Source organism: Rhinolophus ferrumequinum, chromosome 4 (genome assembly GCF_004115265.2).
Source record: "Rhinolophus ferrumequinum isolate MPI-CBG mRhiFer1 chromosome 4, mRhiFer1_v1.p, whole genome shotgun sequence".
In the NCBI taxonomy this organism is placed as follows: Eukaryota; Metazoa; Chordata; class Mammalia; order Chiroptera; family Rhinolophidae; genus Rhinolophus; species Rhinolophus ferrumequinum.
This window is the reverse complement of record NC_046287.1, coordinates 91,555,118-91,627,206: the sequence shown is the minus strand read 5'-3', so window position 1 is coordinate 91,627,206 and position 72,089 is coordinate 91,555,118. Positions and strand designations below refer to the sequence as shown.

Below are 72,089 nucleotides of genomic sequence, written 5' to 3'. Positions count from 1 at the left end.
GAGGGGTACATACGCTTATGGATAATGTTTTCAGATTTTTTGAGGGGTAGATACCCAGAAAAGGGACGGCTGCATCACATGGTAATTTTATTCTTAATTTTTTAAAGAAACTCCATACTATTTTCTATAGTAGCTGCACCAATTTATATTCCTACCATCATCGTATAAGGGTTTCTTTTTCTCCACAGCCTCTCCAACATTTGTTATTATTTGTCTTGTTGGTGATAGCCATTCTAATAGGTATGAGGTGGTATCTCATTCTGGTTTTGATTTGCATTTTTCTAATAGCTAGTGAAGCTGAGCATTTTTTCATATATCTGTTGGCCATTTGTATGTATTCTTGGAAGAAGTGTCTGTTCAGGTCCTCTGTCTATTTTTTAACTGGATTGTTTTTGTTGTTGTTGTTGTTGTTGAGTTGTACAAATTCTTTATATTTTTTACATTGGCCCCTTATCAGAGGTGTTGTTTGCAAATATCTTCTCCCATTCGGTTGGTTGTACCCAGAAAAATATTCTATACTATATATTACTACTCAGAAATAGCCATTGCTAACATTATTCCAGAAAGTTTCTTATGCATGTACATAAAGGACAGAAAGCAGAATATATGTTCTTGTTTACTTACTCAGTGTTACTCGCTTATTCCATTCTAAAAGTAGCCTGTATTCAGATATCCACTCATCCTTTAGGCAAATAACACCTTTGTATTATTATGAGCAGTTTTTTTTCCCCCACAGATTCCAGAACAAATATGGAGAATTACTAACTCAGATATTTCAAGGATTATTGGACGCATTGTTTAAGTTGATACCTGAAGATCTGAAGCATTATTATGGCACCCCTATTAGAGCAGAGGTAAGTAAGGGCTAGATAATAGATGGAGTCCTGAGTCTAGTTGGTCTGAGGAGCCTCTTATCAGGGGAGAATAACCCCTTTATGTGGGTCTGTGGCCTGTGTTTTAAGACCTACTATAGTGGGGAAGACCAGGAAGAAACCTCTGAAAATGAACTACTCATCCCCTTCTCTAAGCCAAGATATTACATTTAAGGGAAGATGGTGGAGATCAGTTTCACCCTTAAAGATCTAAAGTTTGCAGGGGGAAAGGTCTCTTGCAAATCACCATTTAACCTGTCAGCTCCACCCTTAAGAAACAAGGTGGGTCCTTGAGAATGACTGTAGACTACCAGGAGCTCAACCAAGTAGCCCTGATGGAAGATGCCAAGCTGGATAGTCTCAGGTAGATCATATGACTCTCCTAATACAATGAGCTAATATAATCTAATATATAAGACTATACTAGAGTAGATTAGTTAAAGCCTCAGACACATGGCATGCAGCTATTGATTTGCTGAATGTGTTTTTTCTATCCTCATTAGGGAAAAGAAATAATTTGCTTTAACATAAAATTGACAACAATATTTATTTGCTCTATGTATGTTAACTGTGTCACCCTCTGTAATAATACAGTCTGAAAAGATCTTGGTGGTCTGAGAAGCCCAAAGAACATCACATTGATCGATTACATCAATGACATCATGTTGAGAGAGGAGGATAAACATGTAGGAGGCCTTAATAAGACACATGTACTCCAAGGAGTGAGAAATAAACTCTATAAAGACTCCATTTGATGAAGTGTTTAGATGCCTAGTGGTCAGTGGCATTTCGAAAAAACATCTTCCTCAAAGGAGAAGACATATTGTTGCATCTTTTATTATTAATACCTGTCCCAACCCCAACCCCTGAAAAAGAAAAAAGAGAAGCAAGCTCTGCTAAATCTGGATTTTATAGGTAACAATTCCATGATAGGAAGTGGGCTTATTCTGGCCCATGTACCAGGTGCATGAAAGACTGTCAGCTTTGAATGGGACCTGGAGTGGGAAACAGCCCAGAAGCAGGTCCAAGCTGGAGCTCAAGTTGCTGCCTCTTTAACCATGCAAACCATCAATCCCTCTAATCTCAGAAAGTCACGGGGAAAAAGACACAGTACGGAGTTTTAGCAAGCCCCAGTGGGAGAATCATCATGAGATTCTTAGGGTTCTGAAGCAAAGACATGCCCTTTAAAGCGGAAATGTAGGCACTATTCAAGAAACAGATCCTGATGTGCTACTGGGCCCTAGTACAGATGTAGCATTTAACTAAGAGACACTAGGTGATGAGGAAGCACATTTAGAACTGAGTTCAACCAGACAATGAAGTCATAAAGTTGAGCAAACCTGTCAGTGGTCCATCATAAGATGGAAATTGTACATATGTGATGGAGTCCAAGCAGAATCAGAGTGTATGACTTAGCTGTATGAATAGGTAGCCCAGACCACCCGTATCACCCACCATAAATGCACAAGCTCACATTTGTGGTTATGTGAGTCCCATGTGAATGGTTTTTCCTGAAGATAAGCAATGCTTGCCAAGTTTGATTTACAGATGAGTCAGCATGGTACATGGATGCAGGCCAAAATGGATAGTGACTACAGTAAAATCATACCAAGGGGTGGCCTTGAAAGAGATTAGTGAAGGAAAATCTTCCCAGTTGGTGAAACTTCAAGCCATGCATCTGATCTATTTATGTTGACAACTTGTGTACAAGGAGTAGTGGCCTGAGATGAAAATGCATATGGATTCATGGATAGTGGCAGCTGGTCAGAAGCCTAAAAAGAAAATGACTGGAACATAAGAGATAAGAAGATCTGAAGTAGAGGCTTCTGGTTGGATTAATAGAAATGGACACCAAGTAGGAATATTTTTACATCACATATAATGCCCAACACAAAGCTTCTACCACAGTAGAGACACTAAACCACTCAGTAGACAAAGTGACTTTGTAAGTTGAAGTTACCTGGCCTTCTCTTCAGTCAGCCTACAAGTAGTATAACGGGCACATTACTGAAGCATCCTGATGAAAGAGTTGGAGGCTATTCATGGGCCCAACAGGATAGATTTCCTAAGCCCATTCTCATTACTCTTACCTCTGAATGTGCGATGCCAAACCTCTGATGTGGCATTAGGCCTCAAGAGAACAATCAGTTAATGATAAATTGAAGGGCCAATGGTTCATTCAAACAGGAAAGAAACCTATTCCAGGAAGGTCTGTAGACAGCAAATACCACTATCCAATGTCTTATTGGCTGCCTAATATACAGGCATAAAATTCCGTACAACATAGCATCTAACCAGGGGACCTATTTCACTGTGAGGAAGGTATGGGAGTAAGTGTGTGATTACATACAACTCCAGCCAGAAGATGCCAGACTCTTAGAATAGGAATGGCTCGCTAAGAGTGTAGATGAAGTGCCAGCTTGAGAAAACATTTGGAAAGATTTGGGTGCTATCCTTTAAGCCACAGTATTCTGATAAATCAATAACCTCTGCCTGGTACTGTGCCCCCATTATAAAGAATACATGAGTGTGGGAACCAAAGATGAATGCAAGAGTGGTCCTTCTTACCATCTCTCCCTATGACCTAACTGAGAGATTTTGAGTTTTTTTATTTTTCCAACCTTGGACTCTGCAGGTTTAGAGATCCTGCCCCACAAAAGTGGCAGTAAACATTCCATCGAACTATAAACTATGACTCCTTGCTGATCATTTTAAACTTCTTGGGCCCAGAAAACAGTAGGTTAGGATTGGAGTCACCATTTGGCAGGGATAATTGATGCTGACCAACAAGAGATAAGACTAATACCACAAAACAGAAGAAGGAAGGACTGTGCATAGAACATCAGGGGTCCTTTGGTACTCGCTTGCCTATACGTGACTTTTAATGGGCAAGTGTAGCAACAATGACCTGAGAAGAATGTGGGTACCAGTATATCAATCTCTGAGGAATGAGACTTTGGGTCATACCACTAGATAAGCCACCAAGATCTATGGAGAAAATAGTTTAAAATAACAGAAAAGGATAGTAGAGAAGGGGGATACTAATTACCAGTTATGGTCCCGAGACTAACTAAAGCAGTAGGGACTATGGTTAATCCCACAGAACTCCCCCTTCTAAGTATTTCTTCAGGAAGGGAAGCCAACAGGACCTATGGAAGAGCTGTTTCCTTGTATAAAGGAGATCTGCACGGTGCAAAGGAGAACAGTGGCAACTATGTCAATGTACAACTCAGATTTGCATTTGAGAGCAACACTACTAGGAGGAGTGTAGTTAACTGATAGTCTACAGTTGCAGTGCCTTTGGGATCCATCACAATGTTTGAGCAGGAGCTGTGATTTTCCTGGGAAGCTCTCAGACAATGACTGAGAGAGAGAAGTTTCTAGCATTTGGCCTCTCTGACTCATGCAGGAACAGTCTTTGCATTGAGATTTCCATTAGATTGGCTGAGACTTCCTCACAGTTGCACTGGAGTCTGAGTTTCTTTCTACCCAATCATCTTTCCTTCTCCCTCTCTTTTCACAGGTGTGTAACTTGCATTGTCTTCTGAAGGCTTTCATTGCCTACTTCTATTCCCTCTTGCCATTGTCTTACACAGTCATTAACCCTAATAAATCTCTTTAACTTGCAACTCTGTCCTGTTGTCTGATGTCTGGAATACCTGAACACATATAGATTAGTTCTTTCTTAAAGAGAGACTTATTGAACAGTGCTAGCTAGATAAAATAATATTAGTTATCATAATGTTTGTTAGGGGCTGGGTACAGAATCACCCTTTCAATTTCAGATCTGAGTAATATTCAATCAGAAATCAAACAAATACCTTTAACAATGAAAGTAAAAATACTCACTGTATCTACAGGCAAACATGTTGAAGAGACCACTACTTATTCAAGTTTTAGTAAAAAATCATGTTGTTTTCACTAATATATCACAATCAATTAGCACAGTGTTGTAAAGTAATTATGGAGTCTTTGAATTAATTATTGAATGAATGGAAAATACTTGGACATTATTAAAAGTATTTTGTTACATAATACGATTGGAATTTTGCAAACAAAATGCTCCAAATTCACTTCAAGAAATATATAATTTTGCAGGCTCTAATTATTATTTTTTAAGCATGAAAACTAATTCTTGGAAGCAAATTACAGATGAAATATGAAGACAACAGATGGACTCAAGAAGAAATTGAATAAGAGGTGGAGAAAGAAAAGGTGCGTGATGAGTAAAAGAAATATTAATAAAAATTTAAGAATGGAACAGATGAATTAAAACTTATGATGGAAACAGATTTTTAACATCAAAGATTATGAAAAAATATACAAGCATCCCATGAGCATTGGGAAAGATTGTTAGAAATAGAAATTAAACAGTCCTTACTCTTTTCTTCCATAAATTCAAAAAACAGCATAAGTGAAATAACATCTAGTTGCTTTGTTTGCTTTTTAGGGGAAGATATACTGACGCCCAAAACTGGGAAAAATAAATGTAAATGCTCAGAATATAAAAAGAAGTTTCACTGGTCAGAAGTTCTTCATACATCCTTACTCAGGGAAGATCGAGGTTCCACCATTTGAAATATAAGTGGTTATTAGATAGCAAGAAAAGAGTATGGATAAGTGTATGCAAATTCTTAAATATTACTGTTTGGAAGTCACACATTGATATTACACTATCATTTCTTAGGCCAGGATGAGTAACATGGCCTCACAGGGTAAGGAAATATTGAATCTTCCAAACGCTTGCATATACAGAAACTGAACAGTGGTGAACACTTGTAATACTCTCCACAATAACTAACTGGAGTTTCCTATGTAACATTATAAATGACTGGAAAGGGAATGCACCCTGAAACCAGTTTGAGAAATTTGTGCTTAACCTCGTAAGACAGCAGGGAACATTCCTTTTAAAAGGGAATGACATCTGTGAGTGTATCCCTTTTATTGTTTTATCAAAGAGCTTGTAATCACATGTTCTCATTTTAAATGTCTTTACTGTTACCCATAGTAGTGGAAATAATAATAACAGAAGCAAAAGTATTACAAAAAGTTAATTTACGCTATTAAATAAGTTTTCTTTTTTTGTTATAAAAACATTTGAAATGTACCTGTAACAGATCGGTAGGCAGCAAATGTTCTAGTATGGACTGGTTTGATAGGATGGCTAATTGAAAGTGCTTAAATTTATCACAAATAACTCCTCTTTGGTTTGCTTTTTATTTCAATTCAATGTTTTCAGTGCACTTTAATATTTGAGGCCAAGAAATGCCCTTTTTTCTGTAGTGACTCTCAGTCATCCACTCTGATAAATATTTACTTAGTTTCTCCCTATGTGCAATGCATTTCTCTAGGTAGGAACTGGGGATTCAGTAGAGGCACAAAGTATTACTGCTTCAACAAGTATATATTCTTAAGTATATCTAGATTCAGGGTTTTGTTCAGGAATTTTCTCTTAAAATCATTTTTCTTACTTTGACAAATTTCAATGGTTATTTTGTTGTTGCTTATGTAGAAAACAAAGTTAATGGCTTATACCTATGAAAAAACATAAAACTAAAATAAAAGACAATAATTTTAGTAGCTTTCAAATAACTACCATTGAGTAGCTTTACTTAATCATTTAACTTTATGATTGACAAAGGCATTTAAAACATTTACTCTGTCCAGCACATAGAATCAACAACAACATTTACCCCATAGTCTGTTGATGTGTTATTATAAAATTTAAATAGAAAATTAATAGCAACTAGTCAAAAATAGGCCGTGGTAACACAATCATGCGTAATACAATCAGATTAAATCAGAAACTAGAGATTAAGTAAAGTAAGTTACAATTCAACAGTAACTATAATATCTCAGATGAGAATATTTAGGTATATACTTTAGATTTCAAGTCCAACCAAATTCATCTGTGATACATATCAAGGATATTGTCAAGGTAAGCTGGGGTGGGGGGGGCTGTCCAAACTATAATATACAGAAAGCACATGGAGAATAATTTTAGAGTTTATGTCAGTTTCTATAAATTTATTTTAGAAATAACTTGATCAATTTCGTCTCAACAACAGAAATATATAAGCAGAATCACTAATTTTGTAGTCACGTGAGTAATGTCCTGATTGCAAGAAACCTATCTAGATGGAAAGTGACCTTGGGCGACCACTAGGAACAATGTGATTAAGGAAGCAGCTTGAAGAAGCTTATAAGGATAAGACCCACCTAAAGGGCTGCTTTCCAGGGAAATTACATTAGGAAATTTTAGTATACTTGGAAACTGATGGACAATTCTGGCCATAAGGCATAGGATAGAACAGAAGTTATGCAGAAAGCTCTAGAGAGAAGGGCTTATATAGAAAGGTTTCACATCATAGATAGGCATTTAGAATACTGGACCTAGGACAAGAAATACCTGCTATTGGGATTTAATAAAAGGTTTATTCACAATTAGGACATTAGCTACATATCAAATCTCAAATGCACTGGAGTCCAATATGGAGGTACATATGAAGCAAAAAGGAAGCCGTGACCTAAGAAGGTTAGGAGCTGGGATAGAGAACACCATTACTACAACCTAGAGGACACATGAAAGATGGGAATACCTCTATTGGAAGTCATAATAGAGAAAAAGAAAACAGAATGAATAAGGAAGGGTAAATATGTTGCATAAGGCAGAAGGCCAACGACTGCTAGCACAGGTAATCTATTTCAGACAGCTGTCATGTAGATAGACGTAAGATAGCTTAGTTCTTGTTTGAACTATATATTATTTTCCATGGATAAGTACTTGCTGCCAATGATTTTTGATCCTATTCATAGATTCTTCATGTCCCCTCCCCACAATTTTAAAATAAGTATAGAAGTGACATCTAACAGTAACATTCTCAAACCCACATCCTCAAAACCACTCCAGTTTGCTCATTTCTCAACTTCATGAGACCTTAATGATGAAGAGAAAGAAATTATTTCATCGTGAGTGTTAGAGAGCTGACAAAAGAATCTAAGGTCAATTTTGTTAATTGTGCTCTTCCTAGTTGGCAAAATAATATTGTCATTCCAAGCGCTGGCAGGGGTTCAGAGCAGCTCTCATATTCTGATTAAATTAAACCAGCATCTCTGTTGGGGGTCGAAGTGGACACTCTATGGAGTTTGGGTCAGAAAAGAAGGACAGATGAAACAGGAAGACACATGGATTTGAACATCTAGCACAGCGTGCTCTCTGTGAAATCAGAGGGGAAAAAAATCTAAGTAATATTCTCAAGTTTGGAATGTTGACCGGAATTGATATAATGAAATGTGAGCAAAACATACTCATCCAGTTTTAAAGTTACACTCAGAAACACCATGGGTCAGCAACTTAATTATACTGAACATTTTTTTGATGAGCAGTCTCCTGAAATCAGCCTGAGCAAATTAGAATCTATTAATATAAACATTGATGACACGTATAATAAAAGGTGAGGGGGCCAGAGGAATTACCACACGTAGCATTTACAAGAGATAGCAGTCTTGCTTGGTGGAAGGCAGGGGCAGCTTGTGAAGCAGCATATGGCAGGAGAGCTTTGCACTGCCCACTGTTTCTGATGGTATGGCACTGCAGCTATTGACCAGTTACCTAAATTAGGTAACCATCAGATTGCAGATGTAGACAGTGGATGAGAAAAATGCAGGTGGCTAGAGTCTACAACAAAACTTCTAACAAGAAAAAGGCAAATTAATTGTCAACACCTCCAATTTCTACACAGATGGCGTTGTTAAATTGCACGCAAAACATCTGTATCTAGAGGACATACTGAACTAATTTATGATGTATGCCAAAATACCAACCAAATGGCTAATAATGGCATAGAATCTAGGAAACCTTTCACAAGGAAGTTATTTCAGTTAGTCTTTGTTGAAAACAACCAAACCACCCCAAAAGCTACTATTTAACAGCACCCCCAAACAGCAACTATTTATTTAACTCATATTTCTGTGGGTTTAAATTTGGGCTGTTCTCAGTTACATAATGGATTTTCTACCAGTACAGCAGGAAGGCAGCAGGCCTACAGAGGCCTCAGCTGGGATGGCTTGTCTCTGCTCTTCTAGCAGGTCGCTATTCATAGAGCAGTACATATTCTGAGAGCGTGAGTTGAAGCATGCAAAAAACTCTTTGAAGCCCAGGCTGAGAACATATGCATCCATACTTTTCCCACATTCTATTGTCCAAAGCAAGCCACAGGTCAGTATAGATTCAAGGGATAATGAAATAGTTTCCCCTCCTTGATAGGAGAAGTAGCAAATAATTTGTGGCCATTTTTAAAACTAACACAGTAGTTGAAAGTCTACTCATTCACTTGAAAGACTGGAAGTCATTACCATATTTCAATGTATTTCCCAGGAACCAGGAGGTATGAAAGATGGCAGAATGAACCTCCACTATGATTCTTTCTCAAAAATTCCCTCAAAGCTTCTGTTTCAAATTTAGAAAGGAAGTAGTCTTGCCACCAGCTGGTTGCATCCTGCTAAAGTATAATACATAGGTCCTAATTTTTTTTTTTTTTTATGACAATCATTGTCCTTAAGGGAACTCTACCGGTAGTGGGTAAATTTTCAGAGTGGCATTATCTTAGTCCATAGTTCTGGAGTTTGGGAAGTCAAAGATCAAGGCTTTGGCAGATTCAGTGTCTGATGAGAGCCTGCTTCCTTGTCCATAGATGGTGAAGGGAAGCAGAGTCTGCCACCCCAAAATATGCCTTTTGGGATATTGATTTTAAGCTGGTTAGTTTTAAGAAACAAAAACTCAGGAAAGACCTTTGACCTTCCCCCTCATTGCCTAAAAGGAACTTAGATAGATGCCTCCTCCAGGAAGGGAGTTGTCATCAGAGGTAATTATAACAGTTTAATATAAACTAGTTAGTGATAGAGACAAACCTAGCAAAGTCCATTTGTTCAAAGTCCTCTCTGTGTCCCATAATTAAAGATGCCCCAGCAAACATTCACTTACCACACATTTGCTTTTCCATCTCCAAGTGAATTGCCTTCCTGACTCTGAAGTCCCAAACCACACACACACACCACTATCCTTAGCTCCAGAATGACATACAAGCCTCAACCATGCAATGCCTTCTTGGGTGTCATATTATTATGGCAGCCCCTAATATACATCCATAATAAACCTTGGACATTTTCTTCTGTTAATCTGCCTCATGTTAATTTTATTGGTAGCCCAGCCTAAAGAACTTAGAAAAGTGGGAGGAAAACTATTTTTTGCACTCCCACAATGGTCATCTTCTCACTATGTCCTCACATGGCAGAAGGTGCTAGGGAGCTATCTGGGAACTTTTATAAAGGCACTAATCCCATTCAAGAGGGCTCCATTCTCATGACCTAACCCCCTCCCAAAAGCGCTACTCTAAATACCATCATATTTGGGGATTAGGTTTCAACATATGAATTTCTGGAGTACACAAGCATTCATTCTACAGCAGGTATAGTCCACATTTGGCATCTTAAAGAATGTCTCAGCCATTTATAAAATAAAATTCAAGTATGCAGGTACTTCATTAGAAATTAGAATCTGAGCTCATCATGCAGCAAAATGTGTGGAAAGTTATAATGAAATGCTCTACTTAAAATGAAAGTATACAACTTCACATGGCTGCTCACATAAAAGTGAACCACAGACCTCAGGACCAAGATGGCACAGTAGGTAAATGCTGTGCTTACCTTCTCTCATGACCACATCAAAATTACAACTAAACTACAAAACAACCATCATTGAGAATTGCCTAAAATCTCAACCAGTTGTAGAGCTTTGCTGAACCAAAGCTCTACAACTAAAGATGTGCAAAAGAAACCACCTAAAGACTGGTAGGAGGGGCAGAGACATGGGACGGGCTGGTCTCACACCCTCACGTATGACCATTAAAGATTGGGAAGGCTATTTTGGTTGTGGAGGTCCCCCACACTCCCCAAAGGAGCAAGAGGTCCCAAACCCATCCCAGCCCAGGGTTCTAGTGCCGGGGAGAGAAGTCCCCATAATTTCTGGTTATGAAAACTAGGGGAGATTGTGACTAGTAAGACAGTGCAGCTGCACTCGCAGGAGCTCCTCTTAAAGGGACTGTGCGCAGACTTACCCACCAGTGAAATCACTCACTCTGAGCTCCACCTCTGGAGCAGCAGCTGGAAAGGCGGCAGGGACAAATGGTGGGGAACTGAGTTGTCTTGCTTGGGAAGAGGGCTGGCGAGGCACCTGTCTCCTGGATGGAGGTGCTGGTGGAGGCCATGGTTTCTTTGCTGAGCCCTCCCGCTTCCTGGCGTGCAGACACAGGTGGTTGCAATATCTGAGTCTCTACTGTTTGTTTGCCACGCCCTGGTGATTCAAGACCCCACCCCGCCCAACTTTCAAGCACACCCAAGCCCCTTCCAGTGTTTTGCTCAACTTTCAAGCACACCCAAGCCCCTTCCAGTGTTTTTTTTCCTACAAACGCCTGCCTTAGCTCAAGCTGCAAACTTTCCTAGGGTCTCTCAAAGGTTCGCAGAACCCAGACAAGCAGCATCTGGCTTGAGCGTGTCCTGTACCTCTTACTGAGCAGTCCTAAGCCAGCACTAGCGGCAGCCAGCCTTGGTTCATGGCTTGCCTCTCAAGGCGCATCCAAGCACCGCCCCGGCAGCAGCCATCTGCAGATTTCTTTGTGGCTCCTGTCAGGTGGCCCCGGGTGGGGCACAGGCTGTGGCTGAACTTGACCTATAGGGGATCCCCTCCAAGGTGGTCCTGGGTGTCACACAGGGTCTCTGGTCCAGCTCCCCACATAAGAACACAGGATATGGTGAGGCCAAAAAGGAACACCAACGGAGCCATGGATACGGGGTTCATACCACTGTAGTCTCGCTGGTGACTGGGTTGGAGATACAGGAAGTAGGATCAACACAATCCTCAATCCACCGTCTGCTTCTCTGCCAACCAATCAACCAACCCCACTTGCTAGCTGCAATCTGGGCTTGCTAGCTTAGCCATGGCAGTTATATTAGTGGCTAAAGGCTAACTAGTTACAGCTGATGGCCAACTACTACCCGAACCAGCACCTTTCCACATGAGGTCAAAAGCCTGGAAACTGCTCTCTGGGACTCTGTCCCCACATGGAGCTGATGTTCCCAGTGGCCAGCTTCAAAACAAGCTGGAGCATCACCCAGCTGCCTCCAAGTACAACACACCCAAGGTGCAGATTGGGCAGGCACCAGAGTCCTGCTGGACAGATCCTGCTCTGTAGGGTCAACCCCTACACAACAACTTTTCCACTGTAGTCAAGGCCAGTCCTTACAACCACTGGGCCCAAAGTCAGTCCCTCCCATTGATGTGCAATTCAACCAAAACTCAACTATAAGAGAAGGACACACACAATCCACACAATGGACATACTTGGAGTGCATGGCCCAGGTGACCAGAAAGACTGCGCTACTGAGCCCCATAGCACACCTACTACTACATAAGGCCACTCTATTAAGACCAGAAGACATAGCAGCCCTACCTAATACATAGAAACAAACACAGGGAGGCAGCCAAAATGGGGAGACAAGAAACAAGTCTCAAATAAAAGAACAGAACAAAGCTCCAGAAAAATAACTAAACAAAATGGAGACAAGCAATCAGACGCAGAGTTCCAAACACTGGTTATAAGGATGCTCAATGATCTCAGGGAGAACTTTAACAAAGAGATAGGAAACAGAAAAATGGAAATAGAAAACATGAAAAAGAACCAGTCAGAAATAAAGAATACAATAACAGAAATGAAGAATATATTACAGGGAATCAACAGTAGATTACATGAAGCAGAGGATTGAATCAGCAATAAAGAAAATAAGTTAGCAGAAAACACCCAACCAGAACAGCAAAAAAAAAAGAATTAAAAAGTTAAGGAAAGTTTAAGGGGCCTCTTGGACAACATCAAGCATAACAACAATTGCATTATAGGGATACCAGAAGGCAAAGAGAGCAAAGAATTGAAATCTATTTCAAGAAATAATGATAGAAAACTTCCCTAACCTGCTGAAGGAAATAGATATACAAGCCCAGGAAGCTTAGAGAGTCCCAAACAAGATGAATCCAAAGAGGCCAACACCAAGACACATCGTAATTAAAATGCTGAAGGTTAAAGACAGAGAGAATTTTAAAAGCAGCAAGAAAAAAACCAGTTAGTTACTTACAAGGGGGCCCCCATAAGAACATCAGCTGATTTCCCAACAGAAACTTTGCAGGCCAAAAGGAATTGGTAGGGAAATATTCAAAGTGATGACAAGAAAGGACCTACAACCGAGATTACTCTACACAGCAAAGCTATCATTTAGAATGGAAGGAGAGGTAAAGAGCTTCCCAGACAAGAAAAGTTAAAGGAGTTCATCATCACCAAACAAGTATCAAAGAATCTTAGAGGGACTGTTTAAGATGGGTGGGGATTAGGGATGGATGAAATTTGGAAAGGATTAAGAAGTACAAATTTGTTTTTACACAGTAGTCATGGGGATGTAAGGTATAGCATAAGGAATGTAGTCAATAATATTGTAATAACTATGTATGGTGCCAGATAGGTATTAGAGCTATCAGGATGGTATATGGGAATGGGTTTGGGGGCAGGGTGAAAAAGGTGAAGGTATTAAGAAATATAAATTGGTAGTTACAAAATAGTACTGGGGATGTAAAGTATAGGGAACATAATCATAATATAGTAAAACACTATGTATAGTGCCAGGTGGTACTATGTATAGTGCCAGGTAGTTAGGGGGATCGCTTCCTAAATTATATAAATGTCCAACCACTATGCCGTACACTTGAAACTAATATAAAAAAATATTGAATGTCAACTCTAATTGCAAATTTTAAAAAGGTGGGAAAGATTAATAATATTGTGATAGTGTTGTACAGTGTGAGATGGTTGCTGGACTTATCATGGTGATCACTTCTTTAGCATAGGGAACAAAACCAATAATGTGATAATAACACTGCATAGAGTTAGGTGGGTACTGTTGAATAACTATGGTGTACACCTGAAACTTATATAATATTGTATATTAGCTTAATTTTAATTAAAAATCTTTATAAAAAGTGAATCATATGCATAACAGGCCTCTTTACAAAGGCCATATTATTATATATAAAGTCATCATATTATATTATTATTATTCCTTGGGGACTGGCACTACATTTTTTATGAATGCCAGCTGTTTCCTTATAAACTTCACATTATTAGCTAGTAATGTTCTCTGCTGCAACATGAAAACATGACAATTTTAACGTTTTTATGTGTTTATAAATCTAGAGACTCTTTGAAAATTAGGCAGGATGTGGTTTCTAGGAAATAAGCAGAGTACCAACCAAAAACCCCCATTAAGATTGGCACATTTTCCCAAAATGCAAGCTGAGACATAAATAGGGCAGTCCTATAAAAGATGATAAGTTTATCTACAGCACATAAGAGTTGGATCTTTAATTTTGGTATAATCATTCAATCAGTGGCTTCTTGAGTGTTCCCAGCTGTATTCATTTGAGTTTTAGAGATAGCAATGAAGTCAAGAGACTAGCTTTCTCCTCATTATTGATGGAAACTATAGTGCCTGGTCTTCTGAAGCAGCAGGACTCGTCAAGGACTCTGCATCCCATAATTAAACACAATATATAATGAATCTGGGGAAAGTGAAAGCTGGGAAGGATTTTTCAGCTAGCCTTAGAGAAATATAAGCCTTTCTTAAATTGCATATAAAGAGTTACGATGTCCAGCCCAAATCTTATGCTAATGAAAGAGAAAACAGTGTGTAGATACAAAGATAGTGACACAAAGACTGAGAGTGAGTGAAAGAGAGGGTAAAAGAAAGATTCCATGTATAGAATACCTACTATATTCCATGCATCATGCAGATACATTACGATTAATCTTCCTCAAAATAATCCTGCAAATTTGGTATTATTGTATTTAGTTTACAGATAAATAAATTAAGTATAGAGTTAGTACTAGACTAGAGTCTGACACCAAAATTTGACCAATTTCTACTACAACTTGTCACCTTCCTAGAATTATTACTTTACACCCTTACTAGTCCAATTGCCTCCTTACTCATCTATATTTACCTAGAATCTCCTTTCTCCATTTAAATTTTTTATATTATGACTAGATTTATTTTACTAAAATGCTGCTTTAATTATGTCTGGATTGAAACACTGAAATGGATGTCCAAATCCCAAAAGATAAAATAAAAACTCCATATACTAGCTTTCCACAATCTGAATTCAGGTACTATGCTAATTCTTTACTACTTCCTGGAAATGAAAATCATTCCTTCTTTGTCCCCATAATTCACATCTTAAAGAACACACTCAAGCCCTCTTTTGAGAGATTCCACTCCCATAACCACTACTGTTTGGCTTCTGAATGACATGAACACATACTCATTTGTTTCTGAAATTAATGGAATCAGAAAAACACGCTGTACAAATCCTGGGCATCTGGAATTCTGTTTCCTAAAACACCTGGAATTGGAGCTGAGAGACTCTGATTTGCCTCTTAAAAACTTGGACTATAAAATGATGTAAAGCTGGGAATGAGGACAGAGTTACTGTAAAAGAGAAGGTTCGTGATCAGACAGGAAGAGAGAGAAGTCATTGTTCTGAGAAAAGTAGGAATGGAAGGCCCTTTACAGAGAAAGAGGGAGAGAGGAAGAGACTACCTTATTGTGGCTTCGTCTTAGGTTTTTAAAATTTCTTCTCCTAGTCCCTCTAGTGCATGCATTCACAATGGAGGCAATATTGTTTCCAAGGGAAGCAATATTAGATTTTGCAATGATTTTTGGCCCTTAGAGCTCAATCCTACCTGACAAAAATCTCATTTCTTAGTATTCAGTTTCATAGGGAGGAGGATGACTGGGAAAGAACATCTAAAAATGGCTTTTTAGGAGGGTGATAAAGAAAAAAGGAAGTTGAGAAACACTGCTGTAGCCCCACATTCTTTTAATTAACAATAATTATTGAGCATTATGTACATGCCACATGCTATCCTGGGCAATGGGGATATAGTAAAGAATAAAACAATGAAAACCCTGCCCTGGTGGAACCATCATGGAACCATCATACTCCATAAGGCATCCCAGTTTCTTTGAAATACATCTTTTTTTTTTCTTTAGCCAGTTAGGCTAGATACTGTCATTTGAAAGCAAAGACTCCTTGACTAAGGAAATGAACCATCCTTTCGGCCAAGCAGGAAGATATTAAATCGGTTTTACATGTAAATTACATGTAATTTAAATTTTCTGACTCTGAAAATTATAGCTACACTTTATAGAACACTCACTACACTTAAAATATATAATGTGAATTACTTTCATTCTTTTCCAAAGTCATAAGATTACGTATGATTTTTTTTTTCTATTTTAAAGGTGAGGAAATTGAAATTCAAGAAAACGAATCCTCACAGCTAGTGAATGAAAGAGCTAGAACTTTTCACTAGTACTGCCTAGCTCTAAAACAATGCTTTTTCTACTGTAACAAGCTGTTTTTCCCGTGTCTCAGCACTGCACACACACAAAGAAAAAATCTAAGTTGTTCCCATATCTTAGCTATTGTGAATAATGCTGCAGTAAACATGGGAGTGTAGATAAAGATACAGTGTATACATACAATAGAATATTATTCAGTTATGACAAAGAAGGAAATCCTGCCATTTCAATAACATTGATGAATCTTGAAAGGCACTGTACTAAATATAATAAGTCAGACAGAGAAAGACAATTATATTACTTATACATGGAATAGTTAAAAAGCCAAACCCATAGAAACTTAGTAGAATAGGGTTACCAGGGGTAGGGGAATTGGGGGGATGCGTTTAAAGTTACAAACTTGCTACTAGAAGATCAATAAATCCTGGAGATCTAACGCACAGCATAGTGATTATAGACAACCATACTGCATTATAAACCTCAAAGTTGCTAAGAAACTAGATCCTAACTGTTGTCACCACACAAAAAATTGATTATTATGTGATGTGATGGATAGGATGTTAGCTAATACTATGATGGTAATCATATTACGATATATAAATGTATCAAATCAACACGTACACTTAAACTTACAAAATGTTATGACAATTTTATCTCAATTAAAAAACCCTCAATTCCACCAATTTTTTTAAAAAAGATATCTAGGTTTTCTCCTCCCCTATGAAGTTTTGAGAAGTCATCAAATTTCTGTGAGTTTTAGTTATTTTTTCTATAAAAATCTAGGACATAATGTCAAATATGGTAGGTGATTCTTAATGTAAAATTATTACTAGTCATTCCTTATAATTCTGTGATGCTACTACACAATCCAAAGATAAGGGACCTCAGCAAGAGTTCTTCAATGTAACACCACTCACATGTATGTCACCTTGCAATTTAGGAATTTCTCCTTTAAAAAAGAGACCAACATTGCTACTTCAATTGCAGAAGTTGATTACTAGTATATTTTACCTGATGTTCAATAGGTTTTGTATGGTGTAGAGCATTGCTTTATAAGTATTGTATAGTTATGTATTTTTTCATGAGATACTACTATAACTCATTTGCTTTGGGGCAATATTAAAATTTTTAACAGTCATATTTTTGCTTTTGAATAAAAAACAGAAAAGAGACAGGGAAGTGGATGATAGAGAAGAAAACATCTCTTTCTGTCTCTCTTCCCTTTCTCGTCTTTCCTTTTTTATTAATAAAAATACTAATTCTCATATTCACCCTGTATCTGTAAGGCATATTATTATTATGTCTTTATTTAATAATGAGAAAAATGAAACACAAAGATGTTGAGACAAGAGGTTACGCAGCTAATGTCCTAATTATCAGAGCAAAGATTCAGCTGTGGGAACGAGTAGCTCTAAAGCCCATGCTCCTTTGTTACCAAAACACACAGCCTCTTAGAAACCAATGAAAAATCCACTCCTACAAAAGGGGGATTTTTCTGCTTTTGCTGAAGCTTTATAACATCATTGTCCACAAGACTTCAATTTGTGAAAATGAATTCTCTCCTATGCCTATATTTTCATTCCTTTTTCATTTCATTCAAGTCACAAGCAAAGCAACTTAAGGTAGAGGCAAAAGAAACATTTATCCTTACATTGTTTCATGACAAAATTATCTCTCTCAGGAAATGTATAATAGAGTGCAGAAATTGGATTTGCTAAATGAGTTCTTACTTGTGCTTAAGTACAAATGTAAGGTAAATTTAAAGGGGGAAAAAAGTGTTTTCACCATGCATGTCCTTTTATGGCTCATCTTCCTCCAGAAGGGGGAAGTTTTGACAATTCCAGACTCAGTCGGTCAGGCTCTGCAGTGGTCACAGCATGATGACTGCCCTGCCTTCCGTGCATCTTGTCCCAAAAGCAGATAGATATGTAACCAACATCATAGAATATTGTCATAAAATCCAATCATTAATTAACTCTAATCCAGTTTCTGTCTAAAACTCACATGAGGCAACAAACTGAAACATGCAGCAATCCCTTTCTCTAGGGCATTATCTTTAAATAGTGCTATATTCTTATGGAGTGCTACTTAATAAAAAGGCAGAGTCTCGAGTTCACCTTAATTCTACTGAATTCAAGTCTCTGGGAGTTGGGCCTGAGAATCTGTTCTTGTTTTTGGCTTTGTTCTAGAAAACTTTCTTTATTCTATTAGTAGTTGGAAAAATTAACTGCTACAGAAAAAGGTTTGGTCAGCTGGAGAGAAGAGAGAAACTGAGTGCTACCGCCAAGAACTGCTGGCTCCTCTGGGAGGGAACCTGATACAGTGAGGAGAAAGCACCGTGAACTAGAGTCCGATCCTGTGGTCCAGGAGACCACAGGTTGTGTCACCTTCAAAAGTCTCAGTGCCTCAGGCATCAAATCAATTCTTATTTACTTAGCCCAGCTCTGAGGAGGGCGAACTGGGATATATGGAGCTGAAATCAGGTGCTATGGTGATTCTTTATCAGACAAACTGACAAAATGGGAATTTTAAAAATGAATTTTCCATGTGACTTTATTTTACATTTGTAGGATGTAAAAAGATAAAAACGTAGATATTCTCTTTGAGTAAAGAGAAAGAAAACAAAGAAGAGGCAGTCAAAAAGGTTGTAATGAAACCCCAAAATCATCTTGTCACAGAAACCAAAGAAGGATTTTCCAAGAAGGTAAATTTGGTCAAGGGTATAAATATGGGTCGGAGATTGAAAGTGGAGGCTGAGAGGAAGCTATCGGCGTTGGCTTTCAGTAGGAATATGAGAAATAAATTTTCCCCCACCCTGAATCTGTTTCCTTTGGTGCCTCACAACTTCTACATTCTGTTGTAATTTTGATCTGTCACTGTAATTATAAGTAGCGCTTACTTCCATCTCAGACTGCAGCCCTAAAGTAGGACCCCAGATCCAGTGGTTTATTCAGAAACAAGTATACAACCTGAGTTGAACCAATGGGATTGCCCCGTAACTATTACAGTAGCTATCAGGAAGGAGACCTTTTCCACTCTCTGGGATTTGAAAGTTGCAGAGGCATAAATTTGTGATTTATCAGGAGTCACCCTGCCATAGTACAAAGAAGATTTCTGAGAGGAACATATTTTGAACCTTTAATGGACCTTCAACTTTGCAGATTTCTTTTAAGCTGCATATAACTTCTATCATTGTAACTGAAGTATTTATAGTTTTCTAGGGTGAAGATAGTTTCTGTCACTTCTAACTAAAGAAATCGTAAGTAAAATCGATCATTGTTGTGCTTAAGAGTTTCAACGAAAGGCTAGAATGAAATTCACACACATGTTGAAGAATTAATGAGGGAAGAGAAAAATGAAAGCAGTAAGTATATGGCATTCTTTAAAAACTTGGACAATAAGTGGAAGACATTGTATGGAGAAAGCCAGTGAAAATCATGTTTGGGAAGTTCTTTAAGAACATTTTTTTCATAAAAATAGAAAATTTTTGAACAAAAGAAACCTGAGAACATTTGCAGGCTGGGAGCAGGGACTGGAAAAAAATGAGGTTGAAGGTGCAAGAAAGATAGGGAGTTTGATACACTTACATTATATTGTTTCAAAATGCTTTTCGGAGGCAGCAACTTCTGACAGTATCACCCGTTTTCAGAGTGACAGTCCACTTTCTCATTTTGAGTGATGGAAACAAATTCACAAGTAAATGTGAACAGAAAAGGAAAACAGGCAATTCAGGAAGAGGTTCAGAAAAGTGGGAGAGATGCATTGTAATGTAAAACTATGATAACTAGTACATCATTTAAAAGCAGTCTTTTATTCTATATTTAATGTGGGTGTTTTTAATCTATAACTAGTACTAATTTTTTTAAGGCCAGAAAGCTCATCTAATACTTCATATTTTTAATTCTAAAACAATGCTAAACAGGTGTTTAATACATAATCTTAACATTTATTTAGAGTTAATGATATGATAGTGTAGAACTATAAATATATACACTGTACTGTACCAGTATATATATTCTATCAATACAATATATTTAAAAATGAATAGTTAATTAAATTCCTACATTTATTATAATGACGAAAATATTAAAAGCTTCTGGACATAAGCTTCTCCATCAAATATTTTCTATTTCTCTTCACCCTTAACTCTTATAAAAGTCTTTCATCAGATTCGAATATATAGGAAGCTAGGTAGTGAGTTTGCTCAAGAGTTTCCTTGACAGTAACCTAAAACAGAGAGTTTTGTTTTTGTTTCTGTGTGTGTGTGTGTGTGTGTGTGTGTGTGTGTTACTAATACCAGCACAGAAACTGAGCATAATAGCTGTTTAAATACTATTGTATAAATGAAAGAATTAATAAAATGATTGAATATGAATGATTAAGTCATGCAGTAATCTTTCTCTTCCCTTTTTCAGGTTTTGTTTTTTTTTTTTTTTTTTGAAAATTTCAACTTCTGGTCCTTTTTATGAACCATGTATGGTTAATCTGGAGTAGCCTAAAGCAAAACTAGACATTTCCCAACATTAAGCAATATTGCTAACTGTTACCATTTAAAAATTCAAATCGGTTTGCTCCTATTATATATATATATATATATATATAATATATAGTACACACACACACACATATATGTGTGTATATATATATATAACATATATATATATATATATATATATATATATATATATATATATATATATATATAAAATAGAACTATATGAATTAGAGCACCTTCAACTGCTAGCTCTTAACCACTTGGACAGCGCAGGCACTGGAATGGAAGTACACTGGGATGGATACTGGGTCCAATAGCAGCAGAGTCCACAAATCTCCTCTGTCATAAATCCTTTTCTTTCACTGACTAGTCTCATCAATTCAATATTGATCTTTTTATAAAGCTTATGGTTAAGATTTACTTACTAAAGGCAGTCCAAGTTTTTGGTGAACACAACTCTCACTTCTCTGGGATAAATACCAAAGAATACAAATACTCAGCCATATGTTATTTGCATGTTTAGTATTTTTTAAAACTGCCAAAATGTTTTTCAGAGAAATGAAGAGATATGTTCACCAAAAACTTGCACATACATGTTTATAATAGCCAAAAACTGGTAACAACTCAAATATTCTTTAATAGGTGAATGGTCAAACAAACTGTGGTATAGCCATGCCCTATAATATTACTCAGAATATAAAAGGAATGAATTATTAACACATGAATAAGCTGGATAGATCTCCAGGAACTATGCTGAGTGGAAAACAAAAATAAAAACAATCCCAAAAGATACATACTGTGTGATTTTCATTTATATAACATTCTTCAATTGGCAAAATTGAAGAGATATAGAACATTTTAGCGAAAGCCAGGGATTAAAAAGGGGATGGAAGGGAGAGAAGTGGGAATGGCAATAAAAGGACAATATGAGGGATCTTTGTGATGTAAATGTTCTGTATCTTGACTGAGGCAATGTCAGTATCTTTATTTTGATATTGTATATTGTTTGAGGGGAATTGGGTAAAGGGTATGTGGATTAAAATAAAAAGTATATATATATATATATATATATGGAGTACAAAACATGCTTTTAGATAATTCTTGTTTTGGAGAGATTTCAAATATATTTTTACATTTAAAAAACACATAACTTCCACAGTAAAGATGGCAGAGTAGGTAAATGCTGTGCTTGCCTCCTCTCCAAACCACATCAAAATGGCAACTAAACTACAGAACAACCATCATTGAGTGTCACCTGAAGTCTAGCTGAACAGAAGTCCTATAATTAAGGATGTACAGAAGAAGCTACCATGAGACTGGTAGGAAGGGTGGAGACACAGAATGGGCTGGTCCAACACCCATGCTTGGCAGTTAAAAATGGGAAGGGATATCTTGCCTGAAGAAGTAGCCCTTGGGGTACGAGGGGTCCCAGCCTCACACCAGGCTCCCCAGCTCAGAGTTCCAGTGCTGGGAAGAGAGGTCCCCATAATTTCTGGCTGTGAAAACCATTGGAGATTGTGGCTGAGTGAGACAGAAGATGGCTTGAGTCCCAGGCATGACTTACTTGCTGATGGACTTACTCGCTCTGAGTTCGAGGGCTGGGGCCACAGTTTGAAAGGCGCCAGGGACTTACAGGGTGGAACTGAGTTGTCTGGCTTCAGGACAAGGGCTGGAGGGGCAGCTTTTTCCCCAGAGAGAAGTGCTGGTAGGCACCATTGTTCTTAGGTTGAGTCCTCCCCTCACACAACATGCAGATACAGGTGGCTGCACATACGAGTCTCCATCAACCTGGCTAACACTGGTTATGCCTCCTGGTGGTTCCCTGAGACCCTCTCCCTACCCAACTTGTGGGCTGACTCAAGCCACTTCCAGTGGCTTTTCCATACAAATGGCCTGTTTTGACTTATGCTGTGGACATTCATAAAATCTGTCAAAGGTTCACAAACCCCAAAGAAGCAGAATCCACCCTCAGCATGCCCTGTACCACTTGTTTAGCAGCCCTGAGCCCAGCACTAATGTCAGCTGGCCTTGGTTTGCAGGCCAGTTGTCCTACCCTGGCACCTCCAAGGCCAGTGCAAATGGCAACCACCTGCAGATCACTTTGTAGCTCATACTAAGTGGCCCCAGGCCGGGCACAGGCAGTGGCTGAGTTTAACCTGCAACACAGCCCCTCCTAAGGGCCCCAGAACCAACACACCTGGTGGCCAGCTTCAAACCACATCAGAGCACCACACAACCACCTCCACAAATGACACCTGAAAGTCACACTGGGAAGGCACCAGAGCCCTGCTAAAGCAAATCCTGTTCTCTAGGTTCAGCCTCTGCATAACAGCTCCTCCACTGTAGTCATGTCCAGTCCTCACAACAAATCAGCCCAAGGGTCAATACCTCCTATTGACCTGCAAACAGCAACCAAGGCTCAAATACAAAAGGAGAGCACACACAACCCACACAAGGGATACACCTTCAGCACCCACCTCAAGTGACCAGGGAGTCTTAGACACTGGGCACTACAGGACACTTACTACATAAGCCACTCTACTGAGACTGGGAGACATAGCAGCTCTACATAATACATAGAACAAACACAGGGAGGTAGCAAAAATGAGGAGACAAAAAAAAAAAAAAAAGTCCCAAATGAAAGAACAAAGCAAAGCTCCCAAAAAAGAACTAAACAAAATGGAGACAAGTAATCTACCAGATGCAGAGTTCCAAACACTGGTTATAAGGATGCTCAATAATCTCAGTGAGAACTTCAGCAAGAGATAGGAAACATAAAATAGAGATAGAAAACATAAAAAGAACCAGGTCAGAAAGAAAGAATACAATAACTGAAATAAAGAATATATTAGAGAGAATCAACAGTAATTAGATGAAGTGGAGAATCGAATCAGTGATTTGGAATATAAGGTATCAGAAAACACATCATTAGAACAGCAAAAAGAAAAAAAAGGATAGTTTAAAGGGAACAACATCAAGCATAACAACATTCTTATCATAGGAGTACCAAAAGAGAAGAAAGAGAGAAAGAGAGAAAGAGAGAAAGAGAGAAAGAGAGAAAGAGAGAAAGAAAGAAAGAAAGAAAGAAAGAAAGAAAGAAAGAAAGAAAGAAAGAAAGAAAGAAAGAAGAAAGGAATTAACAATCTATTCAAAGATATAATGATGGAAAACTTCCCCACCCTGGTGAAGGAAATGGATATTCAAGCCCAGAAAGCACAGAGTGTCCTAAACAAGATGAACTCAAATAGGCCCACACCAAGACACATCATAATTAAATGCAAAAGTTAAAGACAAAGAGAGAATCTTAAAAGCAGCAAGAAAAAAGCAGTTAGTTACCTACAAGGGAACTCCCAGAAAACAGTCAGATGATTTCTAAACAGAAACTTTGCAGGCCAGAGGGGCTGGCACATAAAAGCATTGAAAAGCAATGACCTATAACCAAGATTACTCTACCCAGCAAAGTATAATTTAGAATCGAAGGACAGGTAAAGAGCTTCCCAGATAAGAATAAGCTAAAAGACTTCATCACTACCAAATCAGTATTGCAAGTATCAGAGGGACTTCAAGATGAAAAAAAAAAAATAATAAAAATATGAAGACTGTAAGAGCAATAACTAATGTCTATAACAATTACATTAAATGTAAATGGATTAAATGTTCCAATCAAAAGACATAGGGTGGCTGAATGGATCAGAAAACAAGACCCTTACATAGGCTGCCTACAAGAGACTCACTTCAGATTGAAAGACACACACAGACTGAAAGTTAAAGAATGATATATTATTTCACGAAAATGGAAACAAAACTTGGAAAAAAAAAATCTGGAGTAGCAATACTTAGATCAGACAAAATAGACTTTAAAACGAAGGTTATAACAAGAGACATAAAAGGATCCCACTTCTGGGTATTTATCCCACTTCTGGGTATTCATCCAAAACCCCCAAAATCCTCACTGCCGCATTGTTCATGTGTTCACTGCAGCACTGTTTACAATGGTCAAGGTGTGGAGGCAACTTGGATGTCCCTCAATGGATGAATGAATAAAATTTTGCAGACATTTTTTAACACCTGAGAAAGCAAGAAAAAATAGTTACAATTTTTAAAGAAATTATTATAGATTTGGGATAGAATCAACTAAACTGAGGTGAAAAAATCTGCCTAAAAGGCATTCTTAATTGCAGGCAATGACAAGGTGTTTAGAGAAACATTTAAATTTGGTAGCAATTAAGTTTTTGAATCATCTAAGCAGTTTTTGAATTATGTAAGTTAGACAATTCTAATATCTAGAGTAGTTCCTTCAAGCTAAACTTCTAAAATCAATTCCTCTTCATGACATAACTCTTAAACTATAGATAAGTTATTAGACTTATAGCTCTTTGGGTCTTTAAAATCTTTAAGACCTCCAAATTCTGCATTATAAAACATACGTAAGTATTCATACGGTTCTTTTGGCTAATGGAATTGCAACTACAAATGCTTTTCTAAATTATACTGTTTACACCAAAATATAAGCTCAAATAACTGCAGGTGATCGACAGAAAACATGAAAGTGTGATTAGGGTAACAGGTGCTGAACTATTTGTATCTCCACCAAATGTATTACTCACTAAGCAGCACTACACAAACAAAACCTAAAATTCTTCAGGGCTATTTGCCATCAGCTTGCCACCTCTGCTTTAAACACCACCACCACGGGAGCTGTAAGGGAGGTTAATATGAACGAGCAATCCTTCATTTCTGAGAAGTACACAATTCTAGAAGAATCAATAATGAGATTTCTAATGCAGGGTGTCTGATTCAGAATAAATATGTCACATAAAGTAATGGTGATAGATTATGTGAGGATATTCACATAATTTTTTATTTTAATGGATTCTTTTTAAATCATAGTTGATAAGAATCTTTAATTAGCCTTTTCTAACCTCTGCTCTCAGCAGTAGCAGTGAACTGAGTGAGTAGTCCTATCCTTTGAATAGATAAGCCTTAAAACACCAATGCAAGAATCAACGTGTATAATCTACTGCATTAAGAACATCTATGACTGCAGTTAATGAAATGTAAAAAAGTTTACTGCAATTTGGAAGCATTACCAATCTATGACATTTTTAACACAACGTTAATTCTTTCAACAAATATTGATTGAGTGCTGGCTATATGCCAGATACTGTCTACATGCTGGGAAATAAAAATTGAGTAAGAACTCCTTGTGAAGTTCATCAAATGAGTTTATTAATTCAATTATTTGTATTTCAAACAATAAATATTAAAAATAAACTTTGTATAGAATCAAATGAGGTAAATTTTATAAGAAATGCAATAACTATGTTTTTGCACTATTCTCTCACAAACTATGTGTGACCTTAGACGTGTACATAACCTCTTTTTGCTCATTTTCTCAATTTTTGAATAAATGATAGATAATATCCATTCTGAATGCTTTGTACATTTTATTTTAGACATAAAACAAGGCAGTAAATTTAAAAGCACTTTCAAGACAAATGCTGTATAAACGTAAAAGAATATTATCGATGGCTGTTCCTTGCTTTGGTTAGGCATGATAAAGAGTTATAAATGAAAACTGTTTTTATATATCGAAGATCAAGTTTCCAAATTAAATATTATTAATATTTTAATGGTAATGAAACAATATATTCACAATGTGGCAAGTTATGATGCAATTGTTTTTTGTTTTTTTTTTCCTTATTCTCGGCCCTATCCTCAGAAATACCAAATATTTAATTGGTCTGGGTGGGATTTGGGAGTCAGTAGGCTTCAAAAGCTCTCCAGATGATTTTTTTAAATTGTTTTTAACAACAACAAAAAAATTTATAAATAAGGTGTACATAATTTGAATACATATACATTATGATTATTACAGTTAACCTAATTAAAATATCCTCTCACCTAGTTACCATATTTTTTCTGTAAGAAGAGCATCTGAAATCTATATCCATAGCAAATTTCCAATATTCAATACAGTATTAACTATAATCATTATACTATACATTAGATCTCTAGACTTAGTCCTCTTGTATAACTGCAACTTTGTATCCTTTGACCAATGTTTTTCTATTTTCCCACCTCCTGGTGCCTGGAAACCACCATTTTATTCTTTGTTTCTATGTATTCGACTTTTTCAGATTCCACATATAAGTGAGAGCATGCACTTTAGTTTTTTGTATGTCAGACTTATTTCACTTGGCATAATGTCCTCCCGGTTCATTCACGTTGTTGAAAATAATATATATCTCACAATTTATATATCCATTCATGTATGTCACAATTTCTTCATTCATTCGTCCATTGATGGATACTTAGGTGGTTTCCCTGTATTGACTGTGAATAATGTTGCGATGACTATGAGAGTGCACATATGTCTCCAAGATACTGATTTCATTTCCTTTGGATATATATCCAGAATAGAGATTGTTGGATCATATGGTAGTTTTATTTTTAGTTTCTTGAGGAGCATCTACTATAATGGTTTTACCAATTTACATTCCCACCAACAGTATACAGGCTTCCTTTTCTCCACATCCTTGTCAACACACCTATTCTCTCTTTTTTTCCTAATAGTCATACTAACAGGAGTGAGGTGATCATATCATTTAAAAAATGTTTTGTATCTTATTTTTTTATTTGTATTTCCCTGCTAATTAGTGAGGTTGAGCACCTTTTCATATACCTGTTGGCATTTGTATGTCTTCTTTGGGAAAATATCTATTTACCACTTTTTAAAAAATCAGTATTTTTTGTCGTTTTTTTTTTTTTTTTTTTTTTTTTTTTTTTTTTTTACTATTTAGTTGTATGAGTTCTTTATTGTTTTGGATATTAACCCCTTATCAGATATATAATTTGCCAGTATTTTCTCTGATTTTGTAGGTTGCTTTCTAATTTTGTTGTTTCATTTTCTTTTCAAAAACATTTTAGTTTGATGTAGTCCCACTTCTTTCTCTATTATTTTGTTCCGAGTTTCTAGTCATATCAAAAAATTCACTGCCAACGCCAATGTCAAAGAGCTTTTTCCCTACATTTTCTTCTAGAAGTTTTATGATTTCAGGTCTTACATTAAAATTAATCCATGTGGAATTAAATTTTGTGTACGGTGTATGAAAGGTCTAATTTCATTCTTTTGTATATGGATATCCAGTTTTCCCAACACCATTTATTAAAGAGACTATCTTTTCCCCAGTGTGTATTTTCAGTGCTTTTCTCAAAAATTAGTTGATTGTATATCATTGGATTTATTTCTGAACTCGCAATTCTGTTCCATTAGTCTATGTGTCTGTTTTTATGCCACTACTATGTACTGTTTCGATTACTATGGCTTTGTAATATAATTAAAAATCAGGAAGCATGATGCCTCTATCTTCATTCTTTCCGTTTTGGCTATTTGGAGTCTTTTTCATACAAATTTCAGAATTTTTTTTTCCTATTTTGGTGAAAAAAATGCCATTGGAATTTTGATACAGATTACACTGAATCTGCGGATTGCTTTGGGAAGTATGGACATTTTAACCATATTAATTCTTCCAGTCCATTAACACATTACTTTCCATTTATTTGTGTCTTAGTTTCTTTCATCGTTTTATAGTTTTGTGTACAGATCTTTCATCTATTTGGTTAAATTTATTCCTAAGCATTTTATTCTTTTTGACACTATCCATTAATATGAATATATTACACTTTATTTATCTGTTCTGTTGATGAATATTTGGGTAATCCCAGTTTGGGCTATTAGAAAATAGCGCTTTTATGAACATTTTTGGACATACCTCATGGTGAATATGTTTTTGTTGGATATATTCCAAGAGGGGAAAATACTGGAACATAGAGTATATGTGCATGTTCACTTAAGTAGATACTGTCAAACCATTTTCCAAAATGATTGTACCAATTTATTCTTCATCCAGCAATGTGAGAGAAATCTAGTTGTTCAAAATTATCATTTAGTATTATGGTTCATTTTTTATCACCCCAAACATTCTAGCAACCAAAAATGCCCTAATTTCCAAAACACCTGCTAGAGATAGTACTATCTCTACTGAGCTCTCTGAATTCCCTTTCAATATAATGTGATTCTACAATTATATAATAAAAATTAGCACATTGCACAGTATAAGAAATCTGACTCTGGAGCTGAAGTGGGAAAAACAGAATATCTATGGCATAAACATAGCAAGTGATCATAGATTTATGACATATCATGTTGAAGAGTGCAGGTTCTGGATCCAGCCTGCCAGGGTTCCAATTTCAACTCTGGTGCTTTACAAGCTGTGTGACTTAAAAAAATTATTTAGTCTCCCTGTGTTTTAACTTCCTTATTTGTGAAATAGGGGTAATATTTCCTACCTCTGAGAACTGTCAGTAGTTAAGGATATGACTTAGATCCCTAACCTTTCATAGTAATTAAAACTCTGGTTTTAATATCAGACATCTGAGTTCAATCTCATTTGAGCCATTTAAGTTATTTAATTTCCATGTGCTACTTTCCTCTACTGAAAATTGAATATTAATAGTACTAATCCCATATAGCTGTTGGAAGGACCAAAATGAGTAAATATATATGTAGCAGAAACTATAATCTTGCGTTTGGAATAGATCTGTCAGAGGCTAATTTTTCTAGCAAGTAATATTCCCATTAAACAAATAATTCACCCATTATTTAGAGTAAATTTTAATTATACAAGAACGGTATACTCTTGCTTTTTATACTTTAAAATGATTTATTGTAATAAAGGTATTTTACAAATTCAGTAGTTAAAATATTGCAAGTCTTGTGGTTAAGTCTCACATTTACAAGGTTTATAGTCAAACAACGACCATCCTAGAAAAGCTGTTTTTTTGTTGCTGTTATTGCTTTTATTTTCTCAATGAAGTTCAGGAAATATTTGGGAATGACATTTAACCACTTAATTTAATTTAATAATCAGGTGTAGCACATGTAGAGCTGTAATCTCATTGAAGGCCTTTACCTGGCCTTGCTAGGCCCTAATCTCACTTATATTTCATTGTTCTTGGGCTTACAGGGATGTAAACATTCTTTAACCCTGCAGCTCTTACCTTAGGATCACCACAGCATTTCCATATTCCCATGTATGTGCTTCTTTCTGTCTAATAGATCAACTCTCCTTTTTTGCATAAGGCTCTTGTCATTGAATTATAACTGACAGCCAAGGTCAAAGTTTAAAGTCTATATTCTGTGATTCCACTTATACTAAATGCTTAACATAATAACTAGCAGAAAATAAATCTTGATAAATTTGCATCCCTAATTATTATAATTGCCCAGTGGTATCAATGCCCCTTATAGGACTGTAGGGAGAGAAAAGACAATACGGAAAAACATGACCAAATTAAACTACAATAAAAATATTCATTTATTATTAATTGGTCAGGCTACAATTTGTTTCCTATTCTATGAAGTGTCTGGAGTATAAGATTCTAAGATTTATACCCCAGTCTAAACCTTCCAGGATTACATAATTTATCTGGTGATTTTAGTCAAAGTCATAAATACAGTCAAATTAAGGTAAAAAAGTTAGGAAGATCTTTTTTTTTTTTTTTTTTTTGCATCCAAATCTAACATGTTTTCTATTTTATTTAAAGCTGATTACAGAAATAACTGGTAAGAATTTTTACAACTATGTAAGCAAATCTTTTTACTGCTTATATAAATTTAATTTCCCTCAATTATCTTCTAATAGATAAATTTATATATTTTTGCAAACAGAATATTGGTATGTTTCCCTGACATTTAATGAGCTCTAACATGGTCACACTGTGCACTTCAAGGATCATTTCTCTCTGTACATGATACTAATTGGATCCCTTCCAAAACACATTAGGCTATTTATGCTGTTGTCTTAAAATGTTACATTTGCCAACTATCTCCTAAAATCCAGAGTTTGCTTTTGTTTACAGTCAGCCATTAAATATACTTCAGCAGTTTTAACTTCTCAGTAAATATCGTCCTTCTCTTGCTATATTTGCCAAATTTTGCTAAATGTCTTAGCAAAGTTTAAAAAAGTAAAATACTGAATATCAATAAATCCATTTATAATTTATTTTCTTGTTCTAAGAAAAACAAAACTTAGAAGGTTCTAGAAATTATGCAATGACCAAGGAGACAAACATATGGGGCGGAGAATTAGGGTATTGAAATGGGAAAGAATTCTAAACATTTAGTAATAGGTAGCTCGTAAATATCTCTTGGGAACACAATGTTTTCCCCTTGTCATTTTGATACACCATATTATATTAATATATTTTCTGAAGAGGCAGCAGATAAGTACTGAAGTCACACTGCATGAGGTTGAATCCTGTCTTCACTACTTTTTGTACATACTAAAAACTCTCTCATCTAAATATATTTTTCTTTTTAGGATTTTGCCATATGTTTTTATAGGAGCAGAAATAAAACTACAAAAAGTAAGATGCAAATGTTGTTTAAAAACATATGTCCTCTTAGAAATAGAGAGTGTAAGTATAGACTCTAATCTCTTCATTGTTATTTGATATCAAGTAAACACAATCAGTTTTTTCCTTATTGCTATTCTCAAAAATCTTAATCACCCCAACTACTCCCATTGTTTCAGCTATTAATGCTGTAACTGTTGATCCCAAAATCTACCAATCACAATTTGCCTCTATCTTTCTATACATGGCAAGATCTATAAATTTTTAAAAGTGAAGACAAGTTATGATAATGTTGGAGCCTTTCTTTCCTAGTCAGAATAAGCACTCTTTCTGTGGGGAGATGTGATCCTGCTGCAAAATTATGGCAAAGATGAAACTGGTCTTCAGAATTCCCACTACAGTTACTTCCCTATTTCTCTCTTAAATATCTCTCAAGAATGCAACATAATATCCACTAAAACTCTGATCTCTACACACACAAAAATGGAATACTACTCAGTTATAAAAAAGAATGAAATCTTACCATTTGCAACAACATGGATGAACCCTGAAGGCATTACGGTCTTAGATTTGTAATAAAATTTAGAGGACGTATGGTCTTCTTCCCTCACTATACAAGAACTTCTGACTGTTCACATCGTAGAGGGTTAGCACCCACCTTTCTTACTCGTCCTGTCATCCCTAGTGTTTAGCTTCAGTGCTTGGAACATAGGATTAAGTGCGTTGTTAAACTGAGTAAGTGTGGCGGAAGATCAGCAACCCAGTGCCCTGGTTTAATCCTAGCAAACCACATAACAAGCTATTGAAATCTGTGAACATTTTGCTCTTCCCAATTAGACTTAAAGTTGCTCAAATGCAGTCACCTTGTCTTTCTCACTACCTTGATAACTCGCATCTGTTGAAATTAAGTAGACGTCAGTATTGCAGAGTAAAGTGCGAAGGAAAAAATATGAGAAATCTAAATGATAAAACAGGATTGGGTTAAATGGAAAGGCAAAAGAATACTAAAGCTAAAGCGGGGCGAAAATTCCAGCTTCTCGAATGGAGCCCCAACGGAGCTGTTCGGCTCGGAGGTTGCCTTAGCAACTTTGGAGAGCGTCCGCAGTTCGCCCGCCTTCCTGGTACAGCAACTTCCGCCCCAAGCGGCCCGCTGAGACCTGGAGTCCTACTGCCTATAGCAGCGCTTGTGCTGCCTGACAAAAATTCGGCAGCAATTAGCTGCATTTAGAACGACATTAATTCCATACGATCCATACGTTCTTCTCAGGAATATAAATGCAAAATCAACACCTCGTTGTAACTTGGAGGCTCCGCTTAGCATGAGCATCTGAGGCCGATATTCAGGCAGTGCCTTGGACAACAGCAACTTTGGAGGCCCCCAGCTTGCCGAGGGAGACGTGGACTTGAGTGAGGCGGGGCGGTCCCGGGCCCTGCGGCGGAAGTGGGTCTGCTGGGGGCAGCTGGTGTGTGGTCTGTGTTCCTACCCGCTCCACCATGTAAGTGTTTGTCCACAGCCGTCCCCTATCCTCCGTCCCACTGCCCGACCTAACTCTCTCCCGCTCTCTTCTTCAGGTCGAAGGTTTCCTTTAAGATCACGCTGACGTCCGACCCGCGGCTGCCGTACAAAGTGTGAGTAGCTCCACCGCGATGAGCCTCTTAAGTGGCAGAGCAGGTCTGAGCTGGGTGGATCCGAGCCTTCCGTATAACTCCCACCCCAGCTGCCTCCATCCTTCCCCTCCTGTGCCCCCGCCCGCGCGCGCTCTTCCGGGAGCCTCCCCCATCCCACCCGAACCTGAGAGGAGAGATCCCGGGCCCACTCCTCTAGTTGTCAGCTTGCCCCGGCGCGAGGGTGTAGGGGTGTGTGACTAGACGTTGCTGCTGATCTGTGACCTCCCCTCTGAAGTTATTTGGTGGGTGATGGAGCGGGAGGACATGTGGACAGGGCTCTGGTGATGACTGGAATTCTTAAACAGTCCCCTCCTGCTTGTGATTCACGTGAACGTTTATTACTGTCAGACTTCTGACTTTTGTGTGAGAGTGACTCGCCAGTCGTACATCACAAAGTAGTGAGCCTCAGATCGGATCCTAACTAAGTTGGATTTAGTACAAAGTGATAGCAGAAATTGGAAATGCAGAAATAGAGCAGTTTATTCATGCGTGGCCTTTTCTTATCCTATAGCAGTTAACATGGGTCTAACCTGGATCTTCTAACCTGGATACTCTCCACCTGGACGTTTCTATGATTGTAGGTAAACACTGAGTTTATTGCGGCTGGAAGTCATACTAAATGTAGCAAAGAACAGGACTTCAATAGGATTTTATGCATAAGTATTTCTGGTGGCCTACCTAATTGAGCCATGACAGCTGTTATCAGTCTCATTGACTTAGCTGTCTGTGACCCATGCAACCTCCTAATCCTTTGCTCTCCTGATGGGTTCATCTGCAGATGAATCTTTTCGTCTTATGTCAAATAATTGCTCCACCTCTAAAATGTCGGTTTTGAGCACTGTTACGGATATTCTCTTCTTACAGCTGATTTACTCTAGCATTTCTTCTGTTGTAATATTTCTTTTAATTCACTAATGAGACTGCTTTTTTAATCTATCACTACCCTCTTCCCCCATGCCTTAACCCAACTTCTTTCATTCTTACCCAGCTTACAGTCCATGGTCCATCTTTAAGTCACTCCTGCAAACACCTCAACTCTGATTTCGCACTCCTCCCTTCCCCCCCTTATATTTTCTTCCAAACACTTGGTGAAATACCAACTCTCAACTCAACCACTGGGTTCTCTATGCATATCTGATTGACCCTAGAGAAAAGCACACAATTAGGCTGATGGATTTTACGTAAAATTCATGACGATGCTCAGTAGTACCCAGAGCTCTGCTGCATTTCCCAAGTTTGCTTATTTTCCTCTTTTTATTCTCTGAATGACTTTTGAAAACTATATCTTCACACTTTCCACAGTTTCTTTTCCTGTTTGTTTCAAGCCATCAGAGAGAGACTTATCTTTCCGTCACATTTACAAAGCTACCACTATATCTATAAACCTGTAATTTCTGTCTGTGACCCTGTTAGAATGGAAAAACTCAACTTTGCTCAAAGTTGTACCATTTGGGCTCTGGATCTCATCTCTTTCATCTTCCCAAGATTAAAGTATGTAGAGTCTAGAGATTCCCCTGTCCTCCTCACCTTTGGTTTCCCCATTATACTGGATTATTCTCATTAATGTGTAAATATGCTTTAGAAAAAAAGTGAGAAGGAGGGAGGTACAAAGGTCAGAGTAGGACAGCATCAGTATCTATAAGCGTGGCTGGAGCATTGTACCAGTTCAACTGATTTGGTGACAGGATGAATTTAGTAGGCATACTTGTTGTTTACTGTGTGTGTGGTTGTGTGTGTATATATATGTGGGTCTATGTGTGTATAAAATATGTATAGCATATGTACCTGTATACATAAAGATAGTTTTGCTGTTTCCTGTTCAAAGGAAACAGTAACTAGTACTTGGGTACTGGTAAAAGCAATTCTTAAGATTTGTGGGAAAACATGCTTTGACTTTTTAATGTCAAGCAGGTAAACATATACTTTGATAGAAAAACTTCCTTTAACTTTCTAACATTACTACTAGTTGGATTCTAGGGAGGACGTACGTTTCAGTTCTGAATTTATTCTGGATGATGTCAGAATTTTCTTTTTTTTTGTTGTTGTTGATATTGCTAAGAGGTTATAGAAATATTGAAATCAAACATTTTCATGTATATAAAGGATGAATTAAAAAACACCTGTGGCTCTTTCAATCTGCTTTCAATTTTTTCAGTCTGGCTTCTATTATTCCCTCCCTTTCTTTCTACCACCATCACTTAACAAAGTTCCAGCCATCCTGTTCCCAAATTGACAAGTAAGTCCTTTTAATCCTCCCTGCTTTTACACATGTGCTTTTCTGTGTGGGGAAGTACAGTCTCAGGAACACCACTTCATGGCAAACAACACCCTTTAATGATCAGAGTTTTATTTCTGAAGATTTCTGTAATTATTCAAGTTCATCTCATTCTTCTTTAGTTCTCTATAGAAACTTGGTTCTTACTCGTTATAACAGTATTTGTCAAGTTGTATCAGTTCTGTTTATATGAAATGCACATTAAGAAAAACAAATTTTGCCAGTAATTTATTTTAAAAATTCACTTTAGTATACAGGTTAGTTCCCAGTTTTTCAAAACACCAGTATAATGTGTGAGTGTCAAATTTACATAATGACGCAACTGGCAAACACAACAAATTCAAATCTAGATAAAGTCCATGGAGTCTCAGCAACTCCCAGACCCTCTAATTTTCTGCCACATAGAACAGGCCTTAAAATGTGTTTTCATTTTATGCTTTATTGGGATTATCTTTGGACAGGCTCACTGATTTAATATCAATATGACATCTATTTATGTTTTATAAGGACATTTCCAATCTCCAGTTTAAAAGTGAATTGAAACCCTAAGATTTTAGAAGTTGACCTTTTGAGGACAAGTTTTAGGACAGTGAATCTCAGATTCGAAGCTATAAACATAATGCAAAAATATTTGCAATGCTGTTCCTTACTTTGTAAACTAATACATTACCAATTTATTAGATAATTTTTAAACAAGTGACTATCCTTTAGAATTTTGTTTTTATTCTCTTCCCTCCCCAAAAAAGGAAAGAAAGGAAAAAAATGATATCTGTTTTCACCCTTCAGTCGTATTTTGGAGGAGTAGAATGGGGGCAGCCAAGAAATCTGTTCACACTTATTTTTATGGAAATCATAATATGCTATGGCAGATACAATGATTTTTGTATTCAGTGATCTGCAAACTAGGTAAAGAAATGGGACCTATACATGAAAATGTTACATAATGAAAGTTGACGTTAAAGCATTAAAGAATAATACAGGGGTGACAATAGAAAAGTTTCAAAGAGAAATGTTAGCTTGTAAGTCTCTCTTCCCTGCTTTGGAAAAGAATCTGTTTTTCTACCTTTAATCACTAATTCATTTTGTATTAGGAGTATTATATTTTTTTATTTTACGTTTTTTTAACCTCTTCCTGTCCTTTAGGTGTTTTTGTTTTATAGTATAATGTCAATTCTTTTTCAGTTTTTAAATTGGAAAATTCATAGATTGATCATTTATCAGTAATCTTTAATATACTTGAAACTGTTCAAGTCAATAACAAAATCATCCATCATTCTCCAAAATGTTATTTCAGATTGTATTAAGCCCTTTGTCTAACGATGATATAAAAGTTTTGTGGGAAACTTTTTTTGCCATAGTAAACATACTAGTTTTGCCATAGTAAACATACTCATTTTCATCAACTTGGTCTACTATTTTAGACTTGATTATTAAAAGTGCAGAGAAAGAAAGGTTCATGAAACGATTTGTGATCCGTGATGCTTCCCAGAGCATTCTCTTATAATGAAAATGATGACATTCCTGTATTGGGTGGAAAGATGTTTGGACTAGAGGTGGTAAAGTGGACTGATGACTAAGGAGAGATTCCACTTTTTGAAATCCACTTCTGGAAACAAGCAGCAGACCGTATGCTAGACCTATTTGTATCAAAATACTAAAAATATATAAATCTGCACATGTACATGTTGTTAATTTTCAAAGTGGAACTGTGGGTACCATCTCAGATATAAGGCTGATTGCCTGTTTTGTTTATTTTAGAGTTAATGAAGGTAGTGTGCAGTCAAAATCTTCAGATTCAAAAGGCAGATTTGTGTATGTCTGCTACAATAGCCCATATAAGGAACAAAGGCTTTTAAAAAATCAGCTTTTTAAAAAATTCTTTTTAATTCTTCTTGCAGACTCAGTGTTCCTGAAAGTACACCTTTCACAGCAGTCTTAAAGTTTGCGGCAGAAGAAGTAAGTATAGACATTGGAACAACCTGTGTGGAACGCAGCTTGGCAGTGTATCTCAAAAATCTTTAAATTTTGCATGCACTTTGACCTACTACTTCCCTGTGGGTTCATTACTAGGTTTATGCTATCAAAAAAATTAAGCTTTACTTACAGATATAAGTAGAATGAAAGTTAAGACACAACAGATAAAAGAAGAGTTAAACAAATTGATGCTTCTATTCAATGCAGCCATTGAAAATCATAAGGAAAATTTTTATTGAAATTGAAAGGGTTCAATGATATGTAAATTTTTTTAAACAGCAGTATATCACACTGTGGTCTGTATGCTCATTTTTACTGGTTTTGATTCTAGAATTACAATTTTTTAAATATCCTTATCATGTTTTTCAATTTTCTGTATATAGACTGTCAGTCTATATAGGGTATAGACTGTCTATATAGGTATATAGTCTATATAGGTATATAGACTGTCAGTAAAATTTGTTTTTTAAAAGTATGCAGTTTTTTTTAATGTTTAGGTTTTCTGTTTTTAAGAAATAAAAATTTTCCATCCAAAATTATCATCAGAAGCATCTATAAAGCAGCTGTTTGGACTTGACTCTTGGGAGAGTAGTTTGGATGGAAATGGCACCCAGATTTGACGTGGGAGAATTAGGGTTCATATTTTAAATGTCATTCACTATCTGTGACATGGGCAAGCCTCTCAATTTCTCTCCTCAAATTTCTTAATTTGTACAATGTGAGTATGTAGTAAATGCATGTCTTTTCTATCTGATTGATTTTGAATAAAAATACAGTATTTACTGAAATACTGTGAAGTTAAAAATGCTGTACTGTTACAGAGTAACTCAAATCCAAATGTTATGATTCAGAATCTTCAGAAAAGTTTATATTCATGGGAAAATAATTTTAGTAACTAAGTAAATATGGAACCAACTTAACCCACAGTCCTCTGTATTTAAGTGATTAATGGAAAATCTGCCAACTCATCCGCACTTACAGCTCCTTGTAAACTATTGTCCAGGGACGCATTCAGAATTAAACTGAAAAGTGGAATACTTGTTTATAGTCAGTTTTGATCTATTCTGCATGCAGTAAGAATAAGTAAAAAGAGATGGGAAACAAATCTGAATATAGCATTATCATTACTTTGCGCACAGATCACTTGCAAAAATATTCCTGGTCTGCGGCATAGCAGATTTCACAGATTCCAATTTAAGAAATAGATCTGTACAAGCTATAATTAACATTTATTAGATTTTAAAGTTACAGTTTCATAGTGCGTCCTTCGTAAGACTAAGGCATGATGTGATCTTTGTCTTCTAGTGTGAACGTAACAGCATCCTAACAGACATGCAGTAGAAAATAAGTTAACAAACTTCACACAACTGCATATATTAAAGTTTGAATATAGCTTATAACTGTTGTGAATCATGGGTGTTACACATTTAGAAGGGGTATGAGTTTCAAGCAACAGTGAGAAGGCCTTTCACAAAATGACATTATAGAGTCTTTCAGTGACAACGAGAATTGACAAACCCAAGAGTTTGTGAATTGAAATGCCTAGTAAAATTCTCTTAATAAAAGTAATAAAATTCCCCAATACCTGACTGGGTTAATTTAAGTGAGTAGTGAGTTGTCAAAGCCTGAGAAGAACCTCTTAAATAACACTTACGGGTCCTGAGGAAGAAAAGAAATGAAAACTGAGGAGCATAAAATACACTTTACATCCAAGAGAAAACTTGTCAGCAAGGTAGGACAAAAGTAGTTACTACATTTTACATCACTAGTGATGCTTCCCCACATTTCAGCTTAACCATTGTTTCTACATTCTGTAAAAGGGAAAAATGGTGTCAGCAGTTGCTTTTGATTAATTTTCATAAAATATGTTGCCACCATATGGGTATGACAAAGAAAATACCTAGTTTATCTTAAAATGGACATAATCTAAGAATAAGACACTTGGTAAGGTAACTAGAAATTTTGTAATATTCAAGTTGTGGAAATCTGATACGTCCTATAATTAATTTGAGTATTTGATCAAAACTTTTTTTTTTTAGTATTACCTTAGTATTAACCTCTGTAAATAAGTTTTGAAGTTATTGTAAATTAGGTTTACTTAAAATTCTTAAATCTTTAAAAGGACATTTACAACTAAGAATGGACATTTTAGACCGTAAAACTATTTATTAGGTACATAATCCTGTAACAAGTAGTGGTTCCAATGCATAATTCAGTTATTTTAAAATATGATTCTTTAATTCATAAAATAAGCTTTTGGTTGTTTTTCTAAACTATGCATATGTGACCATTATAAATACCTAAAGCAGCATTTCCCAGAGTAGTATTCCCAAATTACTAGAACCACCAAAAAAGAAAAAGAAAAAGAAAAAAACTGGGATAAACGGCTAAAAACTATGGGAACCACTTTATTCACTGTTTCCTTCCTGGAATTCAATAAACTGGATTAGCAGCACATTATATGACTCTAAAAAGAATACTAGTGTAACTTAGTGTTTTCCAAAGTTATTTGACCACAAAACTCAACTATAATATCTATAAAACTTGTCCATAGCATAGAAGTGCATACTGAATATTTGTTGGATAAATTAATGAACTGTGAGGACTTGAATACAGTTGGACAACTGCTATTGTCTAGAGCATTAAGAAAAGAATTCTGCCTGTCAGCTACCAGTAAGTTTCATACCACATTTCATTGATTTAGAAAACACATCTTTTTACATCTCTGAGAGTAGATCAGTGGAGTCTTACTATCACTGTTTGCATGTGGTAGTCACATAGTTGTCTAGTTGACATCACGTGCACATACTTGAACTTAGTTGCTGTTTCCTGGTGGCATAGATTGTTGCCATCCCGTGAGATTTAAGTCAGCAATATATTAAAGGAGAAATTGCGGAAGGAATATGAGCCTTGGTTGGCCTCCCATTAAAAACAAGACAGCATTTGTTTGAGCTTACTGTTTCTACAAAGAAATTTTGGGAAGACGTCTAAGCAATTGCCTTGCTTTTATTTTTGCTTATGCAAGATAGTTATATAAGAGGTCAGACAATTAAGTTCGTGAACTCATCCTAGAAAAAGAGCTACATACCTCATTGCTGAATATCACTATGGTCACCTTTGAAGTACTCCCCTTGGGAAGCTATGCACCGATGCCAGCGCCTCGTCCATCCTTTTCAAAGCAATTTTGGAACTCTTTCTGGAATGGCCATCAGAGCTATCATCTTGTTACCCTTGATGTCCTGAATATCATCAAAATGTCTTCCTTTTGATATTTACTTTATATTTGGGTAAAGAAAGAAGTCCTTCAGGGCCAGATCAGGTGAGCAGGGAAGGTGTTCAATATACTTACTTGTTTACTGGTTAAAAACTCCCTCACTTGACGGTGCCGTGTATTGTTGTGATGCAAAAGCCATGAATTGGCAAAAAGTTTAGGTCATCTAACTTTCATGCAGCCTTTTCAGCCCTTCCAAATAGTAAACTTTGTTAACTGTCCAGTTAGTAAAAATTGATAATGAATAATCCCTCTGATATCAAAAATGGTTAGCAACATCGTCGTTGCAACAGAGTTCATGAACTTAATTGTCAGATCTTGTATGATGAAAGTAACATGTCTAAGTCTGAACAAGTAAACATTGATTGTGTCATAGATTCCCTGATAGTGTTTACTGGATTTTGTTTTTGGTACGTAAAATAAGGTGCATTTTATAATCCATGGTGTCCTAGATAAAGTAAAATGTAATATTTAGAAATTATAGTTTTTAAAAATAAAGCAAATTACAGTAGCACGTTTTTTGATGATGTTACTTATCCTAAAAGATAAATTGCATTTTAAAATTATAGAATTGATTATATGTACACTATCCATGCTAAGCTATTCATCTTTCATACAGTGTTTGTATAAAATTTGTTTTCTCTTTCTCCCCTTTAGTTTAAAGTTCCTGCAGCCACAAGTGCTATTATTACCAATGGTAAGAATTCATTTTAAACCTATTACCTCAGAATTACAGAAATTCTGTTTAAAATTCTGTTTAAAAGAAGTCAAATTAAAACTGATTTAAATAAAAAGCCCAAAATGTATATCAACATAAATGATACACATAATTCTAAACACTAAGGTTATTGTCCATAATTAGCTCTTTTCAGTTGCTTTATACTTTTGTTGTAGTACAGCACTTTATAATATCTTATGTCCAACTTTATTTAAAAAAAATACCTTATTAAATAAAAGGAAAAGGAAAAACGTTTCCTTTTATTTAATAAGGTGTTTTTTTTTTTTTAAATAAAGTTGTATTGATAAATGCTTTTAGAATTTAGGAAGTTAAACAAGGTATCTTTACTGTACCTTATAATTGTTTTCCTGGTGAAAACTTTCTTAATGCTTGCAGTAATGAGGATTTTATTTAATTAGATATCTAATTTAAATTCTGAATGTCTTAAAATACTATTAATAATTAAGTTTGATGAAACTTTCTCTGTGAGAAAGTAAGATGAGGAGTAAAGATGGCAGTGAGAGTTTAACTATTTTTCAAGAATACAAACTAATATTTATGGGTGCAAGTGAGTGGTTCCTGTGCAGTTAGGATAGACTGAGAAGATGGGTTTAATGTGTAAGTAGCATGATTTAGTTGAGAACAAAATTGCTCTTTCTAAAACATTCTGCATGCTGTCACTTGAAGTGTATCTCTATTTAGAAGAAAGCCTGCTTTCTAGAAAGTTTCAGATTTACAGATGAGTAGCTTTTGAAAAGGTGTTTTATAAATCTTTATCAAATGTGAGTGGAACTTGAATTATGTGACTGGGGGCTCTCCTGGCCTTAAGATTTTTATCCATTGGAGCAAAATGTAAATGAGGAGTGATAAGCCTAAGGTGCTCTGGGTTGTGTTTTTCACTGTGTATGACATAACAGAATAAAACTCTCTTCTGTAGACCTTACCAAGATCATTGCATTGATAAATGTTCTCATCTAATCCATCAGTGAGTGTGAATGTACAATATAACAGATTTCAACACATAATTTACCTGAACGATTGCCATTCATGCTCTTGGATTGAAATTCTTTGTCTTGTGCCTGTCTACACAGCAGCACCATTTGGGCCAGTTTCTTGTTATTATTAAACCATTTTGCCTTTAGAAATAACTTTTAGGTGATTTTACAATTTATTTTCTAGATGGAATAGGAATAAATCCTGCACAGACTGCTGGTGAGTATCTATCTAAAACTCATGGAGAGGTGGTTGGGGCTACATATGTCAATTGATAATAATAAATACTTAATTCTAATTGGACTGGATAGGATTTTAACAGCATAATTGCTGTTTTTTAGGGATTTTATAGCAGTCTTTACCTATATGTCTGAATAATAATTTGTTTCATTATATGTATCAGTAATACATGAATTTGGTTACAAAAAGAGAAAACCTGACTAATAAGCATTAAAGGTATTTAATACTCATAGCAAAAAGTCTAAAGGTAAGATAGTATCCTTATGGGAATGATGGTTTTGACCTAACTACATACCTCATCATGTAGTTGTGAGGTAGTACATGCAACATGCTTAAAAGCTGGCATTATCCACAGTAAGCATTCAGTAAGTGCTAGCTATTATTATTACTTTAAAGAAGTACTCATTTAAATTTCAAATGGCTTAGTCCACACTGAGAACTTCAAACTTAACATTATACAGTGCTATATATATTGATGTCCTAACTAAATGTAGAGTAAAAGTAATCTTGACGTTTTTAAGAGGTAATTTTATATTTTTTAGATGTACCCTTTTTGGCTTAGAATCTAATTATAATCTTTTGAAATTAAGCATGCTTTAATATAATGTTAGCTCAATTTGAGCAGTATTTATGTTTAAATTATGTTTAAAGTACTTCTGTCTTATAACAAAATTATATTGTCCTCATAGAGCTTGGGATTAAAATTCAGCCATATAGAAAATGAAGAGGGATTAAAAATTGTAAATTTTTCAACTTAAATCAGTTGCTTTAAGTGTATAATTTTATTAAATTGAAAAGGTTATTCATTGAAAATCATGAGGCATCTTACTGTGTAAATGCCTTTAAACTTAGGTTTAAAGCTTTTCATACTCTGGAAATATTCAGTAGTTTATATTTTAATTATTGCTTATTTTAACATGTTGCCTGTTGTTTTAACATTAAAAGTTGAAATGGGCGCATCTTGGGACATGAAGTAAATCTCAGTCAGTTAGTTGAACCAAAATAGATCAGAGTTTCTAAACTTTTGTTACTTCTGGTAATTTAGATTCATTATTTTTTCTGTCCTTGATTGTAGAGTAGATTAAAGCAAATATTGATGGTTAAATTGATTTACATTGTTATTTGCTAAGTGTATTTGTTAGCATTTTTGTGGCTACTATTCTTATTTAAAATTTTCAGGCATGGTTGGGTTCTGAAGACATGAGTGAAATAGAAACAAGCCTTAAAAGAATGGAATTGAGTTCTGATGATGTTTGTGCTTTTGTACCTACTTACTTTATACTACTTAGTTTATTGTATTTAGTTGTTGGACTGTTAACATGTTTTGTAAATACCTAACTTTATGTTTTGTTTGTTTGTATAGGCAATGTTTTTCTAAAGCATGGTTCAGAACTGCGAATTATTCCTAGAGATCGTGTTGGAAGTTGTTAATATTCGCTACTTGGAAAATAGGATTACCTTTCAGAATATTGGTATTGTTGTGAAACTGAAATCAGGCATTTAAAATACTATGAAAACACCAGTGGCTGATGAAATAATGAAAGTTGACTCTCTGTCTCTTGTTATTCCCTGTCTTCTTGTGAAGAGGGAATGCTTATGCATTGAGGGTACCATCTGCACAGAAGATCTTAGTCTCTCATTGCTACCTCACAACACACCTTGTTCATTTTGGGTAAATGCATTATCCAGCTGTGTTTTATTACTGGAGGATGCTTCTGATAATTCTTAGAACATTTGGAAAATTAAAATTTATTGAATCTTCCTCCTTTGAGTTAAAATTTTAAGAGGGTTTTGGATTATACATGGCAGTTTGCTTGACAGATCTGACTTGCAGACTCAAAAATAGTTAAGAATACAGAATTCTTAATTATATATCGGTGATGATACAGGATATAGACATATCAATGAATATTTAACTGTCTTAATCTTTAGGTTTTTTTAAGTTTCAAGTTTCATGTGTTCATATGAATTTTAATTGAATATCAAGGAGCCAAAAATTGAACTTTTTGATCTCCCTTATGTTATGTGTAAAATCAATATCCCACACCAAAGAGAATCCAATACTTGTAATGGTGAGAACTGAAAATAAAGTAGATGCATCATTTGCTGAGTTATGCATTCCTTTATCAGTTTCTTTTAATACAGTCATTAAAAGAGGAATCCCAAAGAAACATTGTCTTTCTGAGGATATTTCTAACTAGCACTCAGGCAGTCAGTATTGTAAGGAAGACCTGAAGTTCACAATAAAGCTCAAGAAAAATGCTCATTGGAAATGCCGATTAATTATACTCACTGAAGGCCCGACATTTAAGAAAGTGTTAAGATTAGTCAAATGAATGAGGAGCCAGGAAAGGGAAGATGGGAAAGCCCAGGTAACCAGGCTTCTACTAAGGAGGAAAGAAACAAAAGACAACCATGAAGGGGAACAGAAAGCTGTAGCAGAGTGTTACAGAAAAAGCCAGCTGGGGAGGCAAAAGTGCAGAGGCTTTGTTGGCAGAACCGAAGGGGAAAAATACTCGCATTGTCATGAGGAGTAGAATGCAATTGGAGAGAGCAAAGTGTTGGCCTTGTCAACGTACAGATTTCAAAATTCCTTTTATGAGAATCTAAAGAATGATAGGGACAGGAGACAATTTTATTTGCCCTTACAGAACAAATCAAAATCGATGCAAATCTTTAAAAATTAAATGATGGCTCAGAGTGAGTGAGAACCAGTGCTCAATTTGCTGTATTCTAGAAGGTGAGCTCTGGAGGCAGGCCTAGTGTCTGTCTTGCTCTTTCTAGACCAGGAAATATATGGACTTTCAGTAAATTCTTGCTGAATTATTCATGAATAAAGTATCTTTAAGACCAATTTTTATCTAAGCATGTTTCAAGATTTTCCCTATCATAAGCCCTAGGTTCATCAGGGGAAAAAAGTGTAAGGAAATGCAACAAAATCAGCATCTGAAGGGTGACATTGGTAGTTAAGTTTAAGAAATTAACCAGATAGTGTTCATATATTTGACAAATGAGCAGCAGCGTTCTGAATTGTAAAGGGAAAAAAAAAATCTTTGCTGAGGTAGGAAAGCAAAGATGTTTGGGGAAGTTTTTATTTTAATAAATAATATTTGATGCTCAAAGACCCCGTGGTTCTTAATAATATTAAGCCTCAGTTAACCAGAAATTTATGAATACCCATTCCCTGCAGTTTGTTTAATTTAGATTCCCCTCCCATTCTGTTTTTAGTACAAAATCTGCTTGCTGTGTTAGATAAATAAGGTTATGATGTCCTATACGACAAAGTAATGTGTTTAATATTTTTGTTTGGCTTTGGAAATTTTATTGTATGGTTTTAAAAACATTTTCTTAAAGAACTAGTCATTTTGTTATTACATATGATCTGTAAGTTCTTTGTGCAGAATGAAGTATTGTATTTAGTTTAAATGCATTATTGATACATAATTAATATCTTATGAAAATACATTTTGTTGTACCATAAACCATATTTTCTACTCTTGTTTTATTATTAGCTTTTAAAGTTTTGACTCATTAAATCTGGAATAGTGATAAGAATCTCTGTTTTCAGAAAGCAGTCCTGGTGAGCTCTACTGTGCAGCCTTGTGTGAGAATATAAGGCCAACATTTTCACTTTGTCGATGAACAAAATGAAGTCTGAGGGGTCAAAGTAACTAGAATATGTTCTGGAATCCTGGAAAGTATACATTCCACTGCTTGGTTTGCTGTAGCTAAGTGCAAAGCCGCCAGTTAGCAAGAGTCTGTCTCTCTCATGGGTAGTAAAGCCTCCTTTTAAAGTGATTCAAGTCCAATGATTGTTTTGGATATTTTACTTATGAAAATTAGTTATCTGAAAGAAATGTCAGTGGAAAGAAACTCAATCCTATTTAAGACCCCCTCTCTCCGAATTAAGATATTACAAATATGTACCATGTCTTTTACGTAAAGACTGAAATATTTCTGACTTGGAAGCATTAATATGCTCTAGTGGAGCAATTCTAAGTGAACTGACAGCATATTATTATTCCCAAGCCTATTTATAAAACTTCAAATTACGTACGTAAATTATGTATGTGTGTGCATATATCTGTGATTTATGTATGTGTGCACATGAGGTCTGACAAGTTCGTGAACTTGCCATTGTGCACTTACATTGGCAGCACTGTACAAATAGCTCGGTAACGTTTCATAACCTCAGAGTATCAGTGTCTCACAGCTGTGTTTCTGTCAATGTGTGGTGGTGTCTTGCTGAGTGGTGTTCATTATTGCGTGTTTTTGTGTGCTGTCGCAAGAATGTCTGAGCTTGAATTAGAGCAATGAACAAACATTAAATTTCTTAAATTTGGCCAGAGTGGAAGTAAAATCAGAGACATGTCGGTCCAAGTTTATAGGGATAATGCCATGAAGAGAACAGCAGTGTACAAATGGATTAAATGTTTTCCTGTGGGGAGAGAATGCGTCACTGATGATGAAAGGTCAAGGCAGCCAGTAATGAGCAGAACTGACAAAAACATTGCAGAAATTCATCGAATTGTTCATCAAAATTGTCGGCTAACTGTGAGAAGCATAGCAGACCAAGTAAACATCAATGGAGAAAGAGGAAAATCTTCACTGAAAATCTTGACATGAGAAAAGTGTGTGCAAAAATGGCCCAAAGGAGCTCTTGCATCACGACAATGCACCAGCTCACATAGCACTGTCTGTGAGGGAGTTTTTAGCCAGTAGACAAATAACTGTATTGGAACACCCTCCTTACTCACCTGATCTGTCCCCCAGTGACTTCTTTCTTTACCCAAAGATAAAGGAAATATTGAAGACATTTTGATGACTTCAGGACATTACATGAAGACAGCTCTGATGGCCATTTGAGAGAGAGAGTTCCAAAATTGCTTTGAAGGGTGGACTAGGCGCTGGCGTCGGTGCATAGCTTCCCAAGAAGGGGTACTTTGAAGGTGACCGTAGTGATATTCAGGGATGAGGTATGTAGCACTTTTTCTAGGATGAGTTCGAAGATGTAATTGTCAGACTTTGTATGATGTATATAATGCATATATATGATCTATACATGTAATTCATCCAAAAGAAATGTATTGAACATCTATGTGTCAAGTACTTAGTATCTTTTTTCACAATATACAAGATCAGTATCGAATAATAAATTTAAAAATATAAAAGAAATGTGTAAGGTTTAAATTCTCATTTCAGAGTACTGAATATATGTAGTGACCATGAATGGCATTACTTCTTAATACATGTGTAAATATGGTAAACTTATATAGGACCTTAAGTAAAAACCAATCAAAGATGATTATGATTCTGGTGCTACTCTAGAAGGTGGCACAATGGGAGTAGGACTATGGCCCCATATTTATCAACCCCCATCAGACAATTTCTGTTTTTTAATCTTACGCATTTTGCAGATGCAGCTACAAAGATCAGTCCCCTATTAACCTGCTTTTCCAACCAGAGTGTTGACCATAAGCCCCTACAATACAGAAATTCTGGAGCCACTCCCTGATAGTGCTGGAGATAGATAAATTATTATTTAAGCCAGGCTAAACCATTAATTGAAATAAACATTCTCAACAGGCTCAACCTATCCAATCTGTTATCCTCCAAATTGCCTAAGCCAGATATTTAGAGCTCTAGATTTTTTTTCTCTTTCCATAACAAATGAATCACAAAATTCTACTGATTCTTTTATAAAAATATATCTCATACCATCTCAACTGTCTAATTAAAGCCCTTATCCTCTGGTATATACTATTACCAAAGTTTCTAATCTCTCTGTTTCCTCTTTCACACTGTTGTCACTGAGCTTTTTGAGAGATACCGTGACATGGAGATATCATGTGGTTCAATTGTCAAAATCCTACTGAATAAAAATCTACTTTTCATGACATAGGAGGCCCTTCATGAACTTGTCTTTATTCAGAATCATCTGTTGGCCACTACTCTCTTTTTTAGTTTCCTTCTCTAGTTCACACTGCAGCTACCCTCAACTACAACTACATCTTGATGTGCCATATTTGTTCCTTCATGCCTTTACTTTCCCCACTTGTTTGCCTGGGAAACCTAGGACTCATTCTTCAAGTTCAAAAGCCGTCCTCCCAAGCAGAAGTCGATGTTCAGCTGTCTAAGCAACCATTACATTTTGTACATTGTAGCAATTGTTAAATACAGATTTATAATATAAATCTGACTGCTATCTATGACCATGTTCCAAAATTAACTCAAAATGGATCAAAGACCTAAACATAAGACCTGAAACAATAAACCGCATAGAAAAAAACATAGGTACTAAACTTTCGGACTGTGGGTTCAAAGAGGATTTTATGAATTAGACTTCAAAAGCAAGGGAAGTAAAAGACAAGATAAATGAATGGGACTACATCAAACTAAAAAGATTCTGCACAGCAAAAGAAATCTTCATCATTTCTTGTAGCAGGGAATTCGCTGTTCCTCAGAAAGTAATCACTCCTAAAGTTTAAAGCATTCTCCCATTTTTAACAAATATATATTAAAATTATTACCTCTACTATGGGTATTGCTAAATACTGGAGATGAAACATGGAAAAGACTCATTCCCTTTTCTTGGGCTCCCCCAAATTTATACTTATCGAAACACCAAAATCTACCAAAGAAGTAATTATACAGAAGTGAAGATGTTCCCTTTTTTAATGCGCTGGGCATAGTGCTAGGCACTTGACGTAGTCGTGCATTATCTCATTTAATCCTAATCGTCTACAAAATCCTGGCGTTACTTTCTTCTCTACTGTTAAGGAACCAAGATTTAGGTTAATGTGTCCAAGATAGAATGAGATTGGCTCCGAGGTATATATGATTACAACGTCCACCCTACGAATTGTTACATGTTTGCCATCATTTTCCTAGAATTATATTGAAGTTTTTTTTTTCCAAAATGAGGAAAGATGTAATGTACAGCATAGAGAATATAGTCAATAATATTGTGATAGCGTGGTATGATGTTAGATGGTTGCTGGACTTAAAGTGATCACTTCTTTAGGTATATAAATGTTGAATAACTATGATGTACCCCTGAAACTAATATAATATTGTATGTTAGCTATATTTTAATAAAAATCTTTTAAAATCATCAAAAGAAAGATACTTCTGGAAGGTCCTCCAGCTTGCTCTTGAACATTTCTGTGATCTCACTTTGCTTGAGAAATTTAACATTCAGTAATCTCCATAAACACACTTACAGACTTTTAGTAAACACACACACTTATAACAGAATCGCGAACATTTGAAAAGTAGTTTATGGCTCTATTATCTGCTTTGCTATATAGAGGATGTGATTTTTGTCACTGCATATAAAATACCGGCCAAGATTGGCAGACAAACGCAGAGCCAGTTTTTGGCATAAATCTGATTTTCTGGCAAAACTCGTTAGCAATGTAAAAGCTGTTATTGAGAGCATATTGTGATGATGCATCATGTCAATATTTGTTTGGCTGAGTAACACTGTGGATTTAATAAATTAATTCTTAAATGCACAATTTTCAACAGATGAGCTGTTTTGGAAATAAACTGTACATGATATTTGTCGTCAGTGCCACAAACATTTTGACGTCTTAAGTGGAGATGCTAGCTTCTCTGATTTTCTAAACAAATACATGGATGGCACAGGGCTTTCTGAATTGTCCTGAGATGTGTAAATTATGTAGGAACGAAACATAAGAGACAATGAATAAATAAATGAGTCACAGAAGTCTTAATCCTTGGTGATGTCTGCCGCAAATCCATTATTATCTGCTGGACTGTTTTACTCAACATTGTCAATTTTGGCATAGTATTAGAAGATGCCTAAACAAATTTGTTGAATTCGTAAATCATTTTTCTTTGTTTTCTTGGTATGTGGGAGGGATACACCTAGCACTTTGAGCCTGAAACCTAAAGTCATAAAGGAATAATCACTATTAAGATCTTTCTATTAGAAAAGATAGTGCACATGGACCACTAATATTTATTGACTGTACTATGTATCAGGCACTATATTTTATGTTTTACATTCTCATTTAATCCTCCTTAAAGTCTATGAGGTCAATCATGTTTTTTTATCATACTTTAAGAAGTTGGAACTTTCAAAGAGATTTGGTAATTTTTTCACGGTTATACAACTAATATGCAGCAAAGCTGTAGATCAAACCCTACTTACTATGAAGCGCCAGGGCATATACTCTAGCAGATATACTATACCACCTCTCTGAATGGAGCTCTGGTAAATTGGCCTAGTTCAAAACCCAGAAAGCAGGTATGTGCCATTCTGACACTTCTGCCACTCTACTTTCTACTTTTTTATTGATCCTGACCTATTCTCTAACCTTTCATATACCTTAAAGCCATTGGGGATGAAGAGTGACATAAATAGAAGCACTTAAGACTAATTAGTTACATCCATATTCATATTTATCTACTTGAAATTCTTTCATTCCTTTATTCAGGCATTTATTTATCAGGGTTACAAAGATGAATTAGACTTGCTCACTGCCCTTGGAGTTGAAAGTCCTGAGGCTTGGGCAACACATTCTAATTGCTTCACCTGTCTTGCATAGGTCACATCGGCTGTTCTCATCCCTTGTTTAAGGCCTAATAACCCCCCATTATTACTTTCTACTCACAAAACTTTAGCCTACATTGGCTAATTCAAATGTTGTCTAGTAAAGAGCAGAGGGTCCTTGCCTGAGGCCAGTCAATTAATCTGGAGATGGGGTGAGAAGACGTAAGGAAAGCAAAAATGGAAGGCCAGGAAGCAAGGCAGTGGCCAAAAGAGAGGGACAAAAATAGGCAGAACTGAGAATTCAGGAATGAAGATGGAACTAAACATTCTAACCTGGACCACTGGTCAGGCATCAGGACTCATGGATAATAGAAAGGTCAAGGCATGGTGGGTATTCAGGGGTATGAGGTAATAAGAGAGGTAAAATTAGTGTAAGTGTGTCTCAGAGGATGTTCAGAAGTCAAAAATTGAATTTAACACAACCATCCCAGCTAAGAAGCAGGAGGAAATCTGAAGTCAAGGACCTGATCTGTTCAAAGCCTCCTGGTGGGAACTACAGAACCATATTAGGAAGATGCTTAAATAGGTGGAATATAGTAGAGTGCAGTGTCAGTAAGGACAGATACAGATGCTGGCAAATAATTATACTTCTTAGAAACTTCACTGAAATAAGCTATCAGTAGAGTAACTGTCTTCAAATTTATTTTTCAACTGAAATTGTTCTTGTAATAAATACTTGGAGTGACAAAGTATCAGTGAAACACTATGATGTGTAAAGGAAGGTATACCAATTTTGAAGTGGAAGCCTGTGTATTTATTTGCTAAGGCTGCTGTACCAAAGTACCAGAAACTGAGTGACTTACACAACAGAAATTATTGTCTCACAATTTCGGAGCCTAGAAATCTAAAATCAAGATGTCTGCAAGCTTGGTTCCTTTTGATAACCGTGAAAGATCGATCTATTCCAGGCCTCTCTCTTTGGCTTATAGATGGTCTTTTCCCTGTGTCTCTCTTCCCTCTATCTGTCGCTTCAAATTTTCTCTTTTTATAAGGACACCAGTCATATTGCATTAGGATCAACCCTAATGACTTCCTCTTAACTAATTACATCTGTAGTGACCCAATTTCCAAATAAGGTCTTCTGAGGTATTAGAGGTTAGGAATCCAACACCTATTTTTCGCAGGGGGGACACAGCTCAACTTATAACAGCCCATCTCATGCTATTAATCCATTGCGCCTTTCCAGATCGGGCTATCAATTAAATACATGAATTACAAAATGTGTACTAAAAAAAAAAAAAGCGTTGCATGTGTGATTACAATTCACAAATACAATCAGAAATACATAAATAAAGCTCCATAATTTTGAAAGGGTCAATTGAGTGGAATAAATAGAAGAGAAAATGAAACTCATTATGGATCCCAACTTTCACTTTAGATTCTCTCTACCATCTGTTGCCTAACCCTGTTTTGAGTTTCTCTTTTGTTTAGGTCCTCCCCTGGAAACACAAAGAGCAGAGCAATACCCTAAAGATAAGCAGCTGAAAGGAACAGAAGTTCTAGGTACTAATTCCGACAATTTACAAACAGTCCCCAAATGGTCATCCACTGATTTCCGACAGTCGCTGAAAGGATGTGTTTGTGAGATTTCTTGGTCTTGGACATTTTACTCTGTACAACTACATCATTTAAACACATGAAAAGTTGTTTTTTTGTTTTTCTTTTCAGTAGCCAGACGGCTTCCCATTGCCTGTACTACTTAACAAAGCTGTAACAAGCTGTACCCATCATTCAGTTACCCACTTGATATATAAAAGTGTGGGGCGCAAAGTATCAACTAAAAGAACAAACTGTAAGCAGGGAGAAGCATTTCACATGGAGGTTTCATATTAAATGAGAAATAGAAGCAGCAGAGTCAGTTATAGGTGCACTTCTGCTCGTTGAAGAGACCTCAAAATAGAAGGTTTTTAAAATCTGCCTTTAAAGCCTCTCTTCAATAAAATTGAAAAAAAAATGATAGACCATTTATTAAAAAGAACATCCATCCTGCCTGCCAAAGTAATAATTTTCTTTCTCTTACCAGATTCCAGGCACAGAATAACTGCCTCTCCGATGTTTTGTTATAAGCGTTCTAAATAAACCATTATTGGGGGCCCCCCTTAAGAGCAGCACCCCCTAGGAATCCTCCATTGAGCACTGAACAATATAATTTGTTCCAGACGCTTTGAGCAAAATGCCTTCTTTCCCAGTTTCTAAACTTGATAATTAGGTGTGTTCAGTTAGAGCTGAAAATAAAATGAAATGGAAAGCTATCCAGGTGCAAGTCATTAACCTGAGGGCTGGCAACACCGAGGGAGACTTCTAAAAGTGAACTTAGAGCTGAGCAGCCAACCAGAAAATGGGCCCTCTCCTTTTCCACCAATCTGAGCTGAGAAGAGGACTCTAAGCTCCAGATAAGAAGGCAGCCTCACTTATGTCAACCTTGAGACCCTGAGCAGAGAACCCAGCTACGCTGTGCAGACTCCTGGCCTTTGGAAACTGAGATAATGTGTTGTTTTTGTTTTTTTTTTTTTTAAAGTGAACTTACATTTTTGGTTCACGTCATAAGTTTCAGACACTTTGCTAAGAGCTTTATCTGAAGTACCTCTTAATTCTTCACAAAGATCCATTTATATATTTTATGGGTGATGAGAGATGAAATGACTTCTATACCAAGTAAATGGGTGAAGTGGGATTCAAACCCATGTTTGTTTGATACCAAAGCTTATATTCCTTCCACTCAGTTCCAGCATAGGGAGAGAACACATAGAGCTGATTAATTTCTTAACCTGTGTGGGGACAGAGCCAGGAGAGCAGTTTCCAGGCTCTCAACCTCACGTGGAACGGTGCTGGCTGTAGTAGATGGCCGTCAGCTGTGACTAGTTGGCCATCAGCGGTAACCAGTTAGCCATTAGCCACTAATGTAATTGCTGTGGCTGCGCTAGTAAGCACAGATTGCAGCTAGCAAGTGGGTTGTGGGTTGGTCAGCGGATTGTGGATCGTGTGGCTCCTGCTTCCCGTGTCTCCAACCCAGCCACCACAGAGAACATAGTGGTATGAACCCCCTATCCATGGCTCCGTTGGTGTTCCTTTTTGGCCTTACCATATCCTGCATTCTTGTGCAGGAAGCGGGAGCTGAATCCCTGCATTAAAACCTATCACCAGGGTTCTTCACATTCTGATCTCTGGTGTCTTTATCAGAATTGCATGTCTACTACACTTCATCCTATACTCTGATCCATAAACCCTGTGTGGGGACAGAGTCCCAGAGAGCAGTTTCCAGGCTCTCGGCCTCACGTGGAAGGGTGCTGGCTCGGGTGGTGGACGGCCCTCAGCTGTGGCTGATTGACCATCAGCTGTGACCAGTTGGCCAATTGGCCGCTGATGTAACTGCTGCAGCTGCTTTCATTGGTGAGTGAGTCGAGAGCCGGGTCAGTCAGTTGGCAGGCAGAGAAGCGGACAGCAGATTGCAGGTCGTGTGAATCCAGCCTCCAGTGAGTCTATAGTGCCACAAGTGAGACTATAGTGGTATGACCCCCCTACCTATGGCTCTGTGGGTGTTCCCTTTTGGCCTCATCGTATCTTGCGTTCTTATGTGGGGAGCGGGACCAGAAACCCCACAGGCCGCCTCGCGCGACAAATGGTGCAGCAAGCAGGGTCTCCCGCACGATACCCTGTGTGGGGACAGAGTCCCAGAGAGCAGTTTCCAGGCTCTCTACCTCACATGGAAAGGTGCTGGCTCAGGTAGTAGATGGCCGTCAGCGGTAACCAGTTAGCCATTAGCCACTAATATAACTGCTGTGGCTGGGCTAGCAGGCACAGATTGCGTCTAGCAAGTGCGGTTAGCAAGTGGATTGTGGATCGTGTTGATCCTATTTCCTTTGTTTCACCCGGCTGCCAGTGAGACTGGTGTACAGGAAGACTCCTCGTTGGGGTACTGGTGGTGTTTGCTTTTGTGTCTCGACCAGCTGCCTTCGAGAATATAGTGGTATGACTCCCCTATCTATTGCTCTGTTGTTGTTCCGTTTTGGCCTCATCATATCCTGCGTTGTTGTTCGGGGAGCTGGAGCTGAGACCCTACATGACACCCTGTATGGGCATTCTTAGATCTATACTTTTGATCATGCTATTCTTTTTGCCTGGAATGTCCATTTCTACTCCATCTGCAAGAGGTTCTTAACCAGAGGCAGGCCCACTTTCCTAGGAGATGCTTGGTGTGTACACAATGTGGGTGGTACTGGCAGTGTGCTCCTGGGAGCTGGGGTGGCCTAACAGTCTGCAGTGCCATGCTGTATGGGTAGCTCCATATAACCAAGAACTGCTCAGTGTCGAATGTCCACACAACACACTGGGAACACTGACCCTGAATCTTGTTCATTCTCAAGCCCCACCACCTCCATGAAGTCATTCATGTCCCCTACCCTTGGGCTTGAAATGATCTGCCACTCTTCAGAAATTCAGAAAGACTTCTTATCTATTAGTCTGTGTGTTTATTGCTAATATAGTTTGAATTCAATATTAGTTATTTTGTTACACATATGCTTTCTTTCTCTTCCTAGCAGTTCTTTTTAAGCTCTTTGAGGGCAGGTATATGTTTTATGTTCATAATCATAATAGCAAATATTTGTATAACTTACATAGCATGTACTTGCCAACTGCTGTTTTCAATGCTTTATGTATATATTAACTCATTTAACCTCTTCAATAACCCTATAGAGTATTTTCCTATTTTATAGGCATAAAACTGAGGTACAGAGAAGTTCAGTAACTTGCACAAAGTCACACAGTGTTGAGGTTATGATTCAAATCCAGAGACTGTGACTCCAGAATCTGATTCTTTTAACTACTAAATTCAATGGCCTTACCTGGCAAACATGCTCTGAGTGCTTACTATAGATTAAACACAAAAGTAGGACTCTCGTGGGTTTTTTTTTTTTCAACATTTAACCCAGCTCTGTGACACTTTTTTTTTTTTTTTTTTTTTTTTTTTTATTGGGGAATATTGGAGAACAGTGTGTTTCTCCAGGGCCCGTCGCTCCAAGTCATTGTCCCTCAATCTAGTTGAGGAGGGCACAGCTCAACTCCAAGTCCAGTCGCCATTTTCAGTCTTTAGTTGCAGGGGGTGCAGCCCACCATCCCATGTGGGAATTGAACCGGCAACCTTGTTGTTGAGAGCTCGTGCTCTAACCAACTGAGCCATCCTGCCACCCCAGGACTTTGATTTTTAGAAAATATTAATAAAATCTGTTAAGTATTGCAATAGAGTGACATACAGAAGCTCCAACATGGGTACTTAACCTGGCTAAATGGGATATGGGAGGCCTCCTAAAAGGATAAAGTAAGTCTTCAGCATCAAGTTCAAATTAAGGGGCAAAGGAAAAATAAGGCTGGAGAGTAGGTGTACACACAAATCTTGAGGAGAATAAGATTTACAACAGTGACAGCTGTCAGGAGGCTATGGGAGTGCAGACCAGGAGGTGTGGTTGAGGATGGTGATACCCATGAGGTGACAGAGGCCTGCCTGAGCTACGACCTCACTATCTCTAGATGGCCTATTGTAGAATGACTGCTCCAGGTCACACTGAATCCCCACCTTTCACTCACCTTCTTCTAGCACACACCTGAGATTCACCTTGTCTTGGATAAGTGGATTGCAACTCAAGCCTATGTTTCTTATACTCACATGAGGCCGCAAGGATGTGCGCTGAGATGAATACTAGGCCGTGGATATTAATCTTTGGATTCAATTTTGATGTTGCATTGGATTTGTTGTGTCACTTAACCTCTATGAATATATTTCCTTATCTGTATAAATGAGCGACTTTTGAAAAGGCCAGAAAATGTCAAAAAATGGTGTCCATATCTTTTCCAGGGATAAATGTTGCTTACCTTCTAAACACTAAATGTATATGTTATTATAATCCCAGAAAGTATTTAAAATTTGTGCTAAATTTGACAGACCTCCATTCTTATCATTTTGCCTGGAACAAGCTTTATTGTTATTATTTTTTAATTTGCACACTAGCCAAACTCTGCCTTCGGTTCATTTCTTTGGAAATTCCACGGAAATCAGTGGGATGTGGAATGATTACTAACAGCTGAGCCTGGCCTGTGTTCCTGTGTGATTAGTATGGCAGGAGGCCAGATAGAACTTGGGAAGCAAAGTGCTGTATTTGCATGAACAATGTCTCCAGAACATGAATTTCAGAGGGGCTGCATGAGGGAAATAATGGCTCGAACAGACCTTTCTCATTTTCTGCTTCCATCTTTGCCTGCCAAGCAGACTTTTTCTATAACTAGTAGGGAGAAGACTTCTGTAAAAAGGATATATGAAGGGAGTGTGTGTGTGTGTGTGTGTGTGTGCGCGCGCGTCCTTGTGTGTATATGCATGTGTTCTGTGTGTGTGGTGTCTGTGTAGTGGGTGCATATGTCTATCTACAGGGCAAAAATAAGGATTAGAGAGGAATTCAGTAACAGCACAGGCTCCTCACTTAAAAAAGCCACACAGAGGTAAATGCCTCCAGGCTTAGCATGTTTTTCATAGCTGTTTAATGCACCTGTGTCTCCTTAGGTGTTGTATGTTACTGCAGCACAGGGCCTGTCCTCACTCTGTGCCCAGTGTGCTTCTTGGCATACACGAAGAAATAACATTTGAATTGCTTATTATCACATCAACTCCAATTTTGATAATTAATTTGGATCAGTTGCCTATTGTCATCTGAGTTTGCTGCTACAGGAATTTCTCTCAAGCAGGAAAAGAGAAAGTTGTTTTCAATATATATATGGCAGATGCAGTGTTAATCTTAATATGTAAAGATTTTTGCAATCCCATAAGAACAAGTGGAAAGTCATTGATGAATAAAAATTTATAAAAAAGGAATTCAAATGACTTATAAGTGTATTTAATTTATTTTCAAGCTCACTGGAAATAAGAAATGTAAAATAATACAGTAAGATGCTATTTCATCATTCAAAATGCCAAAGATTAAAATTAAAGATGATACTCAGAGTTAGCAAAGATGCAAGAAATAGACATTCTTACACATGGTGTAAGATACCGTTACACAATGTAAAGTGATTTAATGTTTCTGGAGGGCCATTGGTAATATGATTAAAAGTCTTAAATATCTCCTTTTACCCTATATCTCCATTTCTAGGAATTTATTCAGTGGAAGTAATCAGAGATGTGCACACGGGTTTCTGTACAAGGATATTTATGATATACTTATCATAGCTTTATTTATAAAAGCAACATCACAAAACAAAAAAGAAGTAATCTAAATTTTCAACAATAGAAATTCAGATATGAAATATATTATACAAAAAAATGTAGGAACGCCACTGAAAAATATTCATGACATAAAGTAAATATTAAAAGGGTATAAGACTGTATATATGACATATTAAACATTACATACTAAACATAAATATATGTTTACATTTTAACTGTGGTTAGGTGTCCTGTCCCGTGGGCAGGGAGAAGGGCGGCACAGGGTTAAGAAAAGACAGTAGCCATGAATAGAGTGAAAAACAAAGGGCCAAGGGGATCAGCCTCAGGGACTGAACTCCAAATTGGGCCAACACATAGTTTTTATTGGTAAACTTCTAAAGAGGTAAAAGATTGTTAATCTCAAGATCTGTGTGTTAGTAGCCTGCTGGCTGTCTTTCTGAAAGTTCCCATTGTGTTCCAGCTGAACTTTGCCTTCACACACATGCACATCTCCAGGGAATCCATTGAAGGGGAGGGACGGATATAACTCCATCGGGTCTCAGTTTGCTGAGCCTTCCCCTCAAAGGAGCTTTTCCGATATCTCTCCATCGGGCCTCAGTTTGCTGAGGCACTCCCTTGTGAAATCCTGGGAAGAGCGCGGGGGAACAAACGGTTTGGCAGCTGTAAGGCAACAGTTAGGTGATTTTAATTTTTATACTATACAAATTTTCTATAAAGAACATGGGTTCCTTTTGTGTGTGTGGGTTTAACCTGTAAGTTTTAAAAGTTATTATTATCAAATATTCAATACCAAAGGAATAATGGCTGTTCAGAATGTGTTAAGATTTTAGAGATACTAAATATTTAATATATTACCTCTAAATATTTATTCAGGAGGAAAATGCCAGAGGTTCTCTCTTTTCTTCTACTTCCTTGCATAGTTCATAATGCTTCAGTTCCTTGCTTAGTATCAAATCAGCTCCTTTTCATATTTTTCACTATGTCAAAAGCTACTTCTAGATGCAGTTTTTGTCTTTATTATTCCTACGTATTCTACTCTTTTTGATGCAGTTGCAAATGTCATTGTTTTCTTAATTTCCCTTTTTTCTTTTTTAAAGATTTTATTAAAATATATCTAACTTACAATATTAGTTTCAGGTGCATTCCATAGTTAATCAACATTTATATACCTAAAGAAGTGATCATCATGATAAGTTTATATTGTGATATTGTATCACACTATCACAATATTATTGACTATATTCCCTATACTGTACATTACACCCCCATGACTTACTTATTTTATACCTAGAAATTTGGACCTCTTATTCCCCTTCATCTTTTCCCCTCCTTTTTAAATTTTTCAACTACAGTTGACAATCACTATTACTTTATATTAATTTCAGCTGGACAGTATACTGGTTAGACATTTTATAATTTAAGAAATGATCCCCCTGACTAGCCTAGGACCCACCTAGTACTATACATAGTTATTACCATGTTATTGACTATATTCCCTGTGCTGTACTTTACATCCCCATGACTATTTTGTAACTACTAGTTTGTACTTCTTAATCCCTTCACCTTTTTCATCGTGGCCCACAACCCCATCCCATCTGTCACCCCAACAAATCTAGTACCCACCTGACACCATATACAGTTATTACAATATTATTGACTATGTTCCTTATGCTGTACCCTACATCCAATGATACTGTGTAACAACCAATTTGTACTTCTTAATCCATTCCCCTTTTTCACATCCCCCCCCAACCCCCTCCCATCTGGAAACCATCAAAATGTTCTCTGAATCTATAAGTTTGTTTCTGTTTTGTTTGTTTACTTTGTTCTTTAGATTTCACATATAAGCAAAATCACATTGAATCTTTCTCTGTCTGACACTCCACTCAGCACAATACCTTCTGTAACCATGCATGCCACCGCAGATGGTGAGAACCTATTTCCTTCCATGGCCAAGCAATATCCCATTGTATATATGTATCACCTCCTCTTTATCTATTTTTCCATCGACAGACACCCAAGCTGCCTGCACATCTTGGCCATTGTAAACAATGCTACAATGAATTTATGGATGCACACTTTCCCTCAAAGTAGCATTTTGGGTTTCTTTGGATAAATACCCAGAAGTGGGATTTCTGGGTCCTTCTTTGTCTCTTGTTATAGCCTTTGTTTTAGTTTGTTTTGTCTGATATAAGTATTGCTATACCAACTTTTTTGTTTTGTTTCATTTTCATAAAATACTTTCTTTATCCCTTTACATCTGTGTATATCTTTCAATCTGAAGTGATTCTCTTGTAGGCAGCATACATAAGAGTTTTGTTTTCTTATCTATTCAGCTTTCCTAGGTCTTTTGAGTGCAGCATTTAATCCACTTACATTGAAATTAATTGTTGATAGATACGTAGCTATTGCCATGGTATTATTCATAATATTTATCTTTTTTTCCCATCTTAAAAAAGTCCCTCTAATATTCCTTAAAGTAGTGGTTTGGTGGTAATGAACTCCTTTAGCTTTTTCTTGTTTGGGAAGCTCTTTAACTGTCCTTTGATTCTAAATGATAGCTTTGCTGGGTAGAGTAATCTTGGTTGTAGATTCTTGCTTTTAATTATGTTGAATATTTTATGCCAATCCCTTCTGGCCTGGAAAGTTTGTGTTGAGAAATCAGCTGATAATCTTATGAGAGCTCTCTTATAAGTTACTAGTTGCTTTTCTCTTGTTGCTTTTAGGATTCTCTTCATTCTAATCATAATGTGCTGTTGGATTCATCTTGTTTGGGACACTCTACAATTCCTGGACTTATATGGCTATTTCCTTCACCAGGTTAGGAAAGTTTTCAGTCATTATTTCTTCAAATAGATTTTCAGTCCCTTGCTTTTTCTCTTCTCCTTCTTGTACCTCTATGATGCAAATATTGCTACGTTTCATATTGTCCCAGAGGTCTCTTAAACTCTCATTTGTTTGGATTGTTTTTTCTTTTTGTTCTTCCGATTGGGTGTTTTCTGCTACTTTATCTTCCAAATCGCTGATTCAATCCTCTGATTCATTTAGTCTACTGGTGATTTCTTCTAGTGTATTCTTCATTTCAGTTATTGTATTCTTCACTTCTGACTTTTTTCCCCACTCTGGTTTCTATGTCCTTTTTTATGCTTGCTATCTCTTTTTTGAAGTTCTAAGTCCTTAAGCATCCTTATAACCATTGTTTTGAACTCAATTTCTGGTAGGTTGCTTGCCTCCATTTTGTTTAGTTCTGTTTCTGCTGTTCTTTCATTTGGGATGTATTTCTTTGTTTCCTCATTTTGGATATCTCTCTGTTTCTATATATTAGGTAGATCTGCTATGTCTCCAGGTTTTGACCAGGTGGCCTTATGTAGTAGGTGCCCTGTGGGCACAGTCTCCCTGTTCATTTGCTCTGGGTGCTCCAGCAGTGTCTCTTGTGTGGGTTGTGTTTGTTTCCTGTTATAGGTGAGCTTTGATTGCTATTGGCATGTCAGTGGGTGGGATAGTGCCTCAAGCTTGTTTGGCATGGGGTCTGGCTATGTCCACAGCTTATAGGCTACTGTGCTGGGGATTTACCACACCAGAATTACCACAGAATGGGATTCTGGGGCCTATTGAGATAACCCTTTGTGTGTGCCACCTGTGGGGCTAATGGGGTGGTGCTCTGCTGTGGTCTGAAGCCAACCTCCTGTAGGCTCTGGGGCCTCTTTGGAGGGGCCCTGGTGCAGGCCCAGGTCAGCCACTGCCTATGACCAGCTGCGAACTACATGGTAGGAGCTACAAAGTGATCCACAATTGTTTGCTGCCTATGCTAACCCTGGAGGCACGTGGGAGAGGCCATGCTATGAACTGAAGCAGGCTGCCACCAGTACCAGGCCTGGGGTAGCTCCACAAAGAGCCAGGACACTCTGAGGCCTGCTGCCACCTGCCAGCTCCCTTAAGGTTCAGCCCTTGAAGCAGCCTCGTGTAGAACACAAGTTGGGTGAGGCAGAGTATCACAGAGTCACTACAGTGAAAGAGTTGTAGTCATCAGGTCTGGTTTGCTGCCAGTGCTGAACCTCAGCACTCAACTCAGCAAAAGTCTCAGAGCACACCAAGGCCAGCTGCCACCTGCCTGGGTCCTGTGGACTCCAGTAGTTATTCAAGAAAGAGTACAACGCAAGTGAGGCCAGCTGTTCTCTGAGAAAGGGCCTTTGGCTGTGTGTGAGTTAGGTGGGATGGAGTCCCAGCTGAGTCAGCAGGGAGGAGCAGCATAGCTCACCAGGCCAATCAGATTCAGATTTGGTCTGTAGGGTTGGGCTCCACACAGGAAAGATGGCGTCTGCCTGCTGGCTGCACAAGAGGAGGATCACACACGCAGGAAAAATGGCAACTGTGCTCAAGACCTTGCTCCAATGCCCCCAAGTTACTGTCCCTCTGCCAGAGCCCAAGATGAGTGCCTGCGAGTGAGGGAGTCTATGCTTGAGCCATTTAAGAAGATGTCTGGGTTTCCTGTAACCTTCCTTTTCACCCAGATGGTCAGAATCCCTGCTGTTTTTCCACAGCCACATATTGTGGGGCCTCCACTTCCCGGCACCAGTACTCTGGGCTGGGGAAACCTGTGTGGAGCTGGGGTCTCTCGCTCCTCTGGGGAACCTCCATGGCCAAGATATCCCTCCCAGTTCTCACTGCCACACAAAGGTTTGAGGCTAGCCCATTTCGTGTTTCCACCCCTCCTACTAGTCTCCATATGGCTTCTTCTTTATATCCTTAGTTATAAAACTTCTGTTCAGCCAGCCTCAGATGGTTCTCCAAGTTGATTGTTCTAATTTAATTGTAATTTTAATGTGTTCATGGAAGGAGGCACAGTACTTATCGACTCCACCATCTTAGCTCAATTTTTCTTTCCGATAGTTTACTAGTATATAGAAACAAAACTGATTTTTGTATATTAATTTTGTATCCTGTAACTTTGTTTAATTAGTTCTAACATTCTTTTAGTGGAATCCTTAGGGTTTTCTATATATAGTATCATGACATCTGCAGTTTTATTTCTTCCTTTCCAATTTGGATGCTATTTATTTATTTATGCCTAATTGCTCTGGCTAGGGCATCTCCCTGGAAAGAATGTTTACCTAGTCTTCTAATTGCCTCTATCTTTTATATATTTAGTAAAATTGATACTGGTTGAGATTTACCATTTGTGGTGAGTATAATTTGAGTAGGTAATTTTTCAGGTTAGCATATTGGGTATCATATGTATCCATGGTTTACAGATGAAGAAATTAGGAACTGAAAGTTAAGCAGCCTACTAAATGTCTCACCATAGGTGAGGCATGAGTCAAAGTTTGTCATTAGTTGCCAGTCAAAGTTTGCATACATGGAATCTGACAACAGAGCTTATGTTGTTTGGTTATGTTGAATAAAAGTGGTGAGTGAGAATTCTTATCTTGGAGGAAAAAGCTTTCAGCATTTCATCATTGAATATGATGTTTTTATATCTGAGCTTGTTGTTATGGCCTTAGTTATGTTGAAGTATGTTCCCTCTGTCGAGAGTTTTTATCACGAATAGGTATTAAATTTTTTTGAATCTATTGTGATATTCACATGATTTTTGTCCTTCATTTTGTTAATGTGGTTCATCACATTGATTGATTTGTGGATATTGAACCATCTTTGCATCCCTAGAACAAATCCCACTTGATCATTTATTTTGTCTTGAACCAAGTGATTGTCTTTATTATAAACTAATACACGCTCATGGAAACTTGTTTAAATATTCAAATTTGTAAAGAACAAAGTAAAAATTTCCTGTGAGCTCATTTTTAATTTGGTTTACAGTTGGTGTTTTGTGTTTCCTTTCTAATTTTTCTCTCTGTTTGCATAAAATTGACAATGATTCATTTTTTTAAACAAATATTTATTGAACATGTCTGTAGTCTAAGTCCTGCTCTAGGCACTGAGGAGACATTGGCAGTCATATACCTAACCCTTAAAGACTTTAAATTTTAGTGGAGTAACAAATAAAAATAGCAATGTGTGCATATCTATATCTGTATTTACAGTGTTTCCCTGAAAATAAGACCTAGCCGGACCATCATCTCTAATGCATCTTTTGGAGCAAAAATTAATATAAGACCCGGTATTATATTATTCCCAGTATTATATTATATTATATTATATTATATTATATTATATTATATTATATTATATTATATTATTGTACCCTGTCTTATATTAAAATAAGACTGGGTCTTACATTAATTTTTGCTCCAAAAGATTCATTAGAGCTGATGTTCCAGCTAGGTCTTATTTTTGGGGAAACACAGTGTATCTAGATCTAGATCTACACCTATATTTATAATAATCTTAGGAAATGATAAGTGCTAAGAACAAACAATACAGCAGGATAATAAGTGATGGGAAGTATGATATTAGTTAAAGTGGTTAGAGACAGCTCCCTTGACAACGAGGTGTCATATGAGCAGAAACATGAATGAGGTCAAAGAACTATGAAGTTTATGATGGAGAGACAAGCATGCCAGGCTGAGTAAAAAAAAAGTGGTCCAAAGTCTATGAGGCAGAAACAAAACTTGTCATGCTAGAAGAATGCAAAAAGAGCCAGAAAGACAGCAACTAGAGTAGAGGGCATGAGGATGAGAACAAGAAAAAATGAGGTCAGAGGAATATCTAGATCCAAGGCTTCGCTGAGTTCTTTGGCATTTGTTCTAGTGTAATGGGAAGTCATTGGAAGGGAGGATGTAGTATGATTTGCATTTGTAAAGAGTACGTTGGTTGCTCTGTGGAGACTACATTGTAGGGAAAAAAAAAAGTATAAGGAAGGAAGTGTACCAGTTTAAAGGCTCTTGCATCAGTGCCGGCAAAACAAGATCACATGGATCAGAAATAAAAGTGATGAGAAATGATCTAATTCTAAATGTATTTTAAATGTAGACCTATCAGAATCTATTTAGAAAAAAAAAGATGAATCAACAATGACTTCTATGTTAAATCTAAAATGTATGGAAGAGAAAGGACATTTGGGATTCTACATCGACAGTTTCAGATATCTCCCTGGAAACAATGCTTACCTAGTCTTGCTATTGCCTCTATCTCTTAAATTATTAGTAAAATTGGTACTGGTTGAGATTTCCCATTTGTGGTGAGTCTGATGTGAGTATCTAATTCTTTAGGTTAGCACACTCAGTATTATATTTATCCATGTTTTATAAATAACAAAATTAAGGAACAGAAACTTAAGCAAACTTGCTAAATGTCTCACCACAGGTGAATCATGAGTCAAGGTTTGCACCCATGAAATATGACAACAGAGCTTATGTTCTTTTCAGCTATGCTACACTGTACCCCCCTGGTCTCTGTAGCTCTTAGTCTAAAATCATCGTAGAGACACATTAATGGTTTACTTGCAGACCAATTATTTGCCATCTGCTCTACTCATCTGGCAAGATCAGTTAGTGTAAGGATCACTGCTACTCATTCCTTCATCTGGGATGGGATGGAAACCCATCTTTTTGGTGGTAACGTTTTCTGATAGCCTTTTTTCTAAGGGCTACCAGAAATGTGTGTATTAGACTGGTGATTCCATAGATCACCTTACTCCGATAGCTATGGCCCTACAGATGGGACTCTTTCCTGTAAATTCTAAGGAAAATATTTCTTCTGCTAGTTGCTCACAGAATGTGAACAGCAGCAAAAAATTTTACTTTGATCTGAGCCAAAGTTCAAGAAAATTTAAAATATATGGTGTTAAAAAGGCTCTGTGCCTACAGATCATTTTTCTTAGTCTTACATGAAGAATCAAGTTCTATGTCTTTGACCTTTGACATGAGTTCATGCTGCCAAGAATGTTATTTAGTACTTCAGACAGGAGACAACTTTGAATACCAGTAACTACTTGATCAAGAAATGTTATCAGATACACATACTTGTGTACACATACATATACATGTCAGGAACATAATTCTGCCTATAACAATATTTGAATCTTTGAATAGTTTTAGCTATGTATTCTCTTCATATATTGCTTTCCCAAATAAATTCACCACAATTAAGTCCATATCCTGAAAGAAATCAGCACACGGTTACTAAGAAAATTAGGAAGTAAAAAGGAACCTAAGGTGGCCTATCTATACGGTGATTTATAATAAAAGGGGAGAACATCTGATTTTGGTCTCAGCTTTTGAAGTAAAGCACATTTTTACTAAGTTGTGCTTGACAGAGTAGTTAAAATTTGGCTGCTGTAAATCTTTTCTTTCTCTTAGATATTTTATTGACAGATTGGGATGGATTTATATTTTTACTAAAGAAGGATTGTCAGAGCATTTATGAGCCTTGTATGTATAGTTTTGCTAATTTCTTTACCTTGACTTTCCAGTATTTGCACATGTATTTTTATATAAATAAAAATCCGATTTCTTTTGTAAAGGTTAGTCTTCATTCCAAACCGAGTTCTCCTCCATAATTTTATTAAATACAATTGATCCAAGGCATTCCTACTTTGATTATATCCTTGATTTTTGGCCAACTATGACACAACTGTCTCCAAAACTTGGATAATAATCCTTGTTAGCAGGTCAGTCTCTTTTCAGACTGGTGATGTTATCCTTATATGGAGAAGGAATGTTACATAATTGAAACACAGACCCATTTGCATTCAAATCCTGGGTTATTTTTGTTTCTCAGTAAAATAAAATTGAAAAAATAATAATGACACCAAGCATGAAACAGTACATGTGGAAGTATCTGGAAAGGTGCTCAGTAAGTTAGCTTAATTTTTTGTTTTACCATTGTCTCTTCTTGCCCCACCTTCTTCTCAACAAAATGAACAAGGATTACATTTTTATTGTCTTGTAAAAATGATTAAAAAAAACTGGACATTTATATTCTCCTTTCAAAACATATGAACATCTTCCATTCCCTCACCATCTCTACTCCCGTAAAACCTCTGAATCGCACATTACATTTTCTGGAATGCTGTTTTTTATTTCCTTGGCTAAGTAAATGTTTATTTTATTCCTTATTATTTCTCCTATTTAATTTTTTTAATGTCCTTCTTCTCAGGATCCAAGAAAATATACATTATCAGTTATGGTGGAAATATGTTTAGCTACAAAGTAGTCATTCTGTAGTAAACTAGGGTTGATTGGAGTGAGGCCTCCTCACAATTCCATGTGCTTTCTTCCAAAGATTCCTAGCATTCTTTTTTTTTCTTTTTTTAAATTAAAGTTTATTGGGGTGATAATTGTTAGTAAAGTTACATGGATTTCAGGTGTACAATTCTGTATTACATCATCTATAAATCCCATTGTGTGTTCACCACCCAGAGTCAGTTCTCCTTCCATCACCATATATTTGATCCCATTTACCGTCACCTACAACCCTTGTCCCCCCTTACCCTCTGGTAACCACTAAACTATAGTCTGTGTCTGTGAGTTGTTGTTCCTCATTTGTTTTCTTGTTCTTTTGTTGTTTTTGGTTTATATACCACATGTCAGTTTTTGGTTTATATACCACATATCAGTGAAATCATATGGTTCTCTGCTTTTTCTGTCTGACTTATTTTGCTTAGCACTATAATCTCAAGATCCATCCATGTTGTCACAAATTGTCCTATTTCATCTTTTCTAACTGCCGAATAGTATTCCATTGTGTATATATACCACGACTTCTTTATCCATTCATCTATTGAAGGACATTTTGGTTGTTTCCATGTCTTGGCCACCGTAAATAAAGCTGCAATGAACATTGGAGCACACGTGATTTTATGAATAAATGTTTTCAGTTTTTTTGGGTAGATACCCAGGAGAGAGATTGCTGGGTCATACGGTAATTCTATTTGTAATTTTTTGAGGAAACTCCACACTGCCTTCCATAGTGGCTGCACCAATCTGCATTCCCACCAACAGTGTATGAGGGTTCCTTTTTCTCCACAGCCTCTCCAACACTTGTTACTATTTGTCTTTTGAAGATAGCCCTTCTAACTGGGGTGAGGTGATATCTCATTGTGGTTTTTATTTGCATTTGTCTGATGATTAGTGAAGTTGAGCATTTTTTCATATGTCTATTTGCCATTTGTGTGTCCTCTTTGGAGAAATGTCTCTTCAGGTCCTCTGCCCATTTTTCAATTGGGTTGTTTGTTTTTTTGTTGTTGAGTTGCATGAGTTCCTTGTATGTTTTGGATATTAGCCCCTTATCGAAGGCGCTGTTTGCAAAAACCTTCTCCCATTCAGTTAGTTGCCTCTTTATTTTGTCGATGGTTTATTTTGCTGTGCAGAAACTTTTAAGTTTGATATAGTCCATTCATTTATTTTAGCTTTTACTTCCCTTGCCTTTGGAGTCAAATTCATAAAATGCTCTTTGAACCCACGGTCCATAAGTTTAGTACCTATGTTTTCTTCTATGCAGTTTATCGTGTCAGGCCTTATGCTTAAGTCTTTGATCCATTTTGAATTAATTTTGGTACATGGTGACAGCAGTCCAGTTTCACTCTAGTGCACGTGGCTTTGCAATTCTGCCAGCACCATTTATTGAAGAGGCTGTCTTTTCTCCATTGTATGCTTTTGGCTCCTTTGTTGAAAATTATCTGTCCATATTTATGTGGGTTTATTTCTGGGTTCTCAATTCTGTTCTATTGGTCTATGTGTCTGTTTTTCTGCCAATACCATGCTATTTCGATTATTGTTGCCTGTAGTATAAGCTAAAGTCAGGGAGTGTGATACCTCCAGCATTGTTCTTTTTTCTTAGGATTGCTTTGGCTATTCGGGGTCTTTAGTGGTTCCAAACAAATCTAATGATTTTTTTATTCTATTTGTTTAAAAAAATGCCCTTGAGATTTTGATGGGGATTGCATTAAATCTGTATATTGCTTTGGGTTATATGGCCATTTTAACTATGTTGATTCTTCCAATCCATGAGCACGGAATGTCTTTCCATTTCTTTGTGTCTTCTTCAATTTCTTTCAAAAATGTCTTATAGTTTTCCTCATATAGGACTTTCACATCCTTGGTTAAGTTTATTCCTAGGTATTTTATTCTTTTTGCTGCAATTGCAAAAGGAATTGTTTTTTTTTTTTTTTTAATTTCTTTTTCTGAGATTTCATTGTTAGTGTATAGGAATGCAATGGACTTTTGTACGTTGATTTTGTAGCCGGCAACTTGATTGTATTCATTGATTGTTTCTAATAGCTTTTTGATGGAGTCTTTAGGGTTTTCTATATATAGTATCATGTCATCTGCAAAGAGTGACAATTTAACTTCTTCATTCCCAATTTGGATGCCTTTTATTTCTTTCTCTTGCCTGATTGCTCTGGCGAGGACTTCCAACACTATGTTGAGAAGCAGAGGTGATAGCGGACAGCCCTGTCGTGCTCCTGAAGGTAGAGCAAAGGGCTTCAGTTTTTCACTGTTAATTATGAGATTAGCTGAGCGTTCACAGCAGCATTCTTAATGGGCAGGCATTTCTAATTATTCACCACTATGAGCCCTCTTTGTTTTGGCACATAGGAGATTATACTTCTAGCTTGTTGTGCGGGTGCATGGGATTTAGTTACATTCTAGTGGAATATGAGTGCAAGTGATATGTATCACTGTCACTTCCAGACTGGGGCATAGAAAAAGACCTCTTTGACTCTCATTCTTTCTCTGGAGGAGGCCTGTGTTAGGTAGAGGAATTATAGGTTGTAAGCAGCACAGATTTCTAGTCACTCGATGGAGGAGAGCTATCTTTGAGTCATTGAATGAGCAAAAAGCTCTGGATGAGGAATAAATAGACTCATATTGGGTTAACTCTTAAGAGTTTCGGGATCATATCATACAACAACAAGACCTAATCTATCTTGACTGAAGTTCCAGATGGAGAAATTCATTTTACTTATGAAGGTTATTAATTAACTCAGTAAACTTTTAGTATTTACATTGAGCCAGGCATTTTGCTTGATGCTGTAGAGGATAAAAGAAAAACAACAAAACATAGACTCTAGCTCTTAGGAGCTGATGGTTTAATAGCAGCTAAAATTTCATTGGTTTATTTATGGTCTTTCAAAGTATCTTTACACACTTAATTTCACTTAATCTTCACAACAGTTCTATTACTACTTTCGTTTCCCAAATGAGCAAACCAGGACTCAAATCTACAGAGCAATTAAGTGAGAAAACCAGAACTTATTGGGTAAACTATCCTTGCAGAGGCTAAGTCATAGAACCCTAAAAGAAGACAGAGGGAGAGGCAGAGTGTGTGGGGCAGTCTATTAGACAGAGTGAGTATGCATAACCTCAGAGATTCTGCCACTTGAGAGCTGTAGCTATGAGGGTGAACTCAATACCATGAGCAAAGTTTGCTTGTAAAAATTACAATGTTTTTTCCTTATTAATAGTGTGCGGAGGAACAAGGAAAACATCTAAGAACTAGGGCTTCAGTTTCATTTCTTATTATGTATAGGTCATACACACACACACACAAACAAGGCCTGACAATTAAGATCATAAACTCATCCTAGAAAAAGTGCTACATACCTCATTGCATACTTCATTGCTGAATATCACTACAGTCACCTTCAAAGTACTCCCCTTGGTAAGCTATGCACCAATGCAAACACCTAGTCCACCCTTCAAAAAAATTTTGAATCACATTTTCTGGAATGGCCATCAGAGTTGTCGTCGTATTACCCTTGATGTCCTGAATGTCATCAAAATGTCGTCCTTTCAATATTTCCTTTATTTTTGGATAAAGAAAGAAGTCATTGTGGTCTAGATCAGGTGAGCATGGAGGGTGTTCCAATAGTTATTTTTTTACTGGCTAAAAATTCCCTCACAGACAGTGCCATATGAGCTAGTGCATCATCGAGATGCAAGAGCTCCTTTGGGACCATTTTTGCACGCACATTTCTCATGCCAAGATTTTCAGTTAAGATTTTCCTGTTTATCTATCAATGTTTACTTGGTCTGCTCTGCTTCTCATAGTCAGCCGACAATTTTGACGCACCATACAACAAATTTTTGCAATGTTTTTGACAGTTCTGCTCGTTACTGGCCACCCTGACCTCTCTTCATCAGTGACGTGTTCTCTCCCCACAGAAAAACATTTAATCCATTTGTACACTGCCATTTTCTTCATGGCATTATCCCCATAAACTTGGACGAACATGTCCCTGGTTTCACTTCCATTCTTGCCAAGTTTAACAAGAAATTTAATGTTTGTTTGTTGTTCTAATTCAAGCTCAGACTTTCTTGGAATTGCTCACAAAAACATGCAACAATAATGAACACCACTCAGCAAAACACCGCCACACGTGGACACGAACAAAGCTGTGAGACACTGATATACCAAGGTTATGAAACCTTAGTGAGTTGTTTCTACAGTGCTGTCAATGTAAGAGCACAGTGGAAAGTTCATGAACTTAATTGTCACTATATACACACACACACACACACAAATATTATACAATTCATAGTAAGAACTTATATTTGTATATTTCTTTGGAGTGCTTTTACATATGTTATCTTAATAAATCCCAATAATCACTGTGAATAAGATATTTGCATTTTACAAGTAAGACTGCTGAGGCTCAAAGTGATTAAATATCATGCCTTATTTATTAGTTAAGATTAGGATGAACTGAAGGAGAAAGCCAAAACACTTTCGATTAAACAAGGTAGCATTTCTTTCTTTCTTAAGCCTTTATGTTTATATTTTTTTTCTCAAGTCCAGGGATACTTTACTGGTCAAGAATCCAAGATCCTTTTATGTTATAGCTCTGCAGTGTAAGGCTTTCAGTCCCAAGTTTACCTCATTGTCAAAGAGGGAGCAGCTGAAGCTCCAGCAATTACAATCACATTCTAGTTAAAAGGACAAAGAAAGTAAGAGTTGTTTTTGGAAATCATACACTTTCTTCCGACAAGTTCACGCATGGCCACACCTGGC

At 36.8% G+C, this 72,089-nt stretch overlaps 1 protein-coding gene across 1 annotated transcript; it reads left to right on the top strand.

Moving 5' to 3' along the window:
• The first annotated feature begins 32,584 nt into the window (after window positions 1–32,584).
• UFM1 (ubiquitin fold modifier 1) lies at window positions 32,585–44,494 on the top strand. Its single transcript, XM_033104906.1, has 6 exons — window positions 32,585–32,741; window positions 32,818–32,874; window positions 37,087–37,144; window positions 41,091–41,130; window positions 42,331–42,363; window positions 43,748–44,494. Coding segments are annotated over exons 1-6 (258 nt in total). The 5' UTR covers window positions 32,585–32,739; the 3' UTR covers window positions 43,816–44,494.
• Window positions 44,495–72,089: the final 27,595 nt, after the last annotated feature.

Excerpts from the sequence above, each read along its gene's own strand:
- UFM1 (XM_033104906.1), top strand. Across the intron at positions 32,875-37,086 it reads CCGCGGCTGCCGTACAAAGT|ACTCAGTGTTCCTGAAAGTA; the intron begins GTGAGTAGCTCC and ends TTCTTCTTGCAG. Across the intron at positions 42,364-43,747 it reads AAATCCTGCACAGACTGCTG|GCAATGTTTTTCTAAAGCAT; the intron begins GTGAGTATCTAT and ends TTGTTTGTATAG.